General features: G+C 37.1%; 1 long non-coding RNA gene across 4 annotated transcripts; it reads right to left on the reverse strand.

Annotated features, from left to right (window-relative positions):
- Nucleotides 1–14070: 14070 nt before the first annotated feature.
- On the reverse strand, nt 14071–52927 carry LOC131495098 (uncharacterized). Of its 4 annotated transcripts, XR_009253759.1 has the most exons (7): nt 52816–52927; nt 52405–52548; nt 42019–42225; nt 28961–29034; nt 27043–27187; nt 20370–20523; nt 14071–15034 (listed from the first exon to the last, which is right to left on the reverse strand). It is a non-coding gene; the product is annotated as an uncharacterized LOC131495098 (long non-coding RNA). The 4 variants fall into 4 exon arrangements; XR_009253757.1 differs by lacking the exon at nt 52816–52927 and having other exon boundaries at nt 52405–52602; XR_009253758.1 differs by lacking the exons at nt 27043–27187; nt 52816–52927 and having other exon boundaries at nt 52405–52602.
- Between the last annotated feature and the right edge of the window lie 19162 nt (nt 52928–72089).

Here is a 72089-nt window from a genome sequence, read left to right on the forward strand (position 1 = left end):
ATAACATCCCACCTCAGTGAAAAGAGAGACGTAAGAGCCGTTTAAATGCCATGAAGAAAAGCATGAGAAAAATCAATGCTGAAATGAGTAATTGAATGATGTTTGGCAGGGGCTGAGTAGGTCATCATTAGGCATGACACGATTGTAACAAAATTCCTAGGGTTATTCAACCTAATGTACATGGTATCCAGTAAGACTAGACATTGCATTTACTACTTTGATTTACATAGTGCTCTAAAGAATCAAAATACAGTCATCAGACTGATATAAAGTGAAGGAAGACAGAATAATCAAACAATATGATAATCCAGTGACAATGGGGCCCTTTGGATGCTGTAAATATAAGATGTCCTTGAGAATCTCAGAAAACTGCTTTACGACTAAAGTAAGACCACAGACCTTATAAAATAGAACAAAAAGCAAAAATAAACACAGCAAATAATGATACTTAAGATAGTTTCTATGTCACATTCTTGCAACACAAATTTCTAGCTACAGAGTAAGATACACCACCTTATTTAGTACATGATCGTCGGTGAGGCATCCCACATAAGCATTGTCTTATTTACCAAATCTTATGTAACCAAAGCAAGAACCTCGTTTTCGAGTGCTCCATCACTCTAGAAACTTCCTGAGAAGAGACTTGCATCTTTCCTCTCTAACTTTTTTAAGCTTTAAATAAAAACTCAAAAAAAGTATTTTCTTCTTAATGATGTTGTTAAATCCAGAAAATGAAAAGCAAAGCAATACCATAGCATACTTCAGTCATATTATATGTGACTCTCTGTTTTCAAACCACATCTTCTTAAGAGGGAGTCCTATATTTAAAACGAAAGGTAAAGAAAAGTAAACGAAGGAGAAAAGAAAAGAAAAGAACAGAAAAGAGAGAGAAGAAAAGAAAAGAAAAGAAAAGAAAAGAAAAGAAAAGAAAAGAAAAGAAAAGGAAAGGAAAAGAAAAGAAAGTAAGAGTCTTGGAAAGATTTAACATGGGTAGTGACATAACTTGACTCCTGAGTTACAAAGATCATTTTGAGATATGGTTTAGACACTAAATGGAAATATGAAATGAAAATATGAAATGAAAACTATGAAAAGAAAAGAAAACAATTATAAAGGTAATAGGGAATATTTCTAGTAAGGCAAAACCCGTACCATCCATGTAAGGGAAACTATTTCATTGGTGAACAGCAATAATGATTAGGGGAAAAAACTGCTCTGAGTGGTGTTAACATGTTCCTCCCTGCAACTCTTGCTTATTGTTCCTATTGCTTCCTTAGAAGCAGTCTAATCTCTTCTCTAGAAAGAGGTGTTCACATATTTGAAGAGAGTTATTACATTGTCCTCCCTTTTTTAGACAAAACAGTCTCACCTTTTTAAACCAATAGCTGAGTGATTCTAGAATCCTCAACCACGCCGGCAGTCTTTCCTTGATAACTTCTAGTTCCTACTTCTTACGGTAAACATGTGCTAAGGAACCTGGATTCAATGTACCACATGGGTTTTCCCGTTCTCGGATTGATATCACATTGACAACAACAACCAAAAGCAAGCAATTGGACCCCTTTATTTTATCGTTGAGTTTGTCGCCCACTAGAAATCCCGAATTCCTTTTTTGTGACCCTGGAATATACAAAATTTCCTGCAACCTGTCAATGTACACTCCATTTTCAAACTCACATTTACATTTGACCTGGAAAATAGTTGTGTTTTTGTTTAATTCTAATTTGGTCTTCCAACACTGATCTTACGTGCACTCTTGCCTTGTATCTCTATCTCTGTCTCTCTCAGTCTGGGGTCATCTGTAAACTGGAAAGGCACACCTTCACTGTTTGAGATGGGAGTTCTGCACTCTTATCAGTAGAGACTGGCTCAGAAGGATGTACAGACACTGGGGTGTTCATCTCAGTATTACCAGCCAGCCAGCATCTTCTTTTCTGTAGGAATAGAAGTAACTGCATTATCAGACAACCGCTAATATTATTACATTTTCTAGATGAGGAGCAATTAGCTTGCCACGAGTTGGAAAATATATGTATTTATCCAAGACTATGTACTTCATTGTTCTAATTATTTGAAAATTAGTGCAAAGTCTTTCGGAATCTACATTTTCAGATTAGGACTGAATTTACCTGAGTATCTCTCAATCATCTTGCCCCTGATCCCTAGACCCAAAGTGCTTTTAAACAAACCTGAAATAAATTATTCTGGAGATGTACTTATATCAATAAAAATGAAAATAATGTCCCAAAGCATTCGTAGTATGTATCTTTTAAACTCTGCTTTGAAAAGAATCACAGAATCACAACTTGGATATGGAAAGCTATAGAACTGTGAGCAAAATTGTTGCCATCTGATAGAAATGTTTTTCCAAGTAAAGTAACCTTTAAAAACCTTTTCAAACTTTGGAAGAAAGGCTGCCTAAGACAGAAAAAAATCAGATTTTCTTTGGAATGGGTTTGATTTATGAAAGTTATTCTAATAATTAATTATGTTGCCTTCTAACCTAAAGGGCCTTAAAATGGAAATCTGAAAGTGACAACTCTATTTCCTGTTCAAATATTATTTTCTACTGGGCCCTGGCCAAAAATTAATTACAGCTTAAACATAGTTAATTTATTTCTACCTACCTCAAGGTATGTTAGAGTAATTAGTAAGGGCAGAAAAGATTAAATAGAGCAGAAAAGTATTATAAAAAATTATGTACTGTGCATTATTATTATACAATGAAACCATATTTATGCATTTTTATAAATTATATTTCTAAATAATCCACATTTTATAGAATTTAGAATATTATTTTTATATGCTAAAAGTAATTCCTAATGAAAACACTGAGTAAATTCAACTTTAAGACAAGTAAAAAAAAATAGAATCCAAAACATTTTATCATTTGTTATTTGAGCAGTTGTAGTAAAATCACCAGAGAGGAATATGTAGTTGCAACCATCCACTGTATTTTCAAGATGCTCAGCAACCACGAAATGAATTTCACATCAAGACCATAATGAGAAAAAAGATTCCTGAATAATTTCCCATTTCTGGAATTGGATATGAATGAACAGAGGAGGCAGATCATTTCTAAAAACAACATCTCATCCAATGGAGTGAATCTTTACAATCTTTGTATTAGGCACCAACATTTGAAAAAAGTGTGCAATCATTTTGACATGTCCAGCCAATACTTATTTCAAATATAGTTCATTTCTTTCAGGCAACAATAAACCATTTAGTTCAGTTTTGTTTGTTTTACAAATTGGGTAATAATAACAACCTTCCTAAATGAATAATAGCAACCTTCTCAAATTCTATGAACTTGTTTCCAGAAAAAAAAATGGTGGTATTTTTGTCATCCCTTCGACATCTTCCAGCAGTTCATGTATAATTATAGCTCTTAGCTCTGTGACCATCCACCAATATTTTTCCTGTGACAACCCTCCCATCAGTTAAATGAAGAACTTCACTTTTTTTGGTTCTTGTTCATAATGTTAGTAGTGGACTTAACACCTTGCTTATGGTTAGTTGCCGATATATCTATATTTCCTGATGCATTAGAAGAAAGTTGCCTGCCTTCTTACTAACGTCATGGCATTTAACTTTTTAAGCCCCATGTTCTCATGTATAACACGGGGATAATAATGACATGCACCTCATAGGGATAAAAAAGCCATTGAATCAAATGATGAATACAAAGTGCTCATGATAGTACCTGATATACAGTACATGTTTCTCATTGTTATATGCAAAATACCTACTGTGCCCGACACATAGTATACAATTGGTACATTGGAACTTAGGCCATTCTTATCATCCCCTTATTCTGTATCCCTTCAGGATCTATGGATTCACTTAGTATTTAGTACATCACACTTGTTTGTAGTACTTTACATTAGGGCTCCCTAATACATTATGGTTCTCGTGTGTGTTCCTCTTTATATATATGAGAATATATATGTGGCATATAAGTTTGGTAAATGCAGGACAAAGTTAAAGAGAGTTTTCAATTTCATTAATATGTTAATGGACATTAAAAATCTCTTATGCAGCTTTGTTAATACCTACTTGACTAATCTCCACATCCATCACCTTTCTTTAAAACAGTTTCTCCAGGGGTGCCTGGGTGGTTCAGTCAGTTAGGCGTCCAACTTCGGCTCAGGTCACGATCTCGCGGTCCGTGAGTTTGAGCCCCGCGTCGGGCTCTGTGCTGACAGCTCGGAGCCTGTTTCAGATTCTGTGTCGCCCTCTCTCTCTGACCCTCCCCTGTTCATGCTCTGTCTCTCTCTGTCTCAAAAATAAAAATAAAAAAACGTTAAAAAAAATTTTAAAGCAGTTTCTCCAATGTTGCCCTGTAATTTTTTAGTTTTAATGCCTAGAGACATTAGTTGCATATAGGTTCATAAATGGGAGGGGCTGGACCTCTGATTGCCTTTGTATCTTTACACAGCACACCATCTGGGTTGGTGATGCTGGGGATTTCATCTTTAAACATCAACCTGACTTGCATATTTACACTGCTTTTTAAAAAAATTTTAATGTTTTTATTCATTTTTGAGAGACAGAGCATGAGCGGGGGAGGGATAGAGAGAGAGGGAGACAGAATCTGAAGCAGACTCCAGGCTCTGAGCTGTCAGTCAGCACAGAGCCCAACATGGGACCCGAACTCAGAAAGCATGGGATCATGACCTGAGCCGAAGTGGGATGCTTAACCCACTGAGCCACCCGGGTGCCCCGCATATTTACGTTGTTGACTGATGTGGCCACAGCTCCTTCTCATCTGTTTCTCAGGACCAGCAGTGTGTGGGAGTCCCCTAAACATAGGGGCCCTGCTACAGTTCACAACTTCTTTGAATATCTGTGTGGCTCTCGGGCACTGAGGTGTTAGAAAAGCAGAAATCCTTATCCATGAAGAGAATTGCTGCTGCTCTCCTCCTCATTCTTTCCCAGGCTCCAGACCAAAAGTGCTAGGGTCCTGTCAAGTTCTCAATTGGAGGATCAGGTTTTGTGTAAGGAAATCCAATGCGACAGAAATCCCGTGAGATTTCCTCCAGGAACTCCTAAGTAGGTGATCCATCAAGGGTGGAATTTTCTACAAAAGTCAGGCATTACCAGATCTCACTGGGGATTTAAATGGCCCCAAGTGACAGCAAAACCTAAATCCCTTGAGGGTTCTTAAAGAAGAGGTTCATGAAGGAGTGGAGTGAAACGTCTTCGTCTACAAAAAACCTCTTGAGTCACATTTTAAAGTATCTGCAAAAATCAGTCTTGCATACAGAAACCATAGAAATCTATTGACAAAAGTAATATATGGGAATGCATTTAGAGGAAAGATCACTGAATCTCTCCTTGTCATTAGAGCATTTCATAATAAAATGGTCATTTCATTTCTATTTGTATTATGATGCATTGCAATTGATATTATCGCATATATACATATGCCTTCTGTTCACATAGAGCTACTGTAGAAAAAATACCTTAAGGAAGAATTCTAATAACTCTCAGTGCAGCAATTTTGTTAGTAAAAATTATTTTTTTCCTTTAAAAAATGTTTTAATGTTTATTTTTGAGAGAGAGAGAAAGAGAGAGAGAGAGAGAGAGAGAGAGAGAGAGAGCACACACAGGGGAAGGGCAGACAGAGAGAAACACAGAATCCGAAGCAGGCTCCAGGCTCCGAGCTGTCAGCACAGAGCCCGACGTGGGGCTCGAACTCATGAACCATGAGACCATGACCCGAGCTGAAGTCGGATGCTCAACCAACTGAGTCACCCAGGTGCCCCTTTTTTCTTTCTTTCTTTTTTTAAATTTTTTAACGTTTAACTTATTTTTGACACACCACACACACACACACACACACACACAGTAGGGGAAGGGTAGAGAGAGGGAGTGTTAGTAAACAGTTTTAAAAGGACAAAGTATGCATTGAGGGAAATAAAGATGTTCTCCTTTAACAACATCTCTATATTTTATTCGAAATATAAAAGCAAAAATAAATTAGTCTCACATCCAAACTAAAGAATCCACTCGGTTTTCAGATTAAAACTATGATGTTTCTGGGTAAGTCTGATAAACTTTGTTGCCAAATAGCTTTCGCCATTTTGTCACCCTCTCCTCCAATTGTATCCAGGAACTATTTTAGGCCTTGGTGAGCTACAGGGCTGGGTGCTGTTCAGCCACGTGGATCTGAAAAGATAACAGTCCTTTGTTATGTAGTAACCACACTGCAGTTGAAGATGAGGTTCAAGGGCAAGAATGAGTTTTCTAAAGAGGTCTTTGCCTTGAGAACGGCTTTGGCACACAGTGTCACCCTAAGGGGAATATTTTGGAGGGGGTCCCTCGTGCTAACACTGCTTTCACCATTTCATTAATTTTTCATCGGACACACGAGCGCTTTAAACATTGTACCTTAAAGACTTTTTCAACCTCAGTGTATATGAGGGCTTCACCTGGTTTTACAGAGTAGTAGCATCTTTGCTGACTAATAAGCACAGCTTTCATGCCATGCTCCAGCTCAGATCTTACATCTAGCAGGAAAGAAAAGTTGCGCTGTTTGTATGGATCACTCTGCCTATTAAAAAAAAAAAAATCCTCCAGAATTTTCCTTTTCAAAATAGAACCTGCAAGCCAATGGCCACAATACTTGATTTCAAGTCCTCTGGTACAGGTTCATCTGTTTGAAGAAGGTGCTACCTCAGCACAAGGACCTTATGTTTTTGTGGCCACGGGCCATAACAGTAACATGTTAGGTACTGCTTTATTTATTTATTTATTTAGTTAGTTAGTTAGTTATTTTTGGGAGAGCGTATGCAGGGGAAGGGCAGGGAGAGGGAGACAGAGGATCCAAAGTGGGCTCTGTGCTGACAAGCTGACAGCAGCGAGACCGATGTGGGGCTTAAACTCATGAACCATCAGATCATGACCTGAGCTGATGTCAGACGCTCAACTGACTGAGCCAACAAGGTGCCCCTATTTAAAACCTAAATTTAAGAAGGAAAATTAGCTTAGATTCAGCACTTTTACCATAAATTATAGTTTCTGAGTAGATGAAACTAATTTGGGAGGCAGATGTGAACGAAAATACATTCCCTTGAAGTTCCCAAATTCTGTTTCTGATCATTTAAAAAAAGGAATATAGGGTTTGTATTAAGCCCTCTATCAGGAGAAAAAAATAAAAATATTAACACCTACCATTGTTGCTGCTGTGGGAATACCTGTTTTTATTTCATACAGGAGTAAATAGTCACATAAAGTATTCATTAATAGCCAGGAAACAAATCAGACTTGCCCTTAGGCAGCCTTAACTAATGCACTTATCTTTATTAGAGAAGGTTTTAAGTGAACAATATTTCAAAAATCAGAACAAACAAATATTTTTATCTTTTCACTATATTCTAATTTGGTGCTCAAATCCATAAAGATGGTCATTTAGAACAATACCTTATAACTGTTAACACTTGAAATAAATCTTTTACACATTCAAGTCTTCCAACTACTTTGCAAATTTTTCTTCTTTTGCTCTGAAATGTATCAGAACCTTAGAGAAATTAGAAAAATAAGGCTATACCTATAAACGTATTCACACATAAGAAACACAAAGATACTGTTTAGCATGTGTGTGCACGTGTGTGTGTGTGTGTGTGTCTACATAAGATAAACGCATCATCAGCTATTCTGTCAAGATTAATTTCTTAACCACCTTAACTTTTAAAAAGTTTTTAATTCTACTTTTTATTTTATTTATTTATTTTTTTAACATGAAATTTATTGCCAAATTGGTTTCCATACAACACCCAGTGCTCGTCCCAAGAGGTGCCAGAGAAAAGCATCTGATCTCAACATACTTACTTGCTCACGTGTTAGCCACCACACCGATAGAGCCTCTAATCCTTGACCCCACCCCCTGAACTCACTAACTACACTCGCTAAATCCTTGACCCAGACCAAGGAGAAGTGAAAAGACCAGCTGATTTTTTTTCAGTATCATTTGAATTGTACTAAGGAATGCCAGAAGTTTCCAGATAAGTCTCCTGCTTCAAGACAAGATTGTGCAATCTCCATTTCACCTGTTTTTTTCTTTTCCTGTAAAGTTCTAAGAAAGAGTCCTCATCAGAATTTGATACAGACGTGCCAGCTCTACATTTTATTTTCAAAAGAAGCACCATGAAGTTTGTGAAGTTTTAAATAATAAATTCTTTTTTTAGTCTTCTTTCACAATCGGTAACTGCAGCAAACACTGGGAGGAAAAAAAAACATGAGAAAAATATGAGAAAATCAATTTTATCTCTACAATTACAGGAAATAAGCTCTATGGAATATTCTTCTTGATTGGATTGGATCCGAATCATCAAATGAAAGACATTTTATCCATTTGGCTTATTCATAGAATGTGCTTTATTGCATTATATAGTAAACTGGAAGATATTGGGTGAGTCATTTAACTACTCGCCAAGGCTCATTTAGTAAAATACCACCCCTGGTGCTCTATATGTTATGACAGAGGCTTAGAGAAGAAAATGTATTTTATAGCTATTATCAATAGTAGTCACAATCTTTTGTCGTGTTAGGGAAGATATTTCGTATAAAAATAAAAGAAGCCACTGACCTAGGAGGTAAATGATTTGCCTCATGTCACAGAGAGGTTGAGGGAGATCAAGGTCTCCTGGCTCCCCGTCTGGTACACAAACTAGTGGAACACATTACTCTCATAAATGCACGTAGTTGATAAGAGGGTTCCTATTTCCAGGAAGACATTACTTACATGCCTTTTTGGGTGAAAAGGGATGTTAAGCCACAAACATTGTTTTTTTGTTTTTGTTTTTGTTTTTTTTTTTTTGTTTTTTTAACCTCCCTACCATCGTAGATGGGCACACTTGAATTAAATAAAATACCTTACCATCCAGAGAAACCTGCTATAAATAATGAGAAAGGACTACAAAGCTTCATGTTTTTTTTCTTGAATAGGGAGGAATGAAGTAAAAGTGTTTGGACACTCAGAAACTGTATCCTAAATGTAAGAAATCATGTTTGTCCCCAAAGAAAGTCATATGATAAACACATGGGCTTGTAAAACAGCCTACTCCAAACCACGTACTGAAGTGAAAGAGAGAGTTGAAGATGTATTTTATTTGATGAGCCATATACAAATCGTAGTATATGTTCACAACCTCATTAAATAAATGCAGCTCCCTTGGAACAAACCAAACATGGTCACAAACTTCCTGAGTCTATTTCGGGAAACAGAACTGCTGGGCAAGTTAAGTTTCAGGCCACGGACCAACCACAAGAGCCACAAGTACGGCTGGGGGGATAAATTTGGAAACCCATAGTGCAGAGCCTGGGGGATTCCTTCGAGGCCTGGGAGCAGACCAGTGAGCAGTTACTCAGGGAATTACCGTATTTGTTCATATATGACATATTTGAAAAGTGGGAGTTAAAACATTGACCCTGCTTCTAGTTCTATACCCCAATTTCACGTGTGCTTGAAAACCAATATGGTAAAATTGGGCTGGCTGGGCGGAACAAATAGATTTCAGCTCTGCATGCACACACACACACATACACACACACACACGGAAAATGTGCACATTTCTAAGTAGGGTATTAATTTTTTACCTATTGTTATAGGTCAAATATATTATCAACACTTCGGTGTTTTTTAAAGTCTCAGATCAGGTTTTCTCCAAATGTGCAAGGACCTTGCTGGTATATAGATACATTCTTAGGGATTCGGGTAGTCTCTTAATTTTTTTCAGTGTTAGGTTTTCACTGTTCTGATAACCTTTAAAAACTTAATATAGCATATTCTGGATCATCTGGAGGATCCCAAACTGCCATTTGATTTGTGCTTACAAACAAATTGATGCCACATGGTATTTCTAAAGAGAAAAAAATGGCTTTAATATATAAACCATGCATTCACCCTCAAATGAAGGCCAAATGCTGTCATGATTTACTGTACAAAAGAAGTTTTCACAGCAGTTCCCAAAGGGCAAATCGGGGTGAACTGAATCATCACATAATACATGGTAATGTAGACCTCGCAGTCCTGCAACAGGGAAGCTGTAAAGTCGGTTCTTTGTGCCAAGACCCCTGGCTTCCACTTCCATGACATATTTGGACCATGCATCAGGGGTACAGGGAATCCGGAGATGGTCACCAGCAGCAGGCATCCTGTAGGACATGTTTCTCGGAAGGCTTTATTGGAACACATTTTCGTGCGGTGGGGGCATAAAGAGAAGCTCACCTGTCAGCCTAGTACAGGATTATAGAATAGCAAATTTGGGCAGAAATAACTAAAATGAAAGAAACATCCTTGACAGAGGCTTTGTCATGCAAATTAGGTCTATTTAAAAATTCAATGTGCGGCAATTATAGATTAAAAGACTGAGAACTTTCCGGAAGCATGTTGTATCCCATGCTATGATGCTCAGTAAAGTTTGAACACAGTTGTAAGACAGGCTGTAAACATTGATGAAACGTGGTCCCTACCCTTAGGGTACTTACATTTTAAGGAAGGAGACAGTCTCCCAATGAATTAATTTCAGTATAATTGGGATGCTATGGAAGAAAGAGAAGAGCCCTTTTCTAACCTGATACAGAAGAAGGACGAAATAAGCAGGAACCAAAGCAGGCTCATGAAGACGTGCATCAGAAGTAGAGGCACAGAATTTGAGAGGTAAAAAGAAGAGTATCAGACACAAAGTCCACAACAGAGGCACTGTCCTAAGGAGCAAGCTTTGGCTCTTCTGCTAAACACCAACACAACACACACTGTGCAGGAATAACATTTCGAGTCACTATAGTTTCTTGGCACATTGTACGTAATTCAGAGTCTGAGGGTCAGACTTCTCAACTCATCCTGCTGTTCTTCTAATAAAGTCACAAAGCATTAAGTATACCAATAACACATTTTATACAGTAGTGACAAATAATCCAAGCCTCTTAGAGTATTTCTAGTTATCTCAAAAGGCAGTGCAAAAATCTTAAACACAATTTTCACTCTTCTCAAAATTAAAAAAAAAAAGAAACGATATTTGTATGGGAAAATTATTTTTAATTTAAGGTACACCTTATTATGTCTGTAAAAGTGCAGAAGATGTGGTGCCTTCTAAGAGTTAGCTAAAGAATCAGAACAATTCAGATTGAAATTGTGCTAAACTTATCAGAGTTTTGTGGCTTGGTTAGCTGTTGGAATAGCCCGTATTGCCAGGCATATCTCCAAGAACCACATTTTAGTTTTTCATTCTCATTCCGGAGTAACTTATAAATAGTGAGAGCTAAAAAAGTCTTCTGCCTCTGCTGCTTTAAGGTCAGTGCCACAAATCAGCCTGGAAAGCCAAAATCCAATCGGTCCAAAGAGCCCCTCGTAGTTCGGATGCTTACAAGTTTCAGCTGTAAGCCTGCAGATCACAGAAGCAAGTTGCAGCACAAAACTGAAAAGGTTGCAAGCTTCAAAGCGAATTCTAAGTAATGGGATCTTGAGCTGAAAGTACTCTAGAAATCTGATGAAGTTCAATAGCTAAGTGCCTGACATCAGTTTCAATAAATTGGAAACTGTGAACTTATTTACAATAGTAACTATTCTCCCCAGCCCCACCCAAACTCCTGGGATTCTATTGTAATTTAGACACAGAGAATGGTGTAATAACAACCCAGAGAAGATAAATGTAGAACATAAAAAGATCAGTCCTAATTACAGTTTATATCGGCGTTGGGTAAGAATTTTGCCTTCTGGAAGGTTATCCAAACCAAATTCTGGACCCTTGGAGAATGTTCTGCTTTATTTATCGTTCTGCAATATTGCCTGCCTTTTTCCAGTGTTCTTTGTATTTAAGAAATATTTTGTACGTGTCCCTGTTTTGCAGCCTAGCTGCTGATTTCAGTGAAAAATGGATGGTGGGGCACTTATTCGTGTAAATATTTTTCTTTTTGTTTTTCGCATTCTTTAACAATAAAAACCTTATAACTTCATTCCCCCAGGTAATGATAGAAGCCAGGCAGAAATTATTTCAAAGAAAAAAAATGAGATTAATATTTCAGTTTTGCAAAACAGGAAGAACTTAGGTAGTATATAAAAGGGTCATGAATTCACAGGCGAGATTATCTGTAGTGTTTTATCTTCATAAATATAACTGAAAAAATGATTTAGAATTCAGTTGTAATTTGAAATAAACATGTAACTTATTGAAATAAATTGTTTAAAACAAAGTTAAACATTATCAATTAGATCTTTTTACTTTGTCTTTTAGTCATCTTATATCTTTCTTGAAATCTCATTGCGTAGGCATGTTTTATTAATGATCTATTAATAAACATTCACTTAAAACATGACTGATTAAAAAGTAGACCTGATTTTAAGTAAGTGTTCTGAAAATGTTTCATTTATTGAATACGTTGAGGTTTAAGTTCCCATTTATATAGCTGGAGGGTAAATTACAGCTACTCATGCTTGTTTTATCATTATAATGAAAGCATCACTCATATTTGCAACCCTAATTAAAATTCTTCTTTGACCCATATAAATTCAGCCTCTCCCTCAACTAGATTATTTTCAAATTTTTGTATAAACTTTACTATATATGGGTATGATGATGAATGTATCTATCTTTAATATAACATAATCAAGGTTAAGAGAAAGTAAAAATTAGGTTCAGACTTTTTAATACTGCAGGGTACATTTTTAGTACCCTACAAAGGGAATTAGTTCATACGACTCCCATTAACTTTAATGGAACCTGTATGGGCCAACTGTATGCTGAAATTCATAGGAAGTTAAACATCAGTAGAGTTCACTAGCTTCATTTTTTTTTTCCTTTTTGGAACTCTAGTTTTGACTACTTTTACTTTCCACTGGTCTAGAGGGAAGACATATCAATAAAAATAAGTCACCTAAGTGCTTTCCAAGTAAGCCCCCATTTTTTATACATTTGCCTAGAAGTTAGAAATCTGCAAACAATGCCTAATAACACTTGAGACTCAACAAATAAATTCAACCAACTAAAGAACATAGTTTTTAATATGAACATAGTGTTCTTTAAACATGAATATTATAGCACTTGCTGTCCTCCAGTGTTTATTCATTTTTCACATTCCTATTTGTAATTACAATAGCAAAACCAAAGACTTTAGTCATTTTCAATGTATAAAAATTTATTTTACATTTCTATCAACCTGTTAAGTGTTTATATTTGAAATGAAATTTATTTGGAATTCTATATGTTGGTCTTGTTAAAATATTGTGTACAGTCCTCAGGCACTCAAGAAACACATGGACAATTAAAAATTAAAACAGCATCACGAGGCCAAAGGAACCTATCTGTTGTTCACCAGTATCAGCAATATCTTTCCACAATTGTAAATTCAATCACCAGACTATGCAGTGAAGTTATGATCAGTTAACAAATCCATTCAAAAGTATTCAGCATAATATTGAATTCACATTCATCACACAGAATACCAAAAGAGATAAATGAAGGTTCCTCTAATATCAACTCATCCAAGATGTTCATAGCACTGCTGAATTTGGAAACAACTAGGTATCTCTCAGTTTTCTCTTTTTCTCTATCAAAGAGATCAATCTAAATTTAGAATTTTGTAGAAATCTATAGAAATTAAAATCACCATTTTAAAAATTAACTTAAAAACTTTAAAAGAACCTTCAGTGTGAATGTAAGAGAATCTTTCATTTTTACCTTCTTTGGGCATCTAAATAGCCCAAACTGGATTCATCACACAAAAAACTTGGTTTAATCAGGAACGACAAGTAGACACTAATTAGAGCATTGATAATTAACATCATAAATCACTTGATCTTGGATAAATGTTTCATTAAGAAAAAAGATTGGTCAGGGGCGCCTGGGTGGCTCAGTCGGTTGAGCGCCGACTTCGGCTCAGGTCACGATCTCGCGGTCCGTGAGTTCGAGCCCCACATCGGGCCCCTGTGCTGACAGCTCAGAGCCCGGCGCCTGTTTCAGATTCTGTGTCTCCCTCTCTCTGACCCTCCCCCATTCATGCTCTGTCTCTCTCTGTCTCAAAAATAAATAAACGTTAAAAAAAAAATTAAAAAAAAAAAAAAGAAAAAAGATTGGTCAATAAACTCTGTACATAAGTGAAGTTTCCTGTGAAAAAAAAACATTAGTTGGTTATCATGTGAACATCTGAATCATGCATACCATCAATGAATATTAGTGCTGCAAGTAACATTAGCCATCTAGTCTATGCTATCATTTTCTATCTTATTTAAATAAGCTCTACACCCAACATAGGGCTTGAACTCACAACCTCAAGATCAAGAGTTGCATGTTCTACCCACTGAGCCAGCCAGGCACCCCCTATGCCACTATTTTAAAAATAAAGAAATTGAGCCTCCAAGAAGTCAAGTGATTATCCTAAGGTCTTCCAGCTACTTAGATTAAAATCGAAATCTCTTGCATTCATTCACTGAGCAAGTTTTTACTGGGCACCTACACAACATTGGAAATGGGTTAAAGTGATAAACAAAACATACAAGATCCTTGCCATTTTGGATCTGACATTCCAAATGAAGGGATAAGGTAAAGAAGGAAAGAGGTAAAGCAAGGAGACAATTTCAGATAGGGAGCTTCCTCAAAAGGACTTGGTGTAATTTTTAACAACTAAGAATGCAGCTAATTGATAGTATTTCTCTTCTCAACTCTCGATATTTCCTTCCTCTTTTCGAAGTTAAAAATAAAGAGAGAGATTTATCAGTGATCTACCATACATCTCATTGGTCAGGTCCTCTCAAAAGACATACACATATTCACGAAACACATCCATATTTGCCACGCTTCATCATACTCATGTTTGTCAGCTGTCAAAGATGGCCACTTTTATCAGAGTTTCTCGCTGTCTGACTTCTGCAGTTTTGGATTGTTGAGTTTGTTCCTGTGTCACAGGAAAAGTTCAAAGACTAAAAACCTAAGACCATGTGCTCAAAATAATTTCAGGAAAGTTTACTGTAAGGTTTCTCTTCCAGAGCAAAATGGTTGTCCCTCCATGGTTATTTTTCATTCCGTGTGATTTTCTGCGTAGAGAACAAAAGAGAGTTTGAAAGATGAGGTGGGGTATGAATCTGGCTGCTTGTAATTCTACGAAATGATACTGACTGTCTTGTCTTCAATGTCAGACAGTAAAACTGCTTCCTCTAACTAGCAAAAGAGATGCTCAATGCTTTTGTCTTTCATTTTTTCTTAATGCATAATTTATATATGGCCCATTTATTAATAACCATGAAGTGTTTTACCTGGAAATCTGCTCACAAAAGAACAGAATATACAGAATTAAAATGAACATTTCATAAGGTAGATATTATCTTTATATTAAAAAAAAGTGCCCTAGTTAATTCTTTCTGAGATTGTTGAATAAAATCCAACAGAAATTATTCAATTATTAATATAACTATATTTATCACGTTAAACAAGAATTTCAACTATATCCTGGTTACTGATAAGTCCCAAGGGGAATAAAACATTTTTAATAATGACATATTCTACCTAGAAGAGAAAATATTTCAATAAAGCACCATTTATGTGCATTTCTTGAAGGCAGAGAAACTTTATTATTCATCTTGTATGTGTTTTCCTTGCCTAACCTAATAGCATTACATTGTAATGATGACAAAATCTACAATAGCTAATATTTATGAAAAAAATTAGTATTTGTGAGGCAACAGTCTTCTAATTCAGGTATTATTATCATGTCATGTTACTGATGAAGAGAGCTTAAATATTTTGCCCAATGTCACTCAGTTGATGAGAGGAAGAGCTGGGATTTGAATGGAAGCATCTGACCCCAGAACCCAGCTGCTTCACCAGTAACTACTATTTTCCACAACTTGCTCAGAGTAGACATTAAAAAATACATTTAAATTAAATTGAAATCCTGATAGATTAGTCTCCTTGATATAAACCATTAAAAAGACAAACTTGTGGGTAAATGTTGAGGGTAAAAAGTAAAACATTTAGTTCATTGAATATTCTATGCATTCCAAATATTCTAGGCCTTATGGAAGTCTAGAGCTGAGGAAGGATTTTAGCAATCATTCCAATCCAGTCCCTTCCATTTTCAGATACGGAACTAATCCCTTCTGCGAGCAGAGAGGTGACTCAGGTTACTTAGAGGCATACAACTTGTTAATGGGAAAGCCAAATTTCCTAATTTCCAAGCAAAAAAAAAATTGAATTACATTTGTTTTTGTTTATTTGAAAGTGAATTAATTATACCTAGGCCATTGCTTTATATAATATGGCAGACTCTTAAAGTGTCCTCTATCATCCCTAATTCTTGATGTCCATGACCTTATGTGATCTCCTTTCCCTGAGTGTGGATGAGATCTGTGGTGTACTCTTAACCACCAGAATATGGTAAAAGCAATGGAATGCATTAGTGACATGTATGTGGTTATTTGATTACTTCCATAAGGCCATAGTTCCCATTTTGCAGAAATGTCTCTTGCTCTTTCTGGCTTTGATGACACAAGCAGTCATGTTGGAATGTGGTGAGGTGCTGAGGAGAACCAATGGCCTGTATGGACATCCAGCTGAGAGCTAGCAAGAAAATGAGGACCTCAGTTCTACATCCACAAGAAAATGAGTTATAGCAGTAACCTAAGTGAATTTGCAAATGGATCCTTCCCTAGTTGAACGTTCACATGAGAACTCAACCTTGACAATATCTCCATTGCAGTCTTTCAGAGGACACAGCTGAGCTGTCCTTAGACTCCCAATCACAGAAACTGTGAGATAATAAATATCTGTTGTTTCAAACTACCACTTTTAGGGTAATTTCTTATACAACAATAGAAAACTAGTACATGTAGTCTTCTTTGTTATGGCAAGAATCTGATGCTGAATTTAATTATTCTCAAACTAAATAAGTTTAGTTAGGTAAGGTTTAGTTACTTTTTATGTAATAGGAGAACCTCAATAAATATTTATTGAAGGAAGGAGTGATAAAAACATCTTTAGTATAACATCAGTAAGGAAGAAGTGAGGTCTGATCATGGCAATAATATTATAATTTTTTAAAAAAAAATTATTACCTAAATCACCATTCATTCTTTATTTATATGTACATAGAAAATGAAGTCAAAATGGCTTAAGATTAGAAAGGAAGAAATGACTTAGCCTTTAGAAATTTGTTGTGACTTTTCTACATATGTGGTATCCGTAATGCTATCATAACTTTTTCTGTTACTTTAGCGTCAGTGCTATAAAGCATTCATCAGTGTGGCTGTTTAATAACCGTTCCATGTTTAAGTTCATTAAGAGAACCGCTTTTGACTGAATTCTTCATTTTAAAACTCTACATCACACTTGAATGGGCATTTATTTTATTCCTACGTTATTCAGACATTCTATAATGCCTAGTAAAAAGTCTTCAAAAACCAACTAGCTATGAAAAACAGATATGTGGATTTGAGTGTTCAATGAAAATGCTAGCCTGTTGTTTTTAATGTGACTATCCATAAAGTTAAGATACACTGGAGCTATTTCTATAGCGGTAACCAGTCAATTTGTCATTGACTGTAACATTACTAGGATTATAGGCAAATGAAGTTAAATAATTAGCTATTAAAACAATCTCAAATTTAAAACATAGGGATTTTATTTTGTACCCTTAAAAGGAACTTGCAAAATTGGTTTCCGGGCATATAACATTTCCTGTGTACTGAAAAAAATTTTACCTATATTAAAAAAAAATTAAATCATCCAGTTTGCTTCATTTTACAGGTGAAATATTAAAGTGCAGGGAGAGACCAATTCAAGGACAAGAAAACGGTCAGTGACAGAATAGCTTCGTCAATCTATTCTCCTGAATTTTACTAATAAAGAAAGACTTGTAATTTCTTGTGCATTTATCAAACCTTAACAATGGAGAGTGACAAAGGCAGAACATACAAGTCATGTGTTCTTGTCTTATTTTAAAATACAAGGACCAAGGGGTGCCTGGGTGGCTCAGTCGGTTAAGCGGCTGACTTCGGCTCAGGTCATGATCTCGCGGTTGGTGAGTTCGATCCCGGCGTTCGATCCCCGCGTGGGGCTCTGTGCTGACAGCTCAGAGCCTGGAGCCTGTTTCAGATTCTGTGTCTCCCTCTCTCTGACCCTCCCCCGTTCATGCTTTGTCTCTCTCTGTCTCAAAAATAAACGTTAAAAAAAATTTTTTTTAAAAAAATACAAGGACCGAAGCATGAGAAATCTTAGTTTCGACATATAGATTTATGCATTCTGATACACCACAGATACCAAGTAAAGGTTAATAAAAGGAAATTGGAAGAAGTCATTTCCCAAAAGAAAGGGATGAATCTTAAGAAATCATGGTTGTGGAGGAGAAGGTATACAGCATGTTAATACATCAAATAATTTTTTAAAATGAATTTATTAATAAACAGCTAGTGGGATTCATTGTGTTTGCTGAACTTGAATCATTACTTTTTGTACTTTTGAAAGAAACTAGATAGTTATCATTCACGATTCTAACCACAAATAATGAAGGCCAGAATATTAAAAATAATGAAATTTGAAAAAAAACATAAATTCAAAAATTTCAAATAAACTGTAGATTATTGATAACACATGAAAGAGTTCTGAATTTATTTCTGGATATTATAAAGTATGTAACAGTTTAACAATTTACCATCTCTATAGATGTTATGTGTACTATATTAGGTGAAAAAGTAGAACTATGAGAACTTGAAATAATTTTAGAAAGTCTAAAATAACCAAACGCTGTCCAACTCTAATGTTTATTCACATTTAAAATTGAAAATCTAGATTTTAGGATTGTTTTTTGTTTATTCCAGAATACAATGTTGTATTTTTCTTATTCTTCTTAGACAAAGGGGTAAAAGTGTATAGAAGAGGGAACGTATTTTTACATACATCTTAAAATAACGATTGGGATACGAAAGCAATTGGAAAAACTGAAAACGATATTTTACAAACAGTATTCTAAAAGAAGACCTCCTGAAACAACCTGTTCCACAGGTAACACTGGGGCATCAGTTTAAATAAGAAAGCTTTTACCAACTTTTACTGGCTGCGGTGTATGAACTTTGGAGCTCTTTAGAACTGCATGGTTTTCATACTCGGTATGCCTGCATGCATATATGTGTATAGATAATTGCTATGCCTTGTACCAAGGATATGAACTGTGTAAAATTACTGTAGGAAGTTGTAAATGATGTATGAAATGAGAAATCTTTGCCCACTGGCAGTACATAGATAGAACAGAGATAGTGACGTACAATCTCTTCTCTGTCATTTGTCATAGTATTCATCTTATAAAAGGCAGAACATATCAATAAACCTGAGTGTGGAACATGCATACTAAACAATACATATTATTTCTCCTTTTTTAGGTCTCTTGTCTTCTTAAAAACCAGTTTACAAAAACCTTTCTGCCCAAGGCAAATGTAAGAAACTTCTCTGTTAATGATTTCAACGACCGATCCCAAAACATTAAATGCAGCGATTATAAATAGCACGGTGTGTGTGACTTTATACTGATACTCAATATTGCTGATTTTAGACTTGCCACTCAAGGTAAGTCCTTTTTGTGAGGACATATATAGAGGTTTTATCTACAAGGTCTAAAATGCAACCATTTAGAAAATCAGAGGGTAGCATTGACAGTTTCATCGCCCCGATGTGTGAAAGATTTCAGATTTCACCCCATCACTGACAGGCAGGAATAAATGGAACAGCACCTTTCTCCCGAATTACTTTTAATATAAAATTCTTGTGACTGACCCCTCAATCCCACTGGCCAATCCCCAAATCAAATAATTGATCAAACAATTGTGGTAATTAAACTTTGTTATATTCAATGCCATCTCATCACAAAATGCAATGTTTTCTACCAGGAAATCAAACCTGAGAGCAGCAATAGAAACAAAACAGAAAAATAAACTCTTTGCAAGTTGGCATATATTTTAGATTATAGAATTTAAGTTTAGAAATGAACACAGAACAGGTGAAGCAAAGCTGTACCTACCTACACAAATAAAGCCAATATGATCAAGTAAGTTTATGCAAGAATGGAAAGTATAAGCCAAAGTTTCTTTTTGGTCTTCAAGAAGCTAACAGTCTAATAACATAGAGCTCAAAATATAAGAGGTGCCGTTTTTCAATGACATCTGACCTTTATTTTTTATGTACACAGAAGGAAATTTTAACATTCATGAAATTGCATCTTGCCCAATTTTGAATGCTTTCCTTCATGTGCCGGTTATGGTTTTGTTACAATAATAATGACATAATCAAATTTTAACAATAAAGAATATGTTCTGGCATTTGACATTTTTTACAGGATGCTCCTGAAAATTCTTTCTAAAAATTGTAAAACAAATCTTTCCTTACCAGTTGAGTTCATGTCTTCTTGGAATCACAATCGATTTTTCTTTTGCTTGTTGGAAGTGAAATATCTGATTTTATTTCCCATCAGTAGACCACACAGATGAATGAATTTTGTTTTGCATATGAGGCACATAAAAACGATGGTATCGTTTTGTTGCTGTGAATAAAGTCAACAAAAGAGCATAAGACAAAACAATATCTGCATTTGGTTTATTTTCTAAGTAGAATGTAAATGCTGTCTTATTACAATGAACACATAAACAGCAGAAATTAATTTAAAATTTTCAATGAAAGAAGCTTTCAAATGTTGGCTCAACATTTAGATTGTATTTAGGAGCATACGTTTTCACCACCACCTTTAAGATTAATATACAGAGACTTTTTTTGTTTGTTTCTTGCTCCTTTTGTCTTCCTTCCCTTGCACTTGCCCCATTTTGTTTTGTGCTGCTTTCATCGCTGAAGTGCTATTACCCACTCAGCTCCTTGTCCAAGATGGAGCTCTTGTTACTCTTCCTAGCTGAGAGAAATTTTCTCAGTTCCTCTATTCTCCTTCTTTCTAAGAATTGGTATATACTGAAACTGTGGAACCAGGATTTTAGCAACTGACCGCTTTGCAATTCCTCTCCCATGGTATTTTCATTTTTTCATTGTTTACGTGATCAAAAACACAAAAGCTGGGAAAATTCTGAGAGTACCAGCTGGATGGACAATTAAGGAAACACTTGCTCAAGTCCATAAATCTGATAATTATTCCCGCCATCCATACAGAGATGTTGTCAAATACAGTCAGCAACAACATATTTTGTTTCCCATGAAAAATAAAACATCTCCGTTCCACCCACTCACCCCCCACCCCTCCATTGCCATCACAACAACACTGGGATTAATTTGTATCAGTGAAATAAGAAAAAGTCTTTGAGGCAAGGAAAATAGGGCTCACTTCTGATATTGATCAGATCCTCTGAGTTAAAACAATCAGTAAAATCTCTCTAGTATGATTATATTTGCTCTTATATTTGCTCTTAATTATTAAAAAATGATTGTAGGAGTCATATCAACAGATTATACATTTGTATTTCTCTTTGTGTGTATATAAAAGCGTGTCAGAATTCGCATAGGACTTTATGTAATTCATAACACATCCACATGGATCTCTGGATCAGAGATCTCCCCAATTAGGAAATATTTGTGTGGAATTTGGTTGACTCCATCCATTGAAATATTTAGACCTACTCAGTGGGAATGCTAGGTAGAAGTCAAAATGCGCCATGATTTTCCTTTAGACAAAAATTCCATCAACAATTGTCTCTTAGTGAAAATTTTGCAGGTTACCTTTGGTTAATTGGAGGGACAGAAAACATCTGTCAAGTCCTTTTGTTGGTTCAAAGCATATTTCTGCTCTCCCCCGCCTACCTCCCATTTTCTTCTGGTAGCTGTACTTCCTGCTAATCATTTTCCCAAATACCTCTCTAGAGATATTTACTCAGCTGATTTCCAAAATTGATACCAGAGTTAATTTGCATCAAAAAAAGCTACATTTGTTGGAGCGCCTGGGTGGCTCAGCTTGTTGAGCATCTATCTGACTTTGACTCAGGTCATGATCTTATGGTTCTGGGTTTGAGCCCCACATTGGGCTCTGTGCTGACAGCTGGGAGCCAGGAGCCTGCTTCAGATTCTGTGTCTCCCTTTCTCTCTCTGCCCTTCCCCCACTTGTGCTCTGTCTCTCTCTCTCCCCCGAAAATAAATAAACATTAAAAAAAACCTACATTTTTTAAGGCATAAATAAAGTAGATGGCTTATGACTATAAATCGAGTTTACCCCACACTTCTATGAGTTATTTATTTATTTATTTGAGAGAGAGAGAGAGAGAGTATGCACGTATGCACACACTTGGGGAGGAGGCAGAGGAAGAGAGAGAGAGAATCTTAAGCAGGCTCCAAGCTCAGTGTAGATGCCAACTACAGGGCTTTATCCCAGGACCCTGGGATCATGACCTGAGCAGAAATCAAGAGTCAGATGCTCAATTGACTGAGCCATCCAGCCTCCATTAGCACTTCCTTTTCAAGGACAATTTTATGTTGAGGAATTGTGCTTTTGTTAAATTTAGTTATATGTGATTTCTAAAATTGGGAAAGCATAGTCTTTAGTTTTTTTTAGGATGTATTGATTCATAAAAATTCACATTTTTTTGTAAACACTATTGCTTTTGCCAGAATATAATCAGAAATTGCATGATAAATTATTTTGTGATTCGCACACTTTTGACTAATCTTCATAGTAAAAGGTAATTCAACTGTATTCATGGACCGCTTAATTTAACCAATTTTATTAAAAGTATGAAACCAATTATTTCTATCTATTGAGAATGATGTTACCTTGGTTTTTAAAACAATGGTCACATCTGCCATAAAGACATTATAAAAATTTTTCCATGCTTGATATATACTGGTATCATGTAACTATACACAGTGAATTGTGAAATAATGAAATATGAAATAGGTATTTAGGCTATTAGAAAAAGAATGTTTTTTTCTTTCTGCCCACTCAATGGCAAGTAACCTAAGCCTTTTGAAATAAAGATACATAGCACTCCTTTATGACAGCTGACTTTGTTTTCTTTCCAGATGAATTTCTCTAAACAATTATCAACATTTTTATAACTTCTTTTCTTTTTATTTTTTAAGAGGGTTCTGAAAAATATCTTGGTGCCTATTAGTGGTTAGTTGTATAATTCTTTTGAAATATAAACTGCCTTCATTTTGTACCCATTCTGGAAAGCTGAGCTTATATTTTGCAACAACATAAGCATCTATTTTATTTGGATACTATACCAAAACCAGGAAAAACTGAATTTAAGTGACAAAATATTATCTTTCAGGAATTTAAAATATTCTTTGCCTTATATGCTAAGTTCTGGTAGCTTTAATTTTTATAATACTGTACTATGAAAAGTAAGCTTAACACAAGAGGAGGGAAATTTAATGAGTAACTTAAAATCACCATTGAAGCATAATTCTCACTTAAACACGGAATAAAATGAAATTTCATTGCAATTAGAATGAAAACTCTACCACCTACCTAAAAAATGTTTGCTGTTTTGGAAAATACGTAAAATGCAAATTTGGTATCATGAAATCTTGGGTAGTCAATGATTCATGTGTATGTAAAATTGAGTAACTTAATGGCATGCAATACGTTATTTGCAAGCATCCTAGAAAAACAAGCTATTTCAAGTTCCATTCTGCAACAGGGTGTATATCTATCTCGTTTGAGTACTGTAGCAAGTATATTCACACCAAAAGCAAAACTGATTTAAGTCTCAAATTCTAACTCAAAATTTTGCTTTAATTTTGAAGACTATATACATGTAGACTGTACTTTCTAGCCAACATTAAGCTCCAAAGCTAAATCATGCCTTACTAACCTCAATAAGTTTACTAGTGTAGTACAGTGCAGTATAGTATGATATGTCCATTTTAAGGTCCATACTTAATTTTTAAATTATTTTATTATAATACATTTGCTTTTACTCAAAGTCTTTGTTTTGCTTCTTTTCCTTTTGAATTTTTTTCATTAATTTTCAATTTATCCATTCTTTTCAACCCTTAACAAATTAGTGTCTTTCCCTAATTATCTTCTCAATCTGTTGTATTTTATTTTTTTCTCCATCTATTTTATTTCTCATTTTAACATCAAATTTTCAGTCTGCAGCATAATGTTTTATCTTTGGAATGATACAGGGATTCAGATTCAACCAATTGTTCATTCAACACAAATTTCTTGAGCATTCCGTTAGGTTTTTTTGCCCCTTCAGATCCAATTTCCATCCTGAATTCATAGTCTTTTCTATACATGAACTTGTGGATCTTATTCATAAGTTAATAATATAACCCATGTTGTAAATGTAAAGAAGCAAAGACCCAAAAGGTTTAATAAACTTTCTCAGATACTCAGCTAATATAGAGTTTAGTCAAAAATTGAATCATGGTATCCTAAAGTCTAGTACTCTTTTTCCTGTGATTTATTTTTCTCTTCCACCCTCCTAAATATCTTTCCATTGGTAACATCCATCAGTGATTATTTACTGAGAACACATAGTGCATTGTAATGTATTGAAACTGTATCAGGCTAAATTCATAGATATACAAGAACAATAGACATGCACCTGACTACTAATCACTTTGTTCAAGAATCTCCAACTATGAACACTATTAAGGGGTCACATTTTTCGATGTTAGTATCAATGCTGAATGTAAGAACTCTTTCCTTACGGGTCTTTGAAAGCATCAGAATTAGAATTCCTCTTTCTTATCCTTGTTGACATATTAAATAAATAGATGAACCAATGGATAGACAGACAAAACAAGACAAGACAACAGACTATGGGATAAGATACACCTGACCTAGATCCAGATGCTAACCATGGAGAGAGCTCCAAAACTCACTGAGTCACTCATTGGCAACACTAGCAGGTGGAAATTAATGAAAGAATGTAGATTCTGGAGTACAGTGCAGCTATAGAGATCACCTGGAAAGTTGTCCACATACAGCAAAACTGTAAGTTGTAAGGGAGATGGGAAACACGAGTACTGGTAAAAATTGGATAGGAATCCAGAATGCGATGTACTCTTCAGGTTTGTTTTGAGGAGTAAATAAAATAACATATGTAAAATTTGCAACCTAGTGCTTGGTACAAAGTATAGGCATGGTATAACAAATGACATGAAGAAAGCTACCAATAATCATAACTCTAACAAGATGACTCACGATGTGGGCTGCATCTAAAATATAGGGCAGCGGATAGCAGAGATGTTAACTGGGATAAGGCAAAAATGGAGAATCAAGGGATGAACCGATATGGCCCAAATATAAACACTTACCCTACAAACACAAGGCCCCCACACAAAATTGCAACAGAGAAAAGCAGTGTTTGTTAACAACACTTCCACGGGCTTCTCTCTACAGATGCTCTGAATCCCTTAGGCTATCTGAAGTTCTAAATTTATGATACAGATTAGATCTATTTTTCCCACATCTGACCCGTGACACAGAATTAATGGTTCCTTTCTCATCAACACCCATATTTTGAAATCTCAGGTGTTAGAAAATCTGACCAGTCATTATTGGTCATGAGATAGGAAGGACTTTCAGGTTTAATGTCTTCTCCTGCAGGCGTTTGTTAATCTAAGGAACCTTTAACTGGTCAAATATTTTAATGTTTGGGGTAACTATTCCCATGTTGTAGAACATTCGTCTGTAACCATTAGCAACACAGAGACAGTAAGTTTTAGTGTGTTTGTGGAAGGATCTTGCTTTTTAGAGCCGGATGAGGGAAAAGGAGAAGATGCAGGCGTTTGGGGGATTATGTTTCCATTCAATCCCTTTGCAGGGATTATTATTCTTTCTGGATCTGTGCCAGAAAATTCAGTTGTGTTCAAATACATTATTAAGTTATTCATAAGTATTGGTTATTCAATTTTTCTAAATTGACTTACACATTTAATATAATTCTTAATCTTAATTTTTTTAATCTTTATTTACTTTTGAGAGTGAGAGAGAGACAGACAGACAGAGTGCAAACGAGGGAGGAACAGAGGAGACACAGAATCCAAAGAAGCTTCAGGCTCTGAGCTGTCAGCACAGAGCCTGACATGGGGCCCAAACTCACAAACCGTGAGTTCATGACCTGAGCTGAAGCCGATGCTGAACCGACTGAGCCACCCAGGCGCCCCTATAAATTTTAATCTTAAATTACCACAAGTTTTTGAATTTTTTTCCATGGAGCATGACAGAAATTGGGAGTGAAATTAATTTAGAAAAGGAAATATTTTCAGATGTATGAAAAAGGGAGTAATGAGTGTGTACAAACATATAAACTATTACAGTTCATCAAGATTAAAGCAAGGTTAATTAAAACAGTGTGTATATTAGACAATGCACAAACTTCTAGACAAAATTTTCATGAGATTTTTGTTCATAAATAAGATTTTACATTGCTGAAGTCTTAATATATAAACGTGTGTGTATAATTTACCTTTTCATTTTAAATCATTAGAAAGTGCTGGCAAGAATCATTTTAATGTTATATAGTCCATGATTTATTTCACCATTTCTTTATTATTGGACATTGAGACAATCTTCAAATTTCCACTGTTTAAATAATAATGCTCTCTATAATAGCAAAAGTTCAGAAACAATTTATAAGTTTAAGGGCATGAATGGTTAAGATAGAACACATCTAGGCTATAAAAATTAATAAAAAGTCTGTAGTACAATGGAAATATGCTATGGTACAATGTCTACACATCAAATTACAATTCAGTTTAGCTTGTCTAAGAACCTTCTCCTGGTACATCACATTATACCAGTATTAACTGTTCCTATGACTTCTATCTAAGGGCTACAGATTGCAAGTTTGTCCCGTTCTGTACCCCCAGTTCTACAGTGCCTCTATTTCAGGCACCCTGTGGGCACCCAGGGTATGTTGATGATATGACTGACTGAGTAAATCTGCTAATGGAAAGACTAAATACGATTAACAAAGCTTTGGTCATGTTCTTCTTTTTTCTTCCAGCTAGTTGTTTTTCTTTCTCTTGTTAACATGTAGGCACATTTCAGTCTTGGGCTTTGGGTCTAGGAACAAATGATTTTCAATAGATTTGGAAAATATCCCACCTTATTTCCATCCTGAGGTACTACATTTAAGGAGCAATGGTTCAGTGTGGAGATGTCAGCACTACAGATTTATTTGCTTCCTTTTGCCTTGGCAGACAGAGTATCAGAGAGAAGGTCAAGAATCAACATTTCCATCAGATGATACCTGTGGTAACAGATGGCAGTCAGTCATGCTTTAAACATTAATATCAAATCAGAATAGAAAATAATGCCTAATATTGCTCAGAGAATTTGCTAAAGACAGGGTATAAACTATGAAAACTGGGTTTAATTTCATCAACAATAATCTAGTATAAGATCGTTTTTTTGGGTTTTTGTTGTTGTCGTGGTTTTTATCTTTAGCAATTAGGAAGTCCTAAGTAGTAATATATGAGGTGAAGTTAGATGGGAAGGCTAAATTCATTTTTTATCTGATTCATTTTATTCATGAAGGAAATATGGTGGAATACTTAGGAGTGCTCATTCTCTCTTTGTCGGTTTCATTCAGCAAGGTGGCTATACTGTGCCCATACAGCTATACTTTTGCTACCTAAATCGTCCTAAACATCCTGGCGTAACTGAACTGTGCATAGAGGCCAGCCAAGCATCTATACTTGGCTTGTAATTGTCAACAGAGGGGAGCATAGGGGTCACACACGAGGGCACAAGTCACCCAAGTCAAAGGACAAGGAAGAGATGGGATATTTGTTATTTCTGACAAAGTTAAAAGGAAAGATTTTTTGCCTTTTTTCCCCCTAAAATTATGTATGGCACTGCCTAGCAGACTTTGAAAGAAAGCAGGAAACTTCTAAAAAAATGGTTCTTTTCAAACTTATCATAAAGACGACTTCTTCTGTGGAAGAGCTTTTTCTATTTATAAATGATTTCACTGTTTACATGACTGTGTTATATGAGTCTTATGTGTCAGTTTATGCATGCATGTAATTGTTCCTATAGAGAAATAGTATCTTTACTTAAGGGTGAGAGAGGAAAACGCGATTTCTCTTCCCACAAACAAAGCAAGGAGAGCTGGAATAAAAGAGGACTCGTTTTGTTTTCTCATTCATGAACCCACACATGTACACACACACATGCACGTATACACACAATACAGGCAGATGCAGGGCCTTCACAGTCTTGAAGAAAGCATGACATTCTCAGTAGTCTGTGACATAAATTAAATGCCTGACTTTACACTCTCAAACTAGTTTCATGGAAATACTATTTCCCCTACCACTCTTCCATCATAATTTTGGCCAATAAATATCCCATTGGACTGTAAGTTTCTTAAACACAAAGAGAGTATCTCATTCACCATAGTAGCCACAGCACAGTTCAGAAATGTGAATCCCATGCCAACTATGAAAAGCAAATTCTACTTAATTTTATATTTTGTTTATAGACTAGTTCTACCACATATAAAACCAAATTATTAAAGTTTAATGTTTATGAACTCAACAAGCGTGCACGATCATCATATTCTGAATTACATCTCTGTTCTTAAATATTTCCCTGTCAGATTTGAGTCTACTTTGATGCTTAAGACTACCCTCAAAATAAAAGTCATTGATTTGAAGTATCATTCATTAGTGTAACATGCCAAAACCAGAACTTTTCAAATAGCAAACCAATATATGCTTATAGACATTAAAATATCCTAATATTAATCATGGTAGGTAATGGTTACTGAGTACTTTCAGAGTGCCAAGTCCTGTGCTGTTTCACAGAATGTTTAAAACCCATCTCTTGAGGTTTCTCTCTCTGTTATTATAATATACACTTTGTACAAAAGGAAAACTCTTGGGAAGAGGTTAATAACTAGTCTAAGGTCATAACACCGTATCAACTGGAGCTAAAATTCAACCCTCCTTTTCTCTAATTCTAATGCTTTCAGTCTTATATACTTTGCTCTGTTGTTTGCTTAATAAAAATTGTGTACCTCTCGGACATCCTGTTTCCACCATTGTAGGTGCCAGCAAACTGTATTTGTCCGATCTTCGTTGTCATGGCAACCTAGGGGGAAAAAATAATAATTTTTAACTTACTAAATCTGAATGATCAATGCCGGGACCAAAGACCTATGGCTTGTTTAAATAAGATTTTAATTAAAGCAAATACGTAGTTATTCAGTTAACTGTTATTGAGCTCCTATTATCTGTGGAGCATTCTCTACACAAAAATAAATCCCATAGTTTTTTTATTGAAGCAAAATATTTATATTAGCACAAAAGAGTATGGGGCACCTGGGTGGCTCAGTTGGTTAAGCATCCCACTCTTGGTTTCAGCTCAGGTCATGATCTCACGGTTCTTGAGTTAGAGCCCTGCATCAGTCTCAGTGCTGACAGTGTGTAGCCTGCTTGAGATTCTCTGTGTCTCTCTGTGTCTCTCTCTGTCTCTCTCTCTCTCTCTCTCTCTGCCTCCCCCACTTGCTCTGTCTCTGTCTCTCTCAAAATAAACAAATAAATAAACCTAAAAAAAAGAGTATATGCCTGTATCTGACCAATTTTTACATAATCCACAACTTTATGAGTAAATAAGTCAAGTAGTTTTTAGTGAATGTCTTTTTGGAATAAAAGTGAATGCAACGAAAATAATAAAAGCAATCGTTAATGATAGTACAGGAAGTTAAGCACTACACCCAATCTATGGAGTAAAACAATACATTCTCTGGCAGTACTGTAGGTTTATTCTTTACCTTGTGCAATTATATGTAAATGCAACAACCACAACTAAAGACTATTCTTAGAAAGGTGCATACCATAAACAACTGCCATTAATGTTACAGAAACATGTCACTGGAAACAGATACTCTCATACGGAATACTTGGATTTTACTAACTGTGTGCCCCTTTCACAAACCTGTGAATGAATTTATACCATTGAGGTTATAAGGCTCTAGACACCCTCTCACCAAAAGAACCTCAAAGATTAAACCTGCCACATCCAACATCCTGACATCAACACCCTGGGCTGTATATCTAACTCCAATACATTTATCCTTCTTCAGAACAAAATAGATAGACAGTCAGCTAACTATGGCCAAGAGTGAAAAGTACTATCTCTTATTTCTTAGAAGACTGAAGAGCTGTTTCTCCTTCACTGACATAGACTATATTTTACTCCTTTGTATTCATTGAAAAGAACACTTTTTTTAAACTAAGCAACTACTAGGAAAGTAGCATAACTGCTCGAAGAGAAAGCTGGATCTCCTCTCTAGGGCTGATCTGCTCTGTAGACTTGGGCAAGTTATTTAATCTCTCTGTGCTTCAATTCTCTTCACCTGTAAAGTGGGAATAATAACAATACTACCCCAGTGGGAAGCTCAGCAGATGGATATGACAGTGTAATTAAAGCCCTTATCAATACGCTTGGCACATGGTGAATAACAGTCCACAATGACGAAGATGGTGACCGCCAGGCTCTCTGTACCTAAGAGAATCACTTTTCCTGTTCTGACCCTCCCCTTCTGTCTCCTGCAATCATTTCATAAATGAGCTGTTTTCTCAACTGAGCCCCTTCACTGGGACCCTCCAAGGAAGGTAGGATACTAGTAGACACAGAAAGGTATCCTGATGCACCTTGAGAACATATGCTAAGTGAAATATGGTAGTCACAGAAGGATAAATACTGCATGATTCCACTTACATGGGACATCTAAATGGTCAAAATTTGTTAAGAGGGTAGATCTCATGCTATGTATTTTTAACAGTTTTTATTTTTCCAAAAAAGTATCCTGAGCTATGACAAAAAGGGTAGGCCAATAGTGGAAATATGTGTTTCGGATACATTCCATTTGTTCTTACTAAATCCCTAAGAACAGAGACCCAAAAGATACTTTCAAGACTCCACATTAGCAGTTAAAAGTTATCTGACACTTTGAGCCAGTTTCTTCCAATCTGTCAGCTGCTGTCTGTTAGAGAAATTTTATGCCCTGAAGCAGTTGTGGCATACAATAATTCATAAGTGTGACTTCTAGGAACACCCACTCTACACAATACCAGCATTAAACATCCAAAATCCTAAGCTATAAAATACAAGGATGATGGAAGCAACAGGACGAAGATTGGGAATGAGCTGTAATTCCAGCAATTTCAAAGCTGTTATTTCATTGTGTTTCCCAAACACCAAACACTTACGTCCCAGACTAAGTAGGAGTGTCCAAATTGGTACTGTGGAATTCGGCGGGGGGGGGGGGGGGGGGGGGGGGAGGGGAGCGTGGTTCTCCTAAATGTAAAGGGTGACCCTATGGACTATTATAAAAATAAAAGGAGCTCAGCAAAGAATAGTAGTCACAGGAGTCGGAAATGTATAGCAGAATGGTTACAAGTTTGTATCATGCATTCTGTCATTTCTGATCATATGCAGATTAGACTTCCCATAGGAAAAAAAGTCTATGAGCACATATGCTCACAATTTCAGTTCTGAATTCAGTCAAGAGTATCTTCACTGGCTTTATAAAATAAGAGAAATAGCCCCATCCTTCAAAGGAAGACCAGGTTGATTAAACACTTAAAACGGGAAGGAGTCAGGAAGTGACAGGTTGTAAGTTGACTAATTTAGGCACAGTCCTTGAATAAGAGCATAAATGTAAAGACCCAACACCAAAAGCAAAAGCCTTAAAGACTTTGAACTTCCTAACTGATATGCAGATTTACTGTCAAATTTTAATTATTTTCATATCATTGTACCTTTTAGTTTTCAAATATTATGAAATGTATTTATTAGCATAACATGATTTTTCTTACTGGATATTAATTTTTCAGTTATTTAGAAAATAGAAATGCATAAGTAAAAATATTTTTAACCTACAGATATAAAAGAGAACCCTTGCAAATATAATATCAGCATTCATGATGTGTTTTACAATAGACATGGACATTTTGATACCTATCAAACACTTAATAAAAGATGACTCCTCAAGGCAATTTGCAAACTATGGTTTCATCTGGATATATGTCAGTGTAAATCAGGAGCCTTCAGTTCACCGTTTTTCTAAACAAGTATGCCATAATCTTTGCTAGCTCTGTTTCCGTGAGGCCATCATAAATCTACCACACTGCACCGTCTCCTCAGAACGCAGTCACACATTCAAATACTTGAAAGCGTAGCGAACTATACATATAGCAAGTCTATATCGAGTTAGTAATCTCCTTCACCTGTGGGGCATATTTCATTTTCACAAAATCTTAATAGAAATGCGCCCATCTTGCTTAAAAACACCCCACTATTATCACACTTCATTCAAAGATACCTTTTCGGCTCGTCTATAATATGAAATAGGAAAATAGGAATGGACACTCCTTTCAACGTGCACACATGCAATTTGCCTACAATGTCTACTAGATCAGCCAAGGTGGACTTTGGTGAATTGAATGCAAACATACATTCAAATGACATAAAACATTTTGTTCTCAATTTGCTACCACTGATATTTAATTTGCTTTGATCTAAACATGCTAACGTTATCCAAGTGGAAGAGGCGACGAAGATCCGTTGCCATAGATGTATTTCTAACACTGAAGGTGTCTACTAAAAAGGAAGTAAAATAAAATGTGTGAAAGTCTTTAATTTTCTATCTTCAAACTTAAATGGTATATTAAAATCAGAAAAAAAAATAAACCTTTGCCTTTTCTGGAATTATAGTTTATAGTTTTGTATTTATGGAATGCATTCATAGGCTCCCTTAGGATGTGAAATGTATGGAAATATATGTGCATTGCTAAAGAAAGAACTAAATTTATTCTTTCCCCACATCATGCTCTTCTTTGCAGTAGAGGTTTTTAATTCAATACAGAGCTAGTATGCGATGGAGCCAATTTCCTGGTCTATATGTGTGACAAATGCTGAAAGTAGCACGAGATTAACAAATTAGTTGAAGTATAGATCTTAAAGGATTTTTTTTTCTGTGTCTCTAAATCAAAATTCATACTTTATTTGAAACGAAGCCTTCTTTAGAATTCAGGAATGACTAAAGATCCTTTATTTCTCTGTATTTAAGATAAAAGGAGGGGATGTATGACAACTACTGACATTTTTATTTTGAGCAAATATTTTTATTTGTAAGTAAGCTTACAAAGGTCATATATTTGGGATTTGAAATGATTTTAATTGCAATCCTGCATCTCAGGTTAGTCACTGCAATGTGTGACTTGGGAAAGATGAAAAATTATTCTCAAAATAAATAGTTATTCCCCCAGATAAAATCATAAAATGAAAAGCAGTGGTAAAATGCATTTATTTCAGTATTTTTTATGGGTAAAAACAATGTTTAAAATGTTAGGTGCTAGATGAATATGCTTACTTTTCTAGTAACATTTGTTAGCTTGGTTTTAAGTAAAAAAAAACTCTCAGGCTAGGCTGTTTTACCTATCCTCGAAATCATACGCTTGATATAATCCAGATATCTAACACCAAACAATAAAAACATCTGTGACAATAAAAGCATGTAACAGTTGTGGAATTGTTTAATTTGGGAGAAAATGCCTATGTTTGATAATCACACGTGCGTGAACTGATTGCTCCTCTTTGTAAAGAAACTTTTATATTTTGCAAGTAGTGTTTTGTTTTGTTTTTTTTAAAGGAATCGACTTATGTGAAAGAGCTCTTTAAAAGGTGTTCAGAAATATGTGTTTTGGATTTGGCTCACTCATTCAGGTTTAGAGGCTTGTCATAGTCCACCTGTTTTGCTTGGGCTTAAATTCTATCAAAATACAGCCTTTTAAAGCAAGCACAACCTTACTTGTTGTACCCAAACATGATAACATACTTAAAATTCAAGAAGAATTCTATGCAGGTTGTACGTCTCAGTCACCCAATCTCCTTTCACATATCTGTTCATGTTGACAGACTATGTCATAATACATCAACAGAAAGATCAGCACAGAAGAACAAAATTTCATCGCCTGACAGCAAGAGGAAAACTGATTTTCAGTATTAAATTAGTAAAAATATATCATTACCTCCCTTCCAATAAGTCTACTGCCTCTAGAAAATAAGGCGTCTGCTATAATCACAAGCGTATGCAAAGACAGTTAGGGTTGCTTGAGTCTTTGGTATCACTCTTTGAGTGACAGCCTATTTTCATTTTGTCTTTTATATGTTATTTTATTTATTTATTTTTTACCTCAGAAGCAATGTAGAGAATTAAAAACAATTTCTTAATGAGACACATGGTATTACGTATGCAAAAATATACGCCTGCCAATCGTTTTGAGGACAGGCTTTCCTATACTAAGTCATCGGCAGGAACCTATTGACCACTGAAATGGAAACAGGTATGTAAGCTTCTGGTACAAGTTAGGAACCTCTTTCATATAACGTCTCTGTCTGTTTGGATTTCAGGAGAAATTTAACCATACCTGCAACAAATAATGTCTTTTGCAGCCCAGGGCATCATCTGCCACTTAGGCTTTAATTTTGCCCCTGTTTGAACACCCTACAACATATGCACTTCTCTTTTGTCTATTATCCTAGAGTTGTGCTATTCCCAAATATTGACATCATCTACTTTTATCAGCATTAACTGCTCTGAAGCTTCCCAGGCTCATGCTCAGCTCTATTTCTTCCTATTGATTATCTTCCTCACTCCAGCAGGTAGCTAGCCAGCGAGGCTGTCCTGAGAAATAGCTTCCAATGACTTTATACGCACAATTTACACGGAATTGTTTAAAGAAGATATTAGCCTCAATACAAATCAGTGAACCTCATTTAGTCAATACTGCACAATTCGGCTGTTGGCACCCTGTCACATGTTAGCCCTTACAGTCGGCGGCCGTACCCAATCTGCACATTAACTATAGTATTTAGTTTCATATTAAAATCAAGCCAGGTTTTTTCGCTTTTGCTTTCATTTTTGAAATCTTTTCAGTATACTTTTTACATCACCTCACTGAGCCATGTGATAGTAATATATGTTGAAATATAAAAACCTGAGATTAAATGTTTGATTTTTGACAGTGTTCTTAAATATAATAAATTCAAAAGGAAATACTGTTAAGTTAAAATGGAGTGTTTTTCATTAAGTCCAATCAAATGGTAGACAACAAAGGATCTTTTATTTGAGAATATGAAGTGAAAATGAAAACCAGAAAACCTTTACTAAGAAAAGGTCCAGCTAAATTATGTTGGAAGGAGGTCTCCAGATTGGGTTTGGGTGTTTCTTTTGCTAAAAATGAATTAAACTAAGATATGTTATGAAGAAATATTTTACAAAGAAGTACAACTTAATGCTTTTTGGAGATGAAAATAAGGTCTAAGGACAGTTGGCTTTGAAAATAATTCTAAAGAAAGATCACATATGAAAAAAATTGCCACAGCATCTGATCTTTTCTTATAATCATAACAGGGAAACGTTTGGGGGAAAGTAATGCTAGTCCCCTCTTTCTCTTCCATGGCAATACTGTAAAATCCTAGAAGGGGTGTTTACATTTCAGAATTATCCTCCTTAAACTACTGGTTTATGATAGTTAATGAGATGATATCCAAATGTTGAAAACAGGAAAATTCAAATGAAAATCTAAATGTGAAATATAATATAATGAAATAACTAAGCAACATAATACTACTCTGAATGTTTGCGCAAATATTGCAAAATGAACTGCAATACATTAAAATTCTTCAGTGGTTGTGTAATACATAAGTGAAGGTTTACATATAAAAGCTCTAGCTATCAGGAAAAGGGATCTTTATATCCTACTATCCTAAATTTTTTACTTGAAAACATTGTGAACATCTTAGAGTGCATTTTGAAAAGTTGTCATTGAATCTATTTGCATATTTCTTTGTAAACTGAAATTCAAGGTAAGAAGAAAGCATAGTGATCAAAATAGTCTATTTGTGGTCAAATGTATCTTTCAGCTTTAGTGGCTGAGTGGCAGAAAGGTTTGGGGAATATGAATGGTAGAGAAAATAATAATTTCAGTTTTGGTGATTTTTAAGGACTGTATCTTCTTTGTAAGGAAAAAGTAAGAGTTGAACAAAGTATCAATTTTAAACGAGTGATAGTAAATAATAGCATTTTGAAAATTAATACAGGAAAGCAATTAAAATAGAATTACATAACAAATTCTTGCTAATATTTAAATATTTTCTCTTTTTTACTATAAAATGTTAAAGGTGATTTTTGTATGACCTTTGCTTTCATTTATCTTCTCTTTAAATATCATTAGTTGGGAACTAGAGCCCTGAAGCCCAGGCAGAAAAGGCATGGCAAGAGATGGCCAGTCTATCCTGACCGTACATCTTCTCACACATTTATTGCAAACTGACAATCATATAACAGCTTTTTTTTTATCACAGAGATTCAACAAAGAACAACTCCAGTACCAATGGAAAATCATTCTCCAGGAGAAAGAGAAATGCCATAATTGCATATGCAGGTTGCATAAATGCAGGCATGGCAAAGATAATTGTAATATTTGTGTGTGACAGCATTTTACCATTTAGAGAAGTCAATAATCGAGACATGATAGTATTTAGGTGTAATTGTGTATATGTGTGCATACATCATATATTCCATGTAACACACAAATATAAATCCCAGCCAAACTGAAAATGTATAAACATCATTAGTCTTTGTTGTTCAAAATATTCCTTGATGGATATGTTTTTACCTATTAAGTATATCTCTACCAACTGAATTATAAGAATTTCATGCTAGTCCATTTATTATATGATATTCTTATATTAAATAAAACTGTATGCTTTATATATTCATTTAAACATAAGAACATTCTCAATGAAGAAAATGCACACAAAACAGTAACAAAATAGTCAGATGAGCATTTCAGGCAAATTAAGATGCCAATATTTTTTTCAAAAAAAAAAACTTTTTAAGTTATCCATGAAGTTTTAAATGTGAGCTTTGTTTTCAAATTAAAGCAAAATATAAAATTTCCAAACGATGATTTTCCACAGTAACTTTCAAAGCAGACAATTTTTTTAAAAAGTAGCTTTTATTAAATCTCTAAAATATAAAGGAAAAATTGTTTTCCAGTTTATTAAGACCCATCTATAGAGGAAAACATGATTCTAGATCTACAATTTTTATAAGCCTTATAAGTGCTCATATTTATGATGCACATTAAAAATTCATATTCAAGATCCATTGTGACTGTGTGCATAGATTTACCAAGATGATGCGAAATATCACGCATATTATCTCATTGAATTAGTTTTAGTAGCAAAAAGTGCCACACTGAGTCCAGATATTTCAAATAAATCTCTCTTCCTTAAATATTCTGGCAGAAAGAATCTTTTACACTAAAAATCAAATTTAAAAGCAATAATATTGAATTCTATGGGACACTATCATTTTTTAAAGTATGAACTTATCCAAACTAAAGACCCCTCCCCCATGTGTGCATGTATATGCACACTGTGTCAGGAGAAATTATGCTTTTATTGTTAAAGTAAACTGAATGTGAACCCGTTAAGGTGATTTACATTGTCATCTATATAATTATATAGTTTTTAAAGATTATAAATAAACGTTTCATTTAATCCAAATTTTGCATATTGAACAATGTATCAATGAGTATTGCCACTATCAATTTTTCTATGGTGGAAATATTTTAAAATATCAACTCATGCATACATCTATCCAACTCTAAGACAATCTAATTTAGCTAAAACTACAAAATCAAACTGGATAGTTAACTCTGATATTTCATAACTTCTTTATTTTAAGTACATGTATCTCTAGAAATATATAAAGTATAATATTTAAGGGAAATTAATATTAGCCTTATTATACATAGTGTATTTATGTATCTATATTTGTGGAAAATACAGACATGCCATTATTTATGTATAATTATATAACCTGTATAAATGCAAATATACCATTATGTATATCTTGTCTATGATTTTGTGCAGAGAAAAGCATTCTCATAAGCTAAAATAAAGCAATACAGATGTGTGTGTGTGTGTGTGTGTGTGTGTGTGTGTGTGTGTAGAGAGAGAGAGAGAGAGAGAGAGACAGGAAAAAACTGGTAGCTTCACAAAGAGATATTAAAGGTAGAATATTACCATGTTTGGAAATGAATATGAAGGTATTATGTTATATAAAGAAATATTGTTGAAAATTTTTCTCTCTCCTTTTCCTCTTTCTATGTATGTGTGTGTGTTCTGCTATTAACAAGAAAATGAACATTTGGGACGAAAGAAAATGTTGACTCTATACACATTTAAAATAGGGCACTTAAGTTAAATTTCCTAAATTAAAATTTAACTCCAATTGAAATTTCCTTTCTGAATATGAAATAAGAACCCTATAAAATGGGCACAAGAATCACATTATTTTGAAATTGTTCTATTAAAATTTTTTCTCATGTAAGTATTTGTATCATTAGTACCCTATAGTATCATAAAATATTCTAAAGGCATGTATGAAAATGCCGTGAAATAGATCTGAAGGGGCCATCTTTGTAGCACAAAAATTAAGACTTTAAGTAAAGACAAAGTTCCTTACCCTTTGATTCAGACAGAACTGTTTCAAACCCTCTAGCTGAAAGATTTTTATGTACCTCTACTTGTTGGTTTTTCAAATTTGTCAGTTTTCAATACTGTAGAGATGAAAAGGAGATAATACAGGGTTGCACATCGGGAATTTATATCGCTACTTAATAGTTAATATCTTGACCACCTTTAACATTGTGCATTTGGAGAGTTATAACCTCAGTAATTCCAATGTTACAGCATTCAGGTGATGCTATTAAATGCCTTCAACTGAGAAGAGTCCTTATATGAAGAATCATTTACGAATACCTAGCTACCTAGATTTCCTGAAGTCTTTAGTCCACAAACCTATTTCTATGTAAAAAGAGTCTTATTTAACTTAACTATAAGGGTAGCAATGTTGTTATTTGTCATGATGTTGACAAAAAGCAGTAGACAAAAAGTTATCTGTAACTCTCAAGTGGACATATTCATTCCCTAATTCCTAGATAATGAACAAGGATAAAATGATATCTTACATTGCCTCCCTTCAAGATGGTAAGCTAATGATGCAATAGAATCAAAGCAAGTTATGGGAGGAGGGAATGGGGGCATGGAAAGAGGAACACCTTTTTCTTGGTTCCACAAAGGGCTGAGGGCCTAATTATTTTTAAGTATAATCCAACCAAACTCTTCTCATGCTTAGCTGCACTGAGTGACACTATTTGTGATGCCCAGTGTGCTGAAACTGAGCAGGTTGCTGTCAGTTTAAAAATGACTATAATAAAAGTGACCATGAAGATGGATCTTGTGATTTTGCGTTTCTAATCAGTCATCTGTGAAGAACACTTTTGCTTTGATTCAGCAGACTGGTGACAGCCATGATTGATAGTGCACGAGGATGAAAAAAGGTTATTAACTGTCTTCCTATTAAGCTCAATGTATTACCCCTCTAGGTGCATCTCATACTTTAAGTTAAAGTACTTACTCAGGTAAGGTCAAGAACGAACTCTATGGAGATGGTATCCATTCTGCAGAAAATGAGCAAGGCATCCTTGCACTGATTTTTTTTTAATTCAGCATTTCAACTACATTTAATTCCACTGTCTTATTTTTATTAGCTAAAGAAGGAAAATTTCTGTCTTCCAAGAGCATCCATACTGAAAACACTAAAAGTATAGAAAATAGCTTTAAATGTTAAGATTTGAACATAGAGCTAACAGCAACATGTGTGTGGCATGTACATAAGTCTGTATTTAAACAGACGGTCAAATATTGTACAATCTCAGGGTATTTTTAAGGGTAGACACTAAAATTGATCTGTGATTAAAAAATAAACCTCTGTATAGTATATATGAAAATTGTCCTAATTTTCAATAATCCATAAGATTAGGATAAAAAAACAATTTCTAAGAAATTTAAAGGATCTAATAGAATATTTAGATATTTGCTTTTGTTTAGATGTAATGTATTAATTTATTAACTTCATCTCATTTAAAATTTTTGACATTAGAAATATTACATATAGATGCACATTTGAATGATGGTATCTGTTCATGTCTTTGAGGAGTATAACTACACATCTGTTCACAAATAGCATCATAGATCCTAAAGTATTTAAAAGTTTTTAATAACTGAGGATACACCATTTATTAAATAATGAACTTTAAAATGTTATCATATTTCCTGTGTTCACTCATTCTTACTGAAGCCAAAATGTACTGAAAGATTTTTGTATTCTTCATTTAACTTCTCTTTAAAAACACTGAAACTGTCAAGTTTTATCCTGAGAGATAACAGCTTAAATATATGCATTTTAATTTAAAATTGTAGTATTGTGTTTCTTCTTACATTTCCCACTGTAAACACTCCATACATGTCAGATGTAATGTGAATTAGCCAGAAATATTTAAGGATATCAATAACTTAGCACCGACGTAACCATTTAAAATACAACCAAATTTCAGCTTTCTGTGCTTGACGGTTCTTCATTGAACGACTCTGAAGAGTAGCCCAGAAAAACAAAATGCTACCAGAATGTTATTAGAGTTTCAGCGCAGGGAAAATCACAGTGCATCCAAAAGTTTTCTCTAGTATATCATGACCTGTTTCTCCAATGTCAGTTACTATACTCGTTTTTGGTATATAATATATTTTGAAAATGTACTGTTTTAATATTAGGATCCATCAACAATGAAAAATAGAGAAAGTAAGGAAATGAAGTTCAATATTTCTTTGAATTTCTCTTTAGAGCCACGAAAATTGGCTGTGTATCCAATTCTGCTTAATATTGCAATTGCTGTTTGGAGAAACCTTTCCAGCTCTCTAGTATTTTATGCATGCCAAGTATAACTTAAATACTTACACATTGAGAGCCTCTTCATAAAAAATGTTAGATCAATATGAAAATGATTTATTTAGTGAATTGTGTTTATGTGGAGTGGACTTAAAGGTAGATTTTACGATTCATACAAGAGTCCCTCAATATGACACATTAACTTCATTATCAAATGGATTTCTCTTTCTGCCCTATGTAACTTCAACAGACAAACTTGTGCTCTCAAATTCAGAAATCAACTATGAGAGGAGTGATAGAGGGTGATAGATGGTCAATGATAGCATTCTATATTATTGTTCGAATATTTGTATAAGCCAATGAGAACTATGTCGCATGTTTCTCAAAACCACTGTTTGCTTTTAAAGTAAAAAAAAAAAGAGAGAGAGAGAGAGAGAAAGAAAAATGCAGTTTCAAACTATCCCATGTAAATTAGCAAAGTTCTCTGAATATCAGTGAAAGTCCAGTCTTCTTTTTGCCTACTTGGGAGTTTAAGGAAAATTGGGAAAAACAAAGACCAAGTAGGCCCAAGAGGAATACACAGAATTCCCAGTTGCCATTTCCTAGTGTCCTCTGTTTCTTCTCTTTAGAGAAAATCTAGAGCACACATCACACATAACACACATTTTAGGAAAGAACAAGGCAAAGAGGCAGTTTCAGATAAAGTTTAGGTCATTTCGAAGGCAGTGAATTAGCATAGCTGAAATTGATGTTGAGCCTTTTTTTTTTTTTTTTTTTTTTGCAGACTTAGACACTGGCAGACAGTAAAAGTTAAAACTGTAACATTTTCTTTGATACTTTTGGAACTACAGAACACAATGTTGCATTCATTTTGTTCAAGCAAGGGGCAGAACTGGTGAAGAAAATCCCCACACCTTTGTGTAAACCCTTTAACTTTGGTTCTGAGTCTACCGTGACTTGGTTTCATCTACTGCTGGGGCACGAGGCGTCTTTAGTTTACAACGTCTAGGGTTTCGAATACTTTTAGCTTGAGACTCTCTTCCGAAGCTCTTCCAATCCTATATACATGTATCTCCCCTTCTCTTCTTCCTCCTCCTCCTCCTCCTCCTCCTCCTCCTCCTCCTCCTCCTCCTCCCCTTCTCCTCCTCTTCCTTCTCCTCCTCTAGACCTAGGGGACGTAGGGTAGGGGTACGAACTGGGTGGTGCACATCCGTGTAGCCAGAACGTGGAGGCTGTCAGTTGCTGTCCGCTCCCAGACTGTGTACCTGAGCGTAGTGGCCACTCGGCTCCTCTGCCCAGCCCACTCCAGCCTGCAGTGTTGCTGCTGTCACGCCAGCCGGTGATTTGATAGGCTTGTCGGGTTGCCATGGTGTTGACTTCTTGCCTCTGAGGAGCTGCCCAATGACTGGAGGTCTGGGATTAAAGCGGGAAGAGGCAGCGGCCACAGCGAATTTCAGCGGCAGCTGCAGCAGCTAGAAACGAGAAGCCAGAGGACGAGGTCTTTAGACTGCGCTCCCCTCCCGCAGCCCGGACGGCCAGTGAGGGAGGAAGAAGAGAGGTGGGGGAGGTTGAAACGGTGACCACTCGAAGCCAGGAGATACAAGGGAGGGGTCTGAGACCCTCCCGGGAATAACTCATGAGCAGTCTGCACGCGCTGAGAAGAAAAACCTTCCAGAATTCGTTATTATTCCCCCAAGACATTACCTGGCCGGGTGGCGGGACTGGGAGTAGGTGGTTGTTAAAAGGGGACTTAGGTGGGCGATACACCTCCCCCTCCCCCAATCCCACCCTTTATTTGGGCAGCGAGGCAGTTTGACAAATAAAGAGGCGCTGTACGGAGAACTTCAAATCGTGGAAAACTAACTTATTCCGAGGAGAGAAAGTGCAGTGAGACCGCAACCGAGTAAATGAAAATAGTTGCCTGGGCCGGCGGCCGGTGGGGGCGGCCCGGGAGAGGGGGGGAGGCAGAGGGGGGCATGTGCAAGGCACAACCCCCGACGGAAACTGTAAACTAGGAAATGAAAGGGAAAGAAACCGCTTCTGTTATAAATTAGTAGGTAGGTGAAGGTTACGCAAAGAAGAAAAGGGAAAGTAAAGCTGTTAAAAGAATAGAATAAAACCCCTGGGAGTTCAACTCAAAATCCAACCCCCCCCCTCCCCAATCCAAGGGGAGTAGGAGGAGGAGAAAAAGAGTGCATTCTGGTGTGATGAGAACTCTCTGGAATGTCTGGAGGAGAGGATAGAAGTGCGAGGGTAAGAAGACCCGGGTGCTAAATAATTGGCCGGGGAGAGAAATGGGGGAGGGGCGGGGTAGGAAAGAGAGATTCCGCGATTCACCGAAGGGACCTGGAGAGTCGGAAGAGGGGGATTCCAATGGCAGGGAGAGAGGTACAGAAGTTCAGACCTGTAGCTCAGAGGAGGGAGCGACCAGAGTCAGCTGGAGAAGAGGAGGAAGAAGGTGTGTGCCGCGGAGGGGGGGGGGCGTGGGAAGGCCACCACCGTCAACTGCAAGGGGCAACTGCGAGGACAGAGGGCAGCGAGAGCAGAGAACCCCAGCGACTCGGGCGGTCGGCGAGAGCACCGCGGGGCAGCCCCCGCCGAGTTAGAAGCCAGGTGCCGCACCGCCCGCGCCCCGGCTCGGGGCGATGCGGGGACTTTTCTGGCCAGGAGGAGAGCCGCTGGGTCAGCCTTCACGATTCACCGCGAGTCCCAAACACACGCCTCACTAACTACTTTACAGCCACTTCCATTGATTTTCTTTAACAAATAAACAGAATACCCGTTACAGCAACACTTCCTCTTGCTGCAGCGAAAATGCCACAAGCTCTGATTGCTGCATTTCTCTGGATAGCAGTTTTCACATCTCCAAAATAAATTATTTTCCCTCACTTGAAAGATCACATGTGTGATCACTTTCAGGTTTGGGGAGTCTAAACCTCGCCCCCTTCTCTATTTTGAGAATCGCCTTTTGGATTAAGTAGAAGACAGGTCCGGAAACAAGTTTGTAAACCTGGTAGGGCTCGCTGACATTTGCATATTAATTTTTGCTAATAAGAAGTATCAATTTGGAAGGGAAACGCCGACGAAGAAAATGACTCCTTTGCAACCGCAGGGAAATTAACACCAGTCCGACAGCCACACCTAAGCTACTCCCCTAGAGTTATCTCTAAAAAACATTTCCCTTAAAAAGAAAGTATTGTCAACTATACTTCAATTTAAAAAAATAAAGTCTTTATTTTAAAGTACCCCCCTTTAGAGCGGTTTCTGCTGGAGGTTCTAACATACATGTCAAAGGGTTGTTGAATTATTCATTATTGTAATTACTACCATCATTGTCATTATCCCTTTCCATGTGGAAATAATTTTATTATCGTAATTTGATATCTGAAGAATTTCCTGTTAGTCGTTTGATAATCATTTTTTTTCTGCTGAAAAGAAAAGTTTTGTTTATAAATGAGATAGAGAAAATGTTTTAAATGCTTTGATGTTTGCTATAGATTTCCGTTTATCTAATCGATCGGAATGCCAATAAAATCGATTAAAGGTTTAGTGTTTTACAAACAACCATTTTGTGCCTTTTGATTTTATGTTCAGAATGATTTTAATAAAGCTAATGCTTTCTTTTATCATTCTCCCTTTAAAAAATCCAAACCTTTATCGTTTTTCCTTTTATTATTAGAAATTGTCAGTTAAAGTTCTTCTAATAGGAAAATAAAAAATATAAGCAATGGCTGCAATGGTTTAAATTTCATTCTCTTGTTGCTCAAGGTATTTAAATAAAGCCCTTTAAAATCTCTGTGAATTATATGCGATCATTCAGTGATTGCGGAATATTAAATTAAACTTAGATAAATCCGCATTGAAGGAGGCAGCACCCAATCCTGAATTTATTTCCCATTTTCTCTAACAGCATCACTGCGCTCCTCTCTTTGCAATGACAATGTGCCAAATCTGGGCATTTTGAAAACATTTTCCATATGCTTTAACAGGGGACTGATAGACAAAGAAGAAAAGGAGATGATCTTTTTGCTCTGAGGTATATTTTCTTTAACATTTTTCTCTTAGACTTTCACTAATAATCATTTTAAAGCAAAAGTTTGAAATCATTTAATTCTTTTTTTTTTCCTTTCACCTTTTTTTTTTCTTGCTATCTTGTAATTTATTCCTGAAGTGGAATTTTGGTTACAATTTAATGTAAAGCTATCATTTCTGTACCTTGGCAAACAACATGTGTTTCAAAATCTTTGATTTAGTTTCTGCTAGCTGCCTTTTGTAATTGAAGATGGATTTAATTATACATTTTTGTAACTTAGATCAGATGGGCTGTTTGTTTGCTGCAGGATTTAATGGTGCTTTTGTGTCTAATATTTAGGGATGTTACATACAGAGGTGGTGGCTTTTCTTCAGTTATAAAGATCTGCACTTTTGTCTTGGAAATGTGGATGTTGAGATGAATGTATTGTCCTGTTTTCAAATAATTCTATTCGGTAGCCAGTGTTTAGTACATTGTCTAAACAGCACTGTTTTGACTGGATATAGATGTTTTAGGTTTAAAAAGATCACAACTTTATCGTCTATTCAGTGAAATCTCAGTTCTTTCTTTTCCCACTTATCTATCTTTTCCCATCTGCGTCGTTGTCTCTTACAGCTATTCCCCAGATGAAATGTAAAATTTTTGTTGGATATGTTTGCTGGAAATATCTCCATGTGTTTTGCGAAGGGTGTGCTTGTGATCCTGGGTTTGGGGGCAGGCAGTGAGTATACTGGTGCTGAGGGAGGTGGGGGGTGTAGTGGTAAGTGATAAGGAGTCCTCATTAATTTGCATAAGAGCTGTTGAAGTGCTCGTGAAGTTGGTGAAGTGCTATTGTTTGGGGAGAGTCCCGCCTGATTTTGTTTATAAACACTGGGCTGGTTGCCTAGAGGGAAAGAAGGTCACAGCACTGTCTGAGCCCTGACCTCTGAAAGGCCAGAGGGTGTCTGACTTTTCCCTCCCCCTTCCCCCTATCCCTTCTCTCCTCCCTTAATTCTTCCCTCCTCAGACCGTCTATAACTCCTCCCATTTTCCCCATTCCTGACCTTACCTGTGCCTAACTTTACATAATAATGACTGCACCCCCCACCCCAACACTTCAAAAGCAGGTCAGAACCTCCAGAGAAAAAAGGTAAAACATTTACTGCAAAGTAAAAACCAAAAACGGACTTTGGTTAGAAAGAGAGAAATATACAGAAATATGGAAGTACAGATTGAGACCGGGATCAAGATAGGGGCATTTAATGACAAAAAAAGACCACAAAGGAGATAAGAGCCAGGTTGGGGGAGGGGAGGGAATCAGCGAACGACAGATTTTAACTGCCCACAAATGCTACACACACACACACACACACACACACACACACACACACACTTAAAATGTCTTTCCTTTATGAATTTCATTTCATCTACCTCACTCTCACCATCAAAGACAGTGTCCATTCTGGATGTTAGGTCATATTTTACCCCCCGCCCTTGTGAGTTCTCAAGAAAACTATACTTTTTTTTTTTTTTAATAGTAATGAGATTTGGCACTCTTCCACATTATTTCTTGAATTATTTCACTGTAAATATGTTTGTGACACCTTACCAAATAAGCCCTTCACTTTCCCTTTCACTGACAAACTTCACGTCTCGCTTTTACACACACACACACACACACACACACACACACAAACACACAGAGCCCACCTCCCCACTCACAAAATGACAGACATTGGTATCAAGTTTAAATGTGTTTGGAAAGGAGTTGCTGAGTTAAAAATGTTAGTTAACAGACTGCCTTTGTTAAATAGCCCCCGGGTGGAGAAGACCCAACAAAAAAAAAAAAAAAAAAAAAAAAAAGGAAGGAGGAGGGGGGCTGAGGATCTGAAAGTGTCTGTGGTGATATAAAGGGTTCCTAACGCTGAAATCTTGTAATACCTCGTTTCAAACTGAGCTCATCTATAGACCCCGGATGCGCGGTCAAAAGACTGGGAACCTTTTCCCCTTGGGCTGGGGTTGGTCTAGAGCTGGCGGGACGTGAGGCAGAGGGAGGTGGGGTATTTGCCAGTGAACTGCTGAGGGCAGGGCGGGGAGACCGGGGGACAGACAGCGGAAGACTCCTTAAAGAGGCTGTAAAGCCCAGAGTGTCCACGTTATAGATTTGGTTAATAAAACCCGCCAAGGAAAAGTCTGGAAGTGGAAATTACCTTTTGTCTCAGTATTAATTACTCCTTGCCTCCGCCACTCAACACCTAACCACCTGGTGTCCCTTTTGGGTTCTCCCCCAGCTCTGGGCTCGGCGTCAGGGTCCGAGCGCCCCGGAGTGGGCTCGGCTGGGCTGGGGTGGCCCTGGAGTGTGGGAGAGGGTGTAGGGAAAGTTCTGGGTACTGCAGGGAAACCTCTGCTCCTTTCACTTTGTAATAAAAAGTAGCCAAACGTTCCTGGAGGGCAGCGGCGGGTTCGCGCAGAGTTTAGGGACAGCAGAAGGGGGCGTGGGGGGGGCAGGGTCAAAGGTTGACGGCAAGGGGTCCGCAGAGACCCGAGAGGAGCAGCTGGGTTTCCTGGAGCGAGGGGCGGAGGAGGAGGGCTCCAAGGACCGCGGCGCAGCCCGGGCGAGCCGGGCCGATCGCGCCCTCGCCCCAGAGCAGCCCGCGGGCTGGGCTCGGGCTCGCCCGCCTCGCCGCGCCCCTGCCCGCGGCGCTGCGCTCCGCGCCTCTAGGCCCACCCCAAGCAGACCTGCCATCGCTTCTCCCCAGCTACCCTCCTCGCGCGGGCGCGCTCCGAGGCCGAGCCCTGGAGGAAACTCTTGACTCCTTGCTCGTCCCTCTCTGCCCCATCCCCTCAGCCCATTAACCCCCGACCCTCACCCCAGCTTCTCTTCTTAGGAAAGAGGTGAAAGAGGATGAGAAAGAGATGATTAAAAAGCACACACACACACACACACACACACACACACACACACACACAGCCTAGGAGGGGAATACTCGCTAGCAGAAGGGATTGCAAAAGTGGGCGCTCCTGTTACAAATCCTCCTTCCTTTTGTTTTCTTACTTAGAATTCAATAACTGCTCCCCCCCCCACCGAGTGGGGGGGGCGGAGAGAGAGAGAGAGAGAGAGAGAGAGAGAGAGAGAGAGAGAAGAGAGATGTATTTTCCAAGAAAAGAGAGGGATAGGGACGTAGAGGAGAAATAGCCACCAAATTTTTAAAATGGTTTTCCTGATTTGACGTTTGGTGTTTTGACATTAATGACATTAATGTTATTGATGATGTTTCAGGGAGAAAAAGGCAAAAGAAATAAAGGAGAACTTGAAAACGAAATGATCATCATTTCCCTATTCTTCCATGCCAGAAATAGACCCCTTTCTTCACCTGAGCCTGAAACAGACTTATTGTTCTCAGGTGTTTCCTTCATCATACGCATTTACCCGTCTGAAATCGCAGGAAATGGTTTTTCCATCAGTGAGCTTGTACATGGAGCCCTCTCCCGCAAAGGGCTTGATCTTTTCTGATTTGAACCTGAAAGTCTCCCTGCCTTCATTTCCCCTCAGTCTTTTTAAAAGCCCCCACCCCCTTCCCCAACACACACCTCAAATAGTTTTTTAAAGCCAGAATTTTTGCTCTCTGGGGTGTTTTTCTGTAAACAGCAATGCTACATAAACACCTCCTTCACTTGCAAGTTACAGAGAATTAAAATTTTACCACCGTGGCCATGTATATTTCCTAAAGCACATGGATAAACTCAACTGAGGTGCAATCAGCACGCCAATGATACAGTTACTATGTAAAGGTAAGACTGTAAACAAAGTAACTTGAAAATCTTAGAAAGCCATACACTTTGAGCAGATTTCTTCCCTAGTAAGTTTAAAATAGAATGCAGTCTTTGGAGAGGTAGATGATTTTCTTTCTGTTAGCGTTTAGTAGCCCTGGTTTATACTATACTAGTACGTACATCGACTTCAGATTCCTAAGGTGGTGATTTGCTTTTTTTCTCTTAATAAAGACCATATCTAGGTTATATTCTCTACTCCAAGCCTCTGGACTTTCATTGTAACCTTAGCCAGCTGTTGTAGGCATCTAGCTTTCCTGATTTGGGCCTAGGTCTGCTCTTTTGAGGACTATGCTTTTATCCTCCCAGGTGTCTTGTTTGGTTTTTAATGCCATTTGCATCAGTTGTAGGATTTTCCAAATGTTCCCTGATTACAGGAGGTTTCAGGCCCTGAAAGGTACATGTTTGCAGCCTCTGTTGTTCTTAGTGCTTCTGCGATAAACCTTCCTGTTGGTATTTGGTAGATCTGGTGCTTAAGGCCTAAGACAAGGTTTTGAAGCAGATCCTGGCGATCCAAAACTTCAAAGACCTGTCAACTCAAAAGCAGCTAACACCTCACCTGTCCAGGAACCTGGACATTGAAAGTATTTCCTGTTTTTAGCTTGTTTGGTTTGTTACTTTCACCTTCTCTAGAATTCCTATTTTTGAAATATTATATAGATAGTGTCTATTTGTGACCTGTGGTATAGCAGTGTATCAAGATACAATCTGAGTAGCAAGGAACTATATATATATATATATATATATATATATATATATTCCATATTCAGATATTCAGTAGGGGGTATTTAAAAGTATGTCTATTCCTAGTTTTAGTTAATTATCTTTTAATGAAAGTGTCACTCATATTCACATCTGTAATATTGGAAAGAGATAATTAGATTTTCAAATGAGAATCAGCCACCTTAAATTTTGCACCAGAAAATACCAAGTATATTTCATTCTAATGAGATCTGTAGTGGGGTTTTAAAATTCATCATAATGTGCTTCAAGAAAGATAATTCAACAGACTTGCAAGATGAAAGGTTTTTTTCCCTAAGTCTTCTTAAAGCTATTACATTGAACTTATGCAATTCTGATAAAATATTCAAAAAATATTACATAAAGGCTAGAATCAGATCCCCACTATCACCCCTGTACCCATCACTTATGCTCATTTGAAAGTTTACTTTGACTCAACTAACCGCTGCCATCTTCCATGCCCTGGGTTTTCTCTGCTGAGTGTGTAAGCGAAAAGACACCAGCCTAAATAGGTGCCGGTGGATCCAGAGTGCAATCCTTCCTTTGAAATAGGCTGGGCCAAGCGGGGTGTGCACACTGCCAGGCACCCTTTATTTACATACATCTGCATATTTGCTCAGGCCCCGTATTTCGCCATTAAAATGCGTTCTTGTTCACAGCAGAATAAATGAAGCAGAGAAAAACTCTTCATTACTCTAACTTACATTTCTCCTTAAAGCTCCCTGGTAAACAAATCTCTGGTCCGATAGTAATTCCTTTGACTCATTAAAATAAAAAAAAAATTTTTTTTTCAACTGGTTAAAGGGCATTGCTTTGGCGGTATTTGTGTTTTATTTTCTCTCCCTTTTTGCTGAGAGAGAGAGAGGGAGGAGAGAGAGACAGAGAGACAGAGAGAGAGAGAGAGAGAGAGAGAGAGAGAGAAAGTGTGTGTGTGTGTGTGTGTGTGTGTGTGTGTGTGTGTCTAATGAAGTTTGGGAGTCGCGAGCGCAGGGGCGCGTGGGGTGCGAGCCCCGGAGGCCCCCATCCCCTGCCCTGTCCGCGGTCGCAGAGTCCCAGGCTCCCGCCGCAGCGCTCCGAGCCTTGGAAGCCGCTCGGCTCCCGGGCTGCTCCGAGTCCGGGCTGCGCGTCATTTGCAGTCTGGGGAATGTTGATCACCTCACTAATTACACCTCTCTCTCCCCCCCTCTCCCTCTCCCTCTCCCTCACTCTCCTCTCTCATTCCCAGAGTGCATATCGGGAATAGACACACAAAGACATGCGCACTCAACTTAATCAGCCATTTTTTTAAACAGGGCTAAAACGATAATAATTAGCAGAATAAAGACATATCGGATTTTCATTTCCTTTCCTCCTTTTCCCAACCCCTTCACAACCAAACAGCGAGACCGCGGTCGGCACATGCTTTAACTCCTCCCGGACCCCCGAGGACCGCTCCATGCCCCCCACTTTCTGCTTCAGCGTTTTTATTTTCACCCAATAAAGTTCGAGGATTATTTTTTTATTTTTTTTATTTTTTTTTTAAATGAACCCTCTCGTTTTACTTGGATGTGATCAGCTGTAAGTAAAATAAAAGCAAAACAAAAAAGAGGCGAAGATCGAGTAGGAACTGCAGGGGAAATGGAAAGTAAGTTTTTTCTTTAACTTTTATTGAGTAGTTTGTGTTAAATTTAGGTCGAGTATCGATTATCTTTCCAGCCTGATCTTGCACAATCTTTGATATTTCGCTCCCTCTCTCTCCCTCTCCGCCTCTCTCCCTCTCTGCCCCTAGCTCGCTCGCTCTCGCTCGCTCTCGCACACATCCCCTCATCCCGACCATCTCTTCCGCTCTGCCCCCCTTTTCTATCTCTTTCCCCCTTTTTTTTTGGCTCAAGGATTTGCTCCGCTGCAAGAGGGAGGGGGCACTGAGGGACCTGATTTTCCACTTTCTTTGGGGGGGGGGCTGCGTTTTTGGGATTTAACTTTTGGATTCAGTGGCGGATCATCCACGTTCGGCCGAGCAGTTTTCTCTCCTTTTTTTCCTGTCTTTTCGGGTTCTGTCTCCACTGCGAGCCTGTGGCGTTCTCGTGGCGCGGGGAAGCTGTCAGCTCCGCAGCGGCGCGGGCACTGCCAGGGGTCCCCGGTCGCCCCGCACCCCCGCAGCCCGGTCGGGATGGCCCTTTCTTCTCACTCATCCTCCCAAAGTTTGGACTTTGGGCGGCGGGGCTTGGAGTCCCTCTCCCCCTACTCTGTCCCTGCTCTACCCGCCCTACCCCCCTTATTCAGCCTCGTTCTTCTTCCTCCTCTTACCACCCCCACCCTTGCCTCTCTCAAGTTCCCCGAAGGGCGCTTAGCGCGCGGGACTGGCGGAGGACCCGGGGTCCGAACGCCTCGGGCAGGGGGATCCAGGGGGCCGGGGCGCTAGCTGGGGCTGGGGCTGCAGGTAGACCCCCGCCAGCCGGCGCGGGCGGCGGGCACGGCCGAGGGCTGCTCGCGGCGGCGCGGGAGGCGCGGACTCGGGCGCTGGCGAAAGGGAGGCAGGTCCGTTAGGAGGCGGGAACGCCGGGCCTCGGGGCCAGGGACCCGGGAGGCGGCAGCAGCTCTCGCCCGGCGCTCTCGCTGCTGGGTGTGTGTTAGACCAGGGATCGATGCCAGCGGCTCGGGGTCAAGAATCTTTCCTTTCCTTTTGGCAAAGGGTGTGTGTGTGTGTGTGTGTGTGTGTGTGTGTGTGTGTATTGGGGGGGCTGTGGCCGCTGTGAGAACTGATTTATTCCCTGGCCCCCCAAGGAGGTTCCATGTCTACAAACGAACTTCACCTTCTTCGCCTCTCTCCGCATCAAGTGCGCCTTCCAGCCGGGAGCAGCTAAGGGAAGAGGGGCTGGAATGCGTCGGGTCTCGCCTTCCTCCTACTTCTATTTCACACCCTCCTCCCCCCCCCCCATTCTTTCTGCTCGTTTCTATTAGAAAAAAATAAAATTTCTCATGGAATTGTATAAAGTTTCGCTGCCGATGCCCAAGTTACTGAGGGTTACCCATCCTGTCCCCCTTCCCCCACGGAAGACGGTGCACTGGTTTGTATTTCTTTTGTTACCTGTGATCCAGGCGGGGGGCTCCTTTCGCGGCTCGGGCTGGGGTCCGGCCCGGAGAGGAGGCTCCAGTGGGCGCCTTTGGCCGCGACTCCTCACTTCCGCGCGGTTCTGCTGAGATCTTAGCTACCGTTCGGTGAGACACTCTCCTTGTAGGTACCAAAGGTTCAGATCGCAAACACGGACCCCCCCACCCCCACCCCGACCCCTACACACACATACATACACACTCACACTCAACACGTACTCACAGACACACACGTTCTCCCTACTCCCCCCCCACCTCCAGCCCCCACCTTGCATTTCCCCTCCCCCCTTCCAAAAAAAGCACATACACAACAACAACACCCCCCCCCCAAACCAAACAAAAACCCAAAGACAAGTTCACTGGCGGAAGATGGTGGATTGACACTGACTCAGACAGAGGCAGGTTCACCAGGAAATCTGGCGGTCCCGATTTCTGACAGTTGCATTTCCTCTCCTTGAGTCCTTCCCCCCCCCTTTTTAATAACTCTGTTCCATGTTTAATCAAGGATCATGTAGATGGCAAAAGGAGAGACAGAGAGGAGAGAGAGGAGAGAGAGAGAGGAGAGAGAGACAAGAGACAGAAGGAGGGTTCTTTTTTTTTTTTTTTTTTTTTTTTTTTTTTTTTATTGTGTTCTCCTGGATTTTCAGTGGCTTGATCCCTATAAACGTGGAGTGGTTAAAGCTCATATGTAGTATTATATTTTTAGTTGGGTGGATGGATGGAAGAGTCAGGGAGAGGCTGCGGCTGCCGCTGCCTTTTCGGGTGTTGCTTAGATTAAGGCTGAGACTTGGCTGCGATTGGGACGCGACAGTGACACGGGCATCGATCGCTTCCATTGAGAGCAATGCAAAAACACAGCCCGGGTATGTAACACTCTCGGTGCCATCAACATTTGTTTTACTTTATATTTACTGGCAAAACTGACAGAGCAAGCTCAGACTTTCTTTCTTTCTTTCTTTTTTCCCCTCTTTTCTGTTTTCTAACTGAAGAATAAAAAACAATTGTGCATAGAAGTTGTTGGAAATGATGGTTTAAATACAACAGAAAGGAGATATTTGGAATTATTTCACCACCTCTGTGACTGATTGTGTTTTAGAGTTTTTCTTCTCCACAGAGGAGCATATTACAGAAAATGAAGGTTTTCTTTTTTCCTTCCTGGTCTTAAAAAGAGAAAATCCTTAAGGGAATATTTGATGGTTTTCAACGTTTGCGGTTTCAATCAGCAGGAAGGCACACAAAAATAAAAGATGGCTAGCCAGCTGTTTTAACCTCTTGCACCTGGCTTCAGTGTGGGGATCATAAGGTTTATATAGTTATTTTTTAATGGTTTTAATATTTATGGCATAAACTGAGGCGAGAGCATCACTGTGTATTTATTCAATAGCTGGTTGCTTTTGGATTAAAAAAAGTAAAGTCATATTTGAGTGTTTTCATTTTTATGGCAATGAAGATAGAGCCAATGAAATATGGGGGAAATACCATAAATCTGAAAAGTGAAATGTACCTAAGGAACAAAGAAAGGTCAGGTAAACCAGCTGTGTAAGTCAAAGCAATAGCACCAACTGTGAGGTTAGACAGGGAGACTGGGCTCTGGGTGTAGGAAGTGAAAGTTGCCACTAAAAGTTAAAAATGAAGGAAACATGTTCAGCTCTATTGTACTCTTTTGCAGTTTTTAGTAGATGAGCCCAAATCTGTTCATTAATTTTGAGCTAGTTGGATTATTTTTAAAGATGCTGCACCAGCAAAGGAAAGCATAAAGGATGCTGAGAAAATCGCTGTTTAATATTGCAGAATTTACTGCTTTCATTCTGACCATGAGCCTAAATTTACACAATGAAATTTGATTATCTCTAATAACAATATTAGATCCTCCACTGGATGGATGAGAATTGGGGTGGTTTTGTTGATTGCAAAGGTTTAATGTTGCATTTCAGAATCTGATGTGGTTTGGCCTCCCTTCCATTAACTGGAAAACCCCTGAGGTTTTACAATTATTTCTTAAAGATAATACATTTAAGATTGCATTGGTAGGCTGAAGAAAAGTCATAAAGGCAAGAAGGGAAGCCCTTAATAACTCTTGAGATTCAGACATGTTCAGCAGTTAGATTGGCTCTGACTTCACCAAGGGTCGACAATGTGTCATTTCCACGAAGCCAAATTGCCCTCTGCCTATATGATATTAATGTGCAAATCAATATTTCAGGGATTAAATTTCCCTTCTTCATTTTTTATGGTTTCTACCTCAATAAGTCTCAAGTCTATTAGAAGAGGCTGGATGATTTAAAATCTTTCACTGCAGAATGGCTTGTCGTAGTCTTGTTTCACAGACCATTTTAGGATTTTCGTTATAAAGACTAAGGGCATCCTAAGGAAGTTGTGTGGTAGTATAGAGGCATGCTCAATAGCATAAAGCCCTTGTTCGATTAGTAGCTAAGAGGTATTGGAAATATAATATATATGTTTATGCAACACACACACACATTCTGCTGCTTTAAAAATATTATGTTAATCACCTATTGATTTATTTCAAAATCAATTGAAGTTCCTTTCTTATTAGTGATTTGTTCAGCATTCTTGAGGACTGTGTTAATTTCCTTAAGGAGTATGCATGAATTGGCTTGGTGTGAAAGTATTTGGGAGGGATTTTCACTTAGCAGTATTTTCCTAAGAAATATTTCCAGAAACCACTGTTTGTAAGAGTAATAATCAAGTGTTGTCATCTGCATACATTGTTGTCATAGCTATCATTGCATTTTGTGGCTGAATGATTTAGCTGATAACTGTTAAAGGAGGCCTTCTCCAGTTCATTGTACATTTATTTCCAGTACTTAGTGGGTACAATGTTTCTTTTAACCCTCTTGGAGAAACACATTTGTAAAAGAAAATATGAGATTTGATTGGAAATAATACAAAGCAGAAATTTGGGAGGTCAAAAAAAAAAAAGATTGTGACTTTATCACATAATCTTGGGAAGGCCTACTGTCTATCATTTGGTGGTGGTTTATAGTCTAAAACCATCTGGACCAAGTTCCGCACAGCTGCACGAATTTCATATGTGATAGAACATTTTTTCCATTCAGTGTGAAATGTTCCTTCCTAAAAAACGTACACCAGACTCGCTTAATTTAGTCTGTTAAAAGAAATGCACATGAAAAAGGACAAAAGGCTCTTTAATCTCTGCAAGCTGTTTGTTTTTCTTCAAGATTCCTGTCTGTTTGGGTTTGAAAAGTCATGTTTATTGAGGGGATGATTCTGAGGTGTGACATTAAAATAATATATGATTTTTGGACTGGTGGCCACGCTCCTGCTTAATTTGCAGAACTACTTTTTATGCCTGTCAAAACATAGAGTTAATCTATCCTTATTTACAATTAATCTCAATAAAATTAATCTTAACTATGCTTTATTCAGTGGCTTAAAATATCTAATTATATTCAATTAACTGCTGTCATAGTAATTAACATTGCTTAATTGCCTCTGCATATATTTATGTAAAGCTCATTAGGTGCTGATGCTCCCTTTTCCTTTTCTACTTGCCATTTTTGCTGTTGTCAAACCATTTTCATCTCCCAAGGTTCCACAATGTCAGTGAGAGCAAATTCTTAACATTTTCTTGAAATGGATGTTATTGCTTTTCTATGAGAAGATACTCGTTATAAGTGTTTAAAGACTAATCCACTCCCCCTTTTCCCTCATTTCTGGTCCCTACCACACTCACAAAATATTTTCTGTCATTGTTGCTAGAAATATGAGAAGCCAGGTTAAGCTTTGTGTTTATAAATGAGGAGCCTTTCTGTGTCTGCCTAGGGGCTGTACCCACAGGCAGAGTTTCTATCCTCTCAGACCATTCTAAGGGTTAAAGACTTGGCCAAGGTTCAAACTGAAAAGCGCCCAGGGAAAGTGCATGTGAATATGTACAAGTTTCATGTAATTAGTGCTTAATTATATTAACATATGCAAATTGTCAACTTAGGAGCTTGTTGAGCTGGCAAAGATCAGCTAGGCACAATTGCTGTATTGTTCTGAAACAATAATGGATTTCAAGTTGGATTGTGGAAACACATAACTAGCTATCTAATTTAACTCATACCATGGTGAAATTTCATTAGTCTCCATGGAGACTGGTTTAATTGTGCTGACTAATGTTCTGGGCTGCAGAATGTCCTAAAAAGAAAGCGTTGTTTGCCTAATCCACCTTACAATGACACTTGTTTGTACATGTTTCCCTTGTGTGAGAATTTGCATATGCAAATAAATAGTTTCTCTGCCCCATTTGTCATGGCTGTTCATTACCCATGAAGAGGACATTGTTACCAGGCTGTTACTGAGTCTCCCAAGACAGGATAGTGTCAACCAGTCCAGCTACATTCTTTCATAATTTGTTTCTGATTAATAGACCAGAGTGAGTCTCAGTCTCTTTGGGCATCTGCAAAGGGAAGGTCAGTTCTGTCACAGAAAAGAGTTTCTGCAGTATGCTGGGGGACTTTTTCTTCTTCCGATCATTCTCCTTTTCTCCATTCATTGGTTAACACAGTCATATTTAAAATAACGTATTCTTGTCCTAAGAATGCCTCTACTCATAATCTCTAGTTTCCTAAAGCAAAAAGATAGGAAAAGAAAGGAGATTCTGTTATTGGAATATTAATCCTGTTTTTGACAGAAAGGTAAACTGATATAATTGCTTTTCAGTTGAAGGAATGGGGGTTTATACAAGTGTGAAAGCATCGGAAAAGGATTAGCATTTTTTTGCATAATGAAAAGCTCTGTTGAATAGGGTTCTGAATGGCTGACTGAATGACTGAGATGAAAGAAGATGAAAATGCTGGCCCCTCTTTCTTTCTGCCTATGCTCTGCTCTCTCTAAAGTTATGTTTGTCCAGGACTTGAGAAAACAAGCAGGGGCTCAGATTTCAGCACCTTATAAGGTGCCCTGTGTTTTCATCGTCACTGGGAAGTACTATGTATGACAATTGTGCAGCTAGAGGATGATAAACAGGGGTTTGTATGTAGCAGAGTTTTCAGAAACATGCGAGCCTCGCCAAATATTGACTATTGGGCGTCACGAATTCCCAGCACTTTGCTGTCGAAAACAGTTACTTCAGAGGTGGCCACGAGAGTGGTGTGGATATTTAATTTATGTTGATGGACTATATGGTGTTCCTCCACCACCCCCATAGGCTATAAATAGCTCATTTGGGAAAGAGCTGTGTGTCCTCACTTGTGGCAATGTTAAGTGTTTTAAGTGGCCCGTCAGCTCTTGTGGTTGGGAGGGGTTCGTCAACCAGGATACAGAGTTATTTTCTGAGGATTTCATTCATCTTCCTGTTGCCTTGTAGGTATATGGTGCATTTCATTTTGAGCTAAGTCCTTTATAAAATGTCTAAGTATTGGATGTTCGTTCTCGGAGACGTTTGCAGTAAGGTTTTCTCTTGTCATTAGTTAGAGTTGTAACTGGTTATCAGTTGACAACATGGTCAGGGCTCCCTCTTAATGATGTTTCTTCAACCATAATTAGGGCAGTTAAAATACTGTAAGTGTTGAGACACCTTCAAAGGTGGGAATTGATTCTTTTGTACATATGTAAAACAAATTCAGTGGGGATAATTATATAGGTATACATTTTAAACATGCTCTTTCCGGTTTGGGGGTCACCACAGATGAGCATGGAAAGCTGCCCCAGAGCAGGACTGAAAGATTCCACCAGAGGTTAACCTAACTTGTTTTCTTCCCAGAGTGTAGAACGTCTGTCGGCCTCATCACACTTTAGCAGTTCAGTTGCTGAGGTACTATTAAGATGGTTACATGGAAACTTGGGAAATCAGAAGTGTTTTCACGTAAATTAAAGGATAAGGGTTGCCTCTTGAGTACAGAATATTGTAAAGGAAAAGTGTTTGATCTTTGTTATATAAAGTCACCAAAATTCTTTACTAGAGTCCTTTTAAAAATTTGTCAAGAAATTCTGGATTGTTTCAGAAAGTTTTATGGTTAACTTTATGATATGCTTGCAAAAAGTCTTAAAAGAACAAAAAAAATCCACATGGAGGCTATTTTACATGCAGAAGGGCTTATTAAGGTATTTCCATAAGAAAAATGTGTTAATTTAAAAAATAAATTCATTTATATTTTAAGACATTGTTAACCAAGCACCATGTGTTGTAACTGGCAGCTTTCCAGCCACCATGGAAGTGGATCACACATGGGTTAATAGTAGCTTATGTGATGTCTGCATTCTTAGGAAATGGGCAAAAGCCCAGGGTATTCTGATATCAAGATTTTAGGAATCAGACAGAAAGCAGAATATATGTTTATATGTGAACAGATGGACACATGTGAGAACTAAAAGTGCACAATTTCTCTTGGCACTTGTTTTCGTTATCCCTGATGATATAACCAAGATCTTAGTGCACTCACAGTCTTTGATGGCTAAGGACGAAATGGTCTTTTAATGAGGGCTCAATGGCATTATTTTCTTGCATAAGGATTGTGCCCCTGTGATCTTGCTGGATTTGATGTTCTGTTAATTCCCTAGTTTCAGAGGTTCACAAGTTGCCTTGAAAGTTTGATATGGTTTCACGTTTGACATACAATCCTCAGTCCAGGAATGGCTGCTCTCCACTCCCCTACTCTCTTAAAGGTTTGTGAGTGAAATAAAATATTTGCCATTTTGAGCTATTTTTGAATGTATGCACACAACTTAAAAACGGCTGACACTGAAGTCCTATTTGGCAAGCAACTTATCTCTGATATAATTAGCCACGTTAACATTCTGGAGATTGAAAAAATAAACAAACAACATTTAAGAATTGGGCAGCTTGACTTGGTTAATATGTCATAATGCCCTGATGGTCCAAGACAAGTCCCGAGTAGGTGTTTTAGTCATTCAGGTCAGGAGTTCACACACCAGCATCATGTATTTAGGTGACTGATCATTCCTCATGTTTGCTTGTCCTGGGGAGACAACAGTGCACAGTTGATAATTTCTGAATGGTACGCGCTATAACACATACCTCTGACGACAGAGTTTATAGGTTCTATTGTGTTCTAGCTATAAAAACAGAAAGCACTCTGCAAGTATTTACTCAGTCCTAAATCATTTTAACCAGGGAAAATTGACTTTTCGGTTAAAATATGCATTTTATAACTGTCCATAAAATTCTTTTCCTTCACTGTAAAGAAGAAAGGAAATCCATAGCTTTAACAATGGTTAAAATACAAAAACATGTGAGCTGGTGTGTGCCACCTGGTTGTACTGTTAAGAACAAAACAAAACAAAACAAAACAAAATACAATAAAACTTTGTAAGAAGGAAGTTTATGGAGAATCTTAAAATTCGCATGCTTGAAAGAGTAAATTGAAGAAGTCCAATCTTTTCCCAAAGTACCTTCATTAAACCTGAAAGGCTTTCTTAATGCGGATTCTCTAAAATACAGTTCTTAGTACTTTTTTCCATACAGTTAGGAATAGTGCAAGTATTACTTAAAATTTTATGAGCCTGCTGCTCAATTGAGAACGAATCATATCTTTGGTTTAGTATATACAAACTAGGAGTGTGTATAAAGACACGTACACACCCAGCCACCCTTTTTCCATGTCACTGTCTCTCTTTCCTTTTTAGATGTAGATGTATTCCTAAGGGTAGCCTGTGAAATTTTCTCTCTGTAGACTAAATTCCTTTCATTTTCTAAGAGCTGGCCAACATGACCACAACAGAAAATAACAGGTAGGTTTGTAAGGCAACTGGAAACCATCAAGATGCTAAAGCCTGAGAATACCCTAGAGTTATTCAGTTCAGCCAGCTCATTTTAAAATATGGGATATTGAATTCAGGAGAAATGATCATTGAATTACCAAGCAAGGTAGGAAAATGTCAGGACAAGAATTCAGATATCCCAACTCTAGGACCAATGGTCACACAGCTATATTGGCTGTTTGGAAAAGGGTTTGTTATGTGACTGAATGGGTCTTGGAGATAGAGAAGAAAAGGAAAATGTGCGGTGCAGACAAATACAAGTACAAGTACACTCTGGATGGCATCTTATCACTGTGACTGTAAACATATTTTTGGGTTAATTAGGAGGTCAGACTTGAATGGTCCAGATGAGTTTATGATTCATAAGAGTACTGATGACCTCAGTGACTTAAAATGTATGCTTAATAATCATGAACATGGTGTTTTGAAGAATAAGATTTCTATTCTGTGTAGGGAAAGTAAATGAAGACAGTGCTGTGATATTTTAAAGACAGCATAGTGCAGAGAGAATGACAGTAAAAAACAGACATTCTTTTGATTCTGTTTACTTTGGATTCCTTTTTAAATGAGTTTATTTTGACTTAGGCTTCAGATGTTTGAAAATCTCCTCCGTTTTTGACCACTCAATGACCATGAGGAATTGTGCTAGAGCTACGAGACACCTGAATTAAATTCTTATAATGGATCATCTTATCCAAATGATTCAACCTTTCTAAGCCTCAGTGTCCTCATTTGTATCTCAGAGTTGTTGTAGAGATTACGTAACATTAAAGCGTTGTGAACATCAAAATAAGTAAATGTGACAGGGCCCGATACCCTATGTTCCCTTTTTCTTTATTTTCAATAGCTGGTTTTAATGTAATACTCAACTGAACAGGATTTGATAAAGCAAGTCTACATAGGTCTTGTGAGTACAGATGCCCTCTCTCTTATAACAGATGCAAGTAGAAACTGGGAAACGGGTATGCATAAAAGGTATATTCTTATTGACACACACCTAGATGACATCTAGGAGGACCGTCCTCCACCTCTACCACTCCATCATCATGGGTTGTTTTGCTTTGGAGGGCTTTTAGACGTTGAATGCATTTCTGGGTCTTTTTCTAAGAAGCAAATTAGAACAGAAATCGTTTTTAAATAATTCAGACCTTAGTCTATCTACATGAACTCAAGATCCCAGACTGTCCATTACATGCAATAATAGACGATACCACAGTGTTTATTTCAGTCTTGTTGACCCAGCCTGTTTGAAAGCCTTTGAATTAGAGGATTTCCAAAAACTGGATTAGATGCCATAGAAATACCTTTCCATGTTTTTGGTATTTTGATATTTTGATACACAACGAAAGGAGTATAGATACTATGACATTGGCACCCTGTTGATCAAGATTCATACCCACTTAGAGAAGAGATCCAATTACTAAATACTCCAGTAATACTGTACAAACCTTAAACCTTTAAATTTTCTTGAGGGATTTTATAGCCAACTTATGAGACTGCAGGCTTATCTGTTGTTGGAGGACATCACAATCCTTTATCTTTTTGTAATAATGCATTATTCATTAGAGGAGTACCCAGGTTCAAAGATGATAAGATTCATGACAAGGGTTAATAAATTTATAATACACTTTTTGGACTATCTAAAAACAAAAATCTATTTATATTATGGACTTTCTTTTTAAAATTCATAATAATTTCCCATTGTGATACATATAAAATACATTTAAAATTATGATTTGTATTGTTATGGGAAATGTAAGTGTACTTGGATCATAAGTTTTCAGCTTTGAGTTTGCTTTTTGCTTAATGTGTGTGGCTCAAAATCTTTGTTAAAATTTTTCTTAAAAACAAAATGTGTGCCTTGCCTGTATTCTGGTCATTTATAACTGGCCCTGGACTTGATAAGAAATACATTAATATAAAGCTAAGCCTTTATTGAGTACTGATAAGGAAATGATACATTTCACTGAAAGAAAAACAGTTAGCATCTCAGCATTTTTCATGATGCTTATTTAAGTGTTTCCTCCAAATAAATTTCAGCCTCCATGAGGGCAGCAACCATACCTATTTAATCACTGTATTGTGGTGGACATTATTGGCAAATCCTTGGTGCTTAATAAAATGTCTGTTGAATGAATGAAAAAATGAATAGTAGTTCATTAAAAATGTACACAGAAAGCTTCAGTTTACTATTCTACTGGAATCTGCCTCTTTTCTTGAGATCTTCTTGAAAAGAAATAAACAACCTTAAAAACATCTGGGTTTGTCTTGGAAAACTCCATAGGGAACACTATCTTCAGTGCAATCTGAATGGGTCTTTCTAGCAGAGCCATAGATTGTTGCAGTCAGAAGGGATGTAGCATAATCATTTTGTTTAACCCATAAGGAAACTGAATCTCAGAGAAATTCCTGGGAAACATCACATAGTTACAGAGCCTCGCTGATCAGATCTAATGTGTATGTGCCCTTCTGCAGATCATTTCGTATTTTTCACCTTAGTGGAATTAGCTACTGCCATATGTAAAGAGTCTATAATATTAATGTGAGAATAATTTCTGTTATGCTGGAGATATTTTCATTTGTGGAATTTTTCCAAGCAAAGGAAGACTTTTCAGCTGGTACAATTTCTGTGATGACCACAGCACAAGCTGACTGCTCTGGGATTTTAAAGTTAAGCTGCTTGAGATAGGACAAGAATTGCTTGAAAGGTGAAAACTTGCAGGAAAAATGGGGTGGGTCATTTAGTTCTTGAAATGAAGCAGGGTGCAGATTAGGAATCATTATGGTTTGCCAGAAGTCCCTGGTCATAGAAGCCTGTTTAAGTGCTCACTGTCAACAAGGAAATCATGGGCAGCACTTACAGTGGCTCACCTCTGATTTATTCATAAACCTCACACGAGCACTTGGCTTTGTTCTTGCTCTAGTAAGGGGGACTGATGCCAATAAGAACAGGAATAAAGAGCTCCTTGCATGGTCCAAGAGTGAATAGCACTTTACCTCAAAGCCTGACCTCCTTTCCTGAGGTCTGTTATGCTACAGTTGACTCTGATTGGCTGTGTGTTCTCAGATGAAATGAGAGAAGAGGTTATAACAAGTATCTACTCTGTAAACTCCATAGTATACATAACAAGAACTACATAACTGGAACTTGGGTTCTAACTTAACCTAAAGGTTGTGATATTTATGCTAAATGGAAAGGCTTCCTTTTCCCCTCTCCTTTGCAACTTGACAAGTTTCACATTTAATAGTAGGTGGAAAAATACTGCTTCCTTCTAATTGAAGAATACAATGATCTTGGAGTGAAATGGACTTTGACAATCCCTTTCCCCATTAAAATGAATTTAGAGAGATTTCATAACATGGGAAATTAAGGGTTCAAGAATAAAACACGTACTACACTGGGAGAAAAATAAAGACCTGGGCTTGCAGATTGATTAGCCATGTTTATCTGAGAAGCTTTATTTGTGCCAACTTACAAGTGATGCTGTGCTCCAGCCACCCATGTTGAAGAGAAGGGACCTTTAAGAGACGGTCAGCTGGCTGGTTTGCACTGGGGCAGAGGTTGAGTAGAGTTACTTAAATCCCCAGTGCGACATTTAGTTAATGCTAGTCTTTTTTTTCCCCCTCCCCTGATCGTGTCCACTTTGGCTACTCTTTTCTCCTTTTGATGAAGTTGGTCTCTTACTACTTAAAGCGCATATATTTACACAAAAATTTCCTCAAATTTTCACAACACATTAACCCAGAAGAGCCATATTAGGAGATGGTGATGAGAGTTAATGATATATCTTTAGATAAAGCCATCCTCCCATGCAATCACATCAGAGTCATCAGCTCATTTGTCATGGCTGAAGTGAAAATGTCAGGACCAATGAGTGTATGAGTGCTGAAGGGGGCTAAAGGGCTTTTGGAGAGAGACATTTTTGTGCTGGGAGTCAGCCATGGCTTAGATTTAGCTCCAGGGAAATATTGGGATTAGCCAGCACTGTGTACAAATCCTTAGCATAACAGAATTAGTTGGGAAGCTGGAGAGGTGGGGTCATGAGTACGGGTGTATTTCTAGACTTATGCTCTAGGATGCAGGCCGGGAACTATGGAAAAGAGTGAGGTGACATAACCATTATGTTAAGGGATGTGTTTCATTCAGGTTCATTGATTTCAGCAAGATTGAAGCCCTGGATTTGAAGGACATCAAGGAAAGACTTGCAATAACATACACTAAATATGTATATATGACTTTCGTTTTAAATTTGGCTGCACTAAAAAAAAAAAAAATTGATCTTAACATCTGAAAGCTTTTGGGGGAGATAATATTTGGGTACACAAAGATAAGATTCAGGCACAATGTACTTTTGAATAGTATTTTAAAGTCGAAGTTAATGCCTCATTTAAGTAACAGTAATTATGGTGAAATACTTGTTGCCTTGTTGAATTTACCCAAGACTAAGAAGCTAAACTTCCTTTACACAGACTTCATTCCAAAACTTTAATTGAAAAGTAACTTATTTTCTTTGGCTACAAAAGTTCTTATCTTTGATAGACCAATACTAGCAGATTTATTTCATTTTGAATCCAGTGAACTGTTCTCTTTCAGATAATGCACCCATACAACCTTTTCTTGTTTAATTCGATTGATTTACAGTGTTAAAGTGAAATAATCTGATACCTGTTTCCTGCCCTTTGAGTATTTGTCGTCAAAGAAGCTGATTAGTTTTTCCCTCAGCTCTTTAGCTGTTTTAAATGTATAATTATCATTGCATGTCATTTGATAGCTGCACTAATTGCTGCCAACTATTGTCTGTTTGCACTTAATGCTGAAACCTGATCAACATCCTGCTTTGGTTGATGTTTGGTGGTAAACTTTAATTAACTCTTATTGCATTGAAGAAGAGTTCAGGCTTGGTGCTAACTAATCATTTACCTTCATTATGTCCTGACAGCTCCACTTGTTCTTGGTCCTAATAGATACACCAGTCAGTAAATAAACCTGCAAACCTCATGCCTTATAGTTGCCCCACACTGGTATTTTGCTACCTAAAGTATAAGATAATTGGGCCCAGATAATTATTTAGTTAGTTTAGTATCTCTAGTTCTGCAGACACTAATCTTAATTGCCTCTTTCATGCTGGACAATTTCATTTTAATAGAAACTGTAGATTTGAGATAACATTATTCCTTCAACATGGTTCCTATGAACATGCATCTTTTGAATCAATACAATTAAGCTTGTCTCCTGTTGGAATTCTTGTCATTATTTTTCCTGAAATACTTTTCCTGTAATGATATTGAAGTTAAAGTAATCAGGTTACCAGCAGATCATGTAAAATTCAACTCAAAATTGCTGGCTGCTTGATTTTAATTTGTCTGACATCAAGTTTGTTTGAAAAGGGATAATATGTGGGTAAACCAAGGAGCTTATAATTATGGTTGACGTTTGTTTGTTTATAATGAAATCTAATTAAAGTTCATACATTTAAAACACAAAAGTTAATTACTGAATTGCTCACTTCACTTATGGACAGCAGTCAAATTAACTTTCAGGCCAAACACACACACACACACACACACACACACACACGCACGCACACACACACACACACAAACAAAGGGCTCTTCATAATAGAAATAAAATAACCAACTAATCTTAAGGATCAAACATAAATTTGCCAATATTTCATCCAGAAGAAAACTTGGCATTCCACTTATGTTCTCTAGTATGTTAGTCCTATGTGGTTTATAATATAAAGTGACTTAAAGTATTTACAAAGCGGTATAAAAAGAGACTTGTATTTTGTAGACTCTAGGAGTATTGTATAATAAGAGGTACTTGGTAGTGATTTTAAAATTTATGCATATAACTTTATTCATTAAAACTATTTTGAAATCATTGAAATCATTGCTCAGAGAATAAGAATGTTTGGTGGAATACCTGACCTGTAATTAGCTTTATAAAGATAATTATGGTAGGTTTAGCCTGCAAAGAATGACATTTTTTTTTAAAGTAAGAATGTACTCACTTTATTACACTTGCTGTTACATTTGTTATGAGATCATATTCTTGGGAATCATGAAATACAGATAATTATACAATTGTTTTTCTTTTAAGTACTTAAGTATCAGTAGTTCAATAATGCATTTTATATAATAGATAAAGAAGGAGAAAATACATGTACATGTTAGAATATACTATCTTCATATTGTACATGAGATAAATATATGTGTGGAATGTTTTTCACTAGTCTGGTAAATCTCTTTTTGAAGCCAAATATTCAATGGTTATATATACCTTTATAAAACAAATTATGGTAAGTTTTTTAAATGCTACTATGTGACAACTTAAAATCATTATCAAGTAAACAATCTTAGATTATGTGTAAGCCAGAGAGATTAGTCAATTACATTTTAAAGACTAGAAATATAAACAAAAAACATGGCAAAATGATTTATAATTTTCTAAAAATGATTGAGACAGTCTATGTTTTTCCAAGGAAAACTAAAAGGACTCCCTGTTTAAGCTTTATATTTAGAAGTGGTATTTACTTGAACTTTCAGATATAGTAGGGATCGAGGGAGAGGAGTATGAGAAGGGAAAGTGATTCTGTCTATTATTGAGATGCTTTACAAAATTGAGTGTAATTTACATAACTGTTTAATATTTTCAGATTATATTTATATGTATACTAAGACAACACATGCTTGATTTGTAGATTAACATTTATTTAGGGAAGAAAAATGAAAAGTATCATCTAGTCATTTAACTCTAATCCTACTTTGCATATTTGAGAAAAAGGGAAGATGAATAATACTTAAGTATGGCTGGGTAACTGGCACTCAGATGTACCTTTTTCTTCTATAAAGAAAGGGGGGGAAGCTAGTATATTGTCATAGTATTGGCAAACAACAGCTTTCTAGTAATGCTTTAGCTGATTAGGACATCCTTACCCTTTAATGAAGCAATCACTACAAAGCCCCAATGTCAGCTGGAATACTAGCAAAACAGTATCAAAGAAAGAATCAGAAAGAGGCACTGAACATAATTACAGTTCATGTCCTTGTCTCACACCAATGCAAACTATTCCTTTTCAATTAGAAAGACTAAGAAAATTAAAAATCAACGAGATTGGTTGGAAGTACCAAAGTTTGTTTACAGAGGATAACTAAAGTATTGAGTCCATCTTGCTCACTGATTATGAAATTTTCCCGAAGCAAACAAATAAAATGAGTCATATAATAGTGTAATTTGGTTAAGGAGAGATTATTGATTTCTCTCTAAGGAAAGTAGCTGGAGTTTGATTAAAGTTGTGAAGAAAACTGAGTAAAATTCCTATTTCCCACAACTAAACAAATTAAGAACTGTTGGACTCACAGGCAAACTGTACCTTTTCTTTTTGGTTCTCCAACACATATGCTTAATGATAGGCAATTGTCATATAAAGTCCATGTAAGTTTAGAGATGTGAGAGGGAATGAGAGAAAATGAGGGGGGAGTAGAGGAGAGGAAGAGCTAGCATGGGAGGCAGAAGAACCGTGTCAATCACAAGGGTCCTGCTTGTAGAGTAGGAAATAAATCTGCATTGAACAGCTAATTTAGACTTTAATGAGGAAAATAAGGGGAAATGACTTAGTTGACTCGCACACTCAGGTTTGTTTTTGTAAACTCTCCCTCCTTAAAAATTTGCTTGTTTTAAATGCTTAATACATTTGGTTACATCCTTCTATTCAAACTTAATTACCTTCTCCCCTTTGTCGTGACATGGGTGGAAAGTTTTTGCCGTGTCAGAAGAGGTCGTCACACATTCTTTTGCAGTTCTCTTCATTAATTCCTTCTTGCAGAAGCATTTTCTCTCGTGCTGGGAAGGTAGAAGGGTGTAACAGAAGAGCCCTGAAACATCAGCAGGAAGCTCTAAGCTGGTTAATGCAGTATAATTGTCTGGACATAGACTGGTCTTTGTTTGTGTGGTTCACTCCGAATCAGCTGTAATTAACTCCAGAGTGTTTCCAGATTGCCAGCAAAGAAAAATTACAGCTTTTCTGTTTTAAATTGTAAAGCTCACAAACATTAACTATGCAGATTGCTTTTACTTTGATATATTTCTATCCTGCAAGAAAAAAAAAAGGCTCGTTCGGCTCCCCCCCTCCACACCTCAAAAAAATGTGCTTTTGTTAAGTTATTTGATTTAGTGTCTATTGGAACATAATGGCTCCTTAGTAGTTGGATTTGAAATCTTTATACTTAATATTTCAATCCTTTGACATCGTCGTATTTGCCTTCCTTCTTGCTAACGTTTTTAATACTGCAATGGGAAACAAGTTATGTAATGTTGAATGAAATACTAAACATATACTAAAATAAGCAAATTGCAGAGAAAGCTGCCTAAGGAAAACCACCAGCGCCAAGGGAAAAGGCTGAGATCAAAGATGTATTCTGACGTGAATGGTGCTGCCACACAGGTACTTTACCTGTGTTTTGATATATCAAAAGACAGACTAAGAGAAAAGGGCAATTTCACTACCTTCTTCTCCTGGTCAGGACACCACGCCCTTTTAAAAGCTTCTGTACAGTAGTTTGTAATTATGAATTCCAACATGGGCAAAAATGAGGTAGCGGTGTGAGCTAATACACCCTAGTACACAAAAGATCTGTCAGCAACTGATGCAAAAAAAAAAAAAAAAAAAAGTCCAGCCAAAAATCTTTTTTTTTTCTTCCTTCTGAATTTAACAATAAGGAATTTAAGCCTCAATGTGGCTTTAGCAACCAAAGAAAAGAAGCTCTTGGTGTCTGCATAATACCACTTTGATGGATTTTTTTTCATCAGTTCTCTGTACGTGGCAACAAATAAACAAGTATAATTATACTTGTGAAGGTCTATTCATTGCTTTGTCAGGATTAGATATATGTGCCGTTTTCACACTGCGCCTCTCTTTTGTCTTTGCCTAACTCACTATGACATATTGATAGAGGATTTGGAATGGGGAAAAGGCCACAGCAGAGACAGTGATGACCTTTTGGAAACTTGATATAATTCAAGGATTTTTCTTTCTTTCTTTCTTTCTTTTCTTTTTCTTTTTCTTTTCTTTTTTTTCTTTTTTCTTTTTTTTTTTTTTTAGGATTTGTAACTTGTTACCAAATTCTCTTGTAAGTGGACAACTTTTAACCCGTTTAAAATGGAGTAAATAAAGACTCAAAGTCCTATGAGGTGGCTGAAGAGCAGAGGAGAATAAAAACAATAGACTAAGGGGTGCATTGGTCTTCTTTCCCAGCACTTAGCAGAGTGGCTAACCTAGCATTCCTTTCCCATTATTCTGTCCTCTTGATCAGATCACGTTCTTTTTAATCATTTCACAAGCACTGTCTCACTGGACCGTAGAGGAGGGCTGGGACAATCTCAATTAAAAAAAAAAAAAAAAAAGAAAGAGGTAAAACTGGCCTCTCTGATTTTGGGTTCTAATGGGAACTCTGCTTGCTGAATGCAAAGGAATTCTTCTATTGTTCAGAAAGCACCCCCTTTCATTAGCCCGGCTCCTTGTAGGTGGGTTTGGTCATTTAGCAGAGCTGAGTTTAGGCAGCAGTGACTGCAGGACGAAAGCAAGGCAGAACGAGCAATAAAAGTTCTTTTTCTGCATATTGTCCATTAGTTCCGAAAAAGGGATTTACGTGATCAAAGTCACTGATCTTGTGAATTAGTGAGAATACCAAAAAATGTGTACACATATTCTAAGCAGACCAGCAGGTATGTATTGTTCTGAATTTAGCATTAAAATTATATTAGGTTTTCTATTTGGGATTTCTTGAGGACTTTGGTGATTTTTAAGGAATAGAATGCTTGGCAGTCGACAACAGAAATTGGTAAAGACTGAAAAGAAACCAGCTTAAATGGTGAAGCAGCTTTTATAATGAGTTTACTTGTTACGCAGTCATTTTGAAATGAATTAGGTGGTTTAAGCTAAATGGTTGTCTTTGTGGTCTTTTTACTGGGACTTCTAAAACTTTAGTATAAATTTCCTACATGGGTCATATTGATCTAAGAAAGATCTTGTCTGACATTGATGGCAATGAAATTACTTAGCATCATATTCAGTGTCACTGTATATACTAATCTAAATAACTTTTTAACTGTACAAACTAAAGTGATTCCATCAAAATATACTGGTGAACATTGCCATGGTCATAGTCAATAGCTGCAAATTTTAAAAATCAGGTAATATGTTATTCAGCTGTATCAATCTAGATAGGTTTGCTATGGTTGCTTTTGGAATGAAATGTAAATTTGATTGTATAAAAGACTTATTATGTACTTGATTCAGTTTCTGATTAATGTGTAGCTTATTGAGAAGAAATTGATAGGCGGTTTCCTATAAAATTATGTGGGAGTATTGTAACAAAATGTGTCGTACTGCTTTGACCTGTGATGGATTCTTGAGGGTAGTTTTCATAATTTTTTTTCACATAGCAATAATGTTGTTACATTTTTGAAAGTTACTTCTGGCTCTATTAAGATAAAATAAAAAGGCAGGATCTACTTTGTATAGAGAAATGTTGAGGTGATACGTTGCAGAGTTCATTCAGCAACTGGCCAAAATTCTGAACTACAGATTGTATACAACTCATTTGAAGTGCATTCAGCTAGTGTGTAAGAGTCCTAGCTAGTGTTTCTGTAGGCTGAGATCCGTTGTAGGGCTACAGGTCAAACAGAAATAAAACAATTATAAAAATATAGCTTAGAAAATCCTTTACAACACCATAAAGTGGGAACTTTTCTTACTTTTGTAATCAAGGTGACTCTTTTTCCATATACCAGCCTAAGTTACCTTATTATAGGAAAAAAAAAACCCAAAAAAAACACAAAAAAATGCTCCCTGGGTTTTGGAACTTTTCATTTTAATCCAGGATCATTAATTCAGTATTATTTACCACTCTGCTTCCACTCCAACTCTCTAGTCTCTTCCTGACTTCCTCATTTCCTTCAGTCTAGCAGGGGATTATATTTTAGGCATTTTGGCTGCCTTCAGTATGTATACATTGTTTGTGCACACTTGGTAACTTCAAAAGTAAACATTAATATTTGTGGACTAATTAGAAAATTATTAGTTTTTCATGCTTATGGTTATCAGATTATTTCGGTGGGTTTTAAAAGCTGCATGCATGCCATGAGGATAATTAACCTGGAGCTCATCAATGATTAAAATTACACACTAAGCTTTGTGATGTTTGATTTTTGAGCAATTAGAGTGTCATTTTAACCATTGCAGATACCAAAACGAATTTTGATTTCATTTTTCATCTATGTAGATCTTTTGATGTATTTTAAACTGATCACTTCCTCTCTGATTTAGTAGACAAGGTTAAATTTGATTACAGTAAAGACAGTATTAAAAACTTATCCTTCACACTAACTATGCCAGTGACCTTCAGTGATGTCTTTCTTTTGTAAGAGCTTTTTAAAAGGATTTTCTAAAATACTTAGTAATATTGGTGAGCCCAGAGTTTTGTTTTCTTCTTAGATCTCTGCCACTACGAAGTCTGGGCAGTAGAATGTAGGAAGGTGAGGGGCATCCAGGGTAAGGCATGTCTGTCTCACACACTATAATATGTAATGTAATAGAGCAATGTCAACCTTTCTTGTTTCAGAAATTGTCAGCACATGTGAAAGTTGGTACTTTTAAATTCAGGGGCTATTTGCTTTGAAGTTATGAGCCCCTTCAATGTTAACATTTGAACGAAGATTGCCTACCAGTTTCATAAAATCAAGACAGTACCTATGTCATAGGCTGAAAATAAATACTAAAGTTTCAGACCACTCAACTGTTGTGTACAGTGCCATCATTCTGCAAATGGAGAGATCTGCAGGGACTCAGAGAAGCTTAAGCTGTAATCAAGCTGCTGGTTACAGTAGCTGAGGGTTGCAGACATACA

The sequence above is a fragment of the Neofelis nebulosa genome, chromosome 14 (genome assembly GCF_028018385.1).
Source record: "Neofelis nebulosa isolate mNeoNeb1 chromosome 14, mNeoNeb1.pri, whole genome shotgun sequence".
NCBI classification, from domain to species: Eukaryota; Metazoa; Chordata; class Mammalia; order Carnivora; family Felidae; genus Neofelis; species Neofelis nebulosa.